The following is a 72,089-nucleotide window of genomic DNA, read 5'->3' as shown; positions in this document are numbered from 1 at the left end:
TGGTTTGGAGCTGCATTTTACATATTTGCATCAATCTCATAGCATTGACAAGGTCTTGATCTTTTCTTTATAATGCTCTTGACAATTCGTTTGAAATCTCTAAAATCTTTTTCATGAGATGTAGATTAAATGCAAATTCAATCTTAACATCAACTCCAATGAAATACATGCATCACCTATTGTTCCGGTACTTCTAGTGCCAGTGGCAATCATCTCAATAACGTCAACTATGTTTGAAAACATGACAATCAAGTTAATTAAACACCTATAGTGAGAGCCCCAACATGTATCATCAGGACGCTGAAGAGCCCCGTCCGCTTGAGATTTTACCAACACTGAGTGATTCAAGAATTTTCAATCTTTGGTTTCCTCTACAAGACCACTCCATTTAGCTGATCCTCCAACAACATTCACCAATCTATGTATTGTAGTGAAGAAAGTTTCAATCTTTGAATGTTTCTGTGCCATAGCTACAAGAGCTAGTTGAAGTTGATGAGCAAAACAATGAATCTAATAAGCATTTGGATTTTCTTTCGAAATAAGTGCTTTGAGACCATTATACTCACCTCGCATATTACTAGCTCCATTATATCCCTGGCCTCTCAAATTAGATATGCTTAAACTATGCGTTGAGAATAATTGATCAATTGCAGCCTTAAGCGAGGCAACTATGGTACTCAAAACATGAATGACACCAATAAAATGTTCCAATATACACCTAACAGATGACAACTGACATTTGCTCTTTCACAGAAATGTCTCGAGATTCATCAACTAAAATTAAGAAGAAACTATCATGAACATTTTCAATAATCACATGTAGGCATTCAGAAGCAATAGCATTTATAATATCTTTTTGCACTCTTGGTGATGTTAATTTCAAATTCTCAGGTGCATTCGTCAAAGCAACGGCCTTAATCTCAAGATTATGATCACAACTTAGTTCAAGAAAGTTTCCTTGATTGTTTGAGTCTTCATATTCATCATGTCCACGAAATGTCATCCCTTGTCGTAGAAGAAATCGAACACAATCAATTGAAGCATTTAATCAAATTCGATAATTTGTTCGAGCTTGATGTGATTGTTTAACGAAACAAGATCGAATACTTTGTTCTTGATTCTTGAACAAATCATATTTGACCCGAGCTTGATTGTGTGTACTACTTGAAGCCCCAACATGTTTTCTTATATATTATTTCTTTTTTCAATTTGAGAATTCGACTTTAACAAATGAACCACCATTCAAACTGAAAAGATAACAGTAAAAGCAAAAAATTGCATCCTTTGCTCTACTGTATTCCAACCAAGTAGGATGCTCATTATATCACGAAACACTAAATCGCCCATCTACTTTACCTATTCTTGTGGTGGAAATATATGATTGCGAGGCTGACAAGGACCCCTTTGCACATATGCTCTTCGAATCACGTCTCGAACATTAACATCATAATTCTGTATTGGAACTCTCAATCCAGGATCCGAAGGAAGCTGTGCAAGATCAGCATCCCCAACATCTCCAATATCCCCAACATCAATATCTCCAATGTCTCCAATGTCCCCAAATCCAACATCAACATCTCCAACGTCTCCAATACCCCCAACATCTCCAACATCAACATCTCCAATACCCTTAACATCTCCAACATCAACATCAACATCAACATCCTCAACATCTCCAATACCCTCAACATCTCCAGCATCAACATCAACATCAACATCCCCAACATCATTTTCATCCCTTTTCTTTCGAACATTTCCTTTCGCCAATATTTTGCTCATTACAGGAAAGCGTAGATTTACGTTTAAAGTATTTTTTCATAATTGAAACAAACCAAAAATGAAAAATCGACAAGATTAGAAATGCCTAAATCAGTTTCTTATTCTAAGTCATACCTACCAAAAGTCAGACAAAGTTTCAGTCTTCTTAAATCAATATTATCATTTTACATATAAATGACAAAGCCCTAAATCAGAAAATGGCCAATTTCCTAAATCAAAGCCCTAAGTTGGAAATTAGAAATCCCTAAATCACAGTTATTTAGCAGGAATAGGAATAATAATTGTATTGTACATAAATCCAAATTCAGAAATAGAGCTAACTCACTAAGTAACTAACACTTAATAGACAACAGTAACATATATTGGCTATGGCAATAAGGCTATTGTAGTTGCTGAGTTGCAAAAACTAAAATTGCAAAAATCCAAAGAAGATAACTAAAATGTAATGGAGAAGTGACACACCTTCAATAGGGGCGAAACTGAAGAGAAAGGCAGTTGGCAGATGCAAGTCGAAAGCAAATGGTGGCCGTTGACTTGTGGGAAAGAGAAAGGCAGAAAGCAAATGGTTATGGTGTGTTGGTGGGTCGGTGGCTGGTGATGGCAGTGGCCGGTGGGTGAGCGCTTCAATGGTGGGAGTGGGGAGAGACGAGAGAGAGAGAGACGCACTATTCAAAGCTGCAATTGTACTTTTGCTGCGATTGTATTTTTGTGAATGTTGCTTGAGTTTTGTCTGTTTGGACCTACTAATTTTAAAAAAAAAAAAAAACCTTAAAAACTAGAGGGTGAATTGACCCTACATGCCCCCCTTTAGTCCCGCCCCTGTTATGGGTGTAAAGCAACAACAACAATAAGTAGTTGAACAACTTTTTGCAAATTGATTTCTCAACTTTTTCTCCCCTTCTAACAAACTGCAAAAACTTAAGAAACTGAAAACAAACTTTACTGTTGCTGTTCAAAACTTGCTTTTGTGCTGTTTTAAGGTTTGGTGGTGTTTGGTTTTTATCTTTTGAAGATAGGGTTGTTGGCCAAACGAAGACGACTGTCTGTGATACGAAATTGATGCCGGATGCTGTGAGACAAATATATGAGAAGGGAAAAGGGGAGAGAAGAGGAGAAAAGAGGGGGAAAAGAGATAAGAATAGGGGAAGAAGTTCAATTTATTTCAAAATCAAATGTTGTTTGAATTACATCGCATAATCCCCTTTATATAGGGTTTTAAAAGACCCTATTCTAAGTAGGAAATATATAATAAAAGTAACTAAATTAAACTTTATTATGTTCCCTAAAAACGAATTAAAATTGGAAACTAAATATAATAAGGGAAATTTACAAAAATGTCACGAAAAATGAAAGTTCAAAAAAATTTGTTATTTTCACTTTATGTGTCAAAAATGTCACTTTTGGGGTAAAAAATCCAAATTACCCTTAATGACACATTTTTAGTAGCATTTAATGCTTGAATTGAAGGAAAAACATTGATTTGATGTGATGATTTAATTTCTATGTAGAAAACATGGATAAATATGTATTTTATTCATTAATATGACGGTAAAAGAAATTTAAAAATGAAATATAAACTACAAACCTTAACTTTTCTCTGTCTTCTTCATTTTCATTAATCAAGAAGACATTTCTGTTACATTCTTGGGAGATTAGCAATTACAAATTATTTATATTTTACTCTTATAGCTTTTTATTTTGTAAATGTTAAATACAATATGGGCATATTTATTTGAAACTTTTGAAACTATTATTTATTGATTTGTTTGGTTTTAAAGTCCTTCACAAAATGTCATTATCACCATTAAGGTTTTGAGTAATTTCGTTCATTCAAATCAAACACTGTTTTCATTAAATGTCTCTTTAATGACAAGACCAATCTGACCTTTTCATTTTGTCATTTGTAGCTCAATAGTAATGACCACACTTAATGTGTTATGCTGAAGAAGCCTGAGTTCCACCCACTACCGTCTGCCTCCCCACAACTGTCGAATTTGACATTTACAAACCGTCGGGCTACATGTTTGAAATGTCGAAACCGACATTTAGAAACTGTCAGGATATATAGTTTTACTGTCAATTTGGACACTTCAAAATTATGGAAACCTTTGATTTGACCTTTTGCTATTGTACGGATTTACGTATGACACAGTGCCACTTTCATGCTATTAAATGCCAACATATTGATTTTAGAATTCTTACTGTTACAATCCCAACATTTCGTGCATGAGTAATCATTTGAGATTCATGGTGCTCAACGCTTACCTCCTCGTCGTCCGAGAATAAAACGATGGAAAATTCATCGGACAAACCCAATATCGACGGATGCATATTGGGGTTGAATGATTTGTTGTTGGAGGTGGATGAACCCATTATCTCGTATCAACTAACTGTTTCAATATGAGAGTCTTACAACAACTTATCTAGACTTTCAAGGGGTGGTTTATGAACATGAAGTCCTGCACTGGTATTTATAATTGAGCAAAGAGGATGGTTAATTAAGGTCAATTAGTTCCTAACTATCAACTTATTTTCATCACATCTCAAATTTAATTTGATAGACAATTGGTGTGATGTCTTGAATATCTAAGTGTACTTGTATTGGTCAGACTTGTAATTTGCAAAAAAATGAGAAATTTATAATCTCTATAATTTCCATTTATAAACTAAGACACTTGTATTAGTCAAACTTATAATTTTCATTTTTCCCAAAGCGAGAAATTTATTAAATGCATCAATTTCCTCATTTTTCGAAAGCAAGAAAGTTATAAAATGCACTAATTTTCAATTTTCAATTGCATAACATCTCGACCTGTTCAACTGTCAGTCCCGACAAATGTTTTATTCATTCTCGATAGTTGACGAAAACGTGCACAGCATTAAAGATCAGGTTAACATAAATGGTAAACTGCAGAAGAAATGAAGAAGATTATACATAAGGAACAATTTATACCACAATATCTTTGATATAGTACAATTAACCCTCAAACTATATGGTCGTTCGAAATACTTGCCAGGAGGAAGCAAAATCTTGTATCTTCTCTGTCCACTTAAAAATGTTTTTTTCAATCCCCACCAAATAAATTCTGATTTGCAACATTGTAAATAGTGGATTCAATTAACAGTGCATGATAAACACCATTTTGTAACATTCATTTAACCTACGATGTTCCCCATTACATTACGGCTTATATTATTATATTCAACTTACATAGTCATTACCATTCCTACTTCGTTCTCAGACACGGAAATACATGTTCAACTTCACAAGTAAAATACGGATCCATTTACAACATATTGCATTACAGCCTGACAATTCATATGTCGTTCCCGACAGATTGTCTCTGTCATTCTTGACAGTTGGACCGAAGCACACAAAATACACTACCCGGATTACAACATTAAGGACATGTTCATGCTGACTTTTTGGTTGTGTTTAACCAAATTTATCTCTACAAAAGAAAAGACTATACACAATTTATTCACTACATTTCATTGGTTACTTCTTTAGTCGTCGATGGCTGAACCTTCTCCCCCGCTGTATTCATCTGACTCGTCTGACGAGATGATAATTACCTTATTCTGTGGGATGTATGCCAAACTACTGAGTTTGTGCAATGGGAAAAATCTGAAGCCCGTCATCTTTCTCAAACTACTTTTGGTAAGGCAATGATGTATACTATTCGCTACATTTACACGAGGCAAACCGCAAGAGAAATCAAGAAGGGCAAGCGTTACATGAAGGTTCCATTTCTTGTAAAGTAGGTGCGGGACAAAGGACATTGGATAAAATCTCAAGTCTCAGTAGCTTCAGCTGCCGTGTCCTTGATTCAAATACAGGAGGAGTTGAAAAAGTCAGGTAAAGGAGAGATTAAGGATGAGCATTCCATCAAAATGTTGGAAGAAAAGAAAGATGCAATGGTTAATTCCCTTTGGCAGATTAACGTGGCATATATTGAGTCAACTATATCTCGTGTTTGCCAAGCAATTTTTAAAGATCCCAATGCTTCCAAGGATGTTCTCAAGCTGCGAGCCTGAGGAATGCGAAAACTTAGAACAATTTTCCAAGATGCAAAGGCCAACTATGTTAGAGAAAACAGTTTTCGACATGAAACTTCAAATCGACTAGATGGTGCTATATCATCTAAGTGAAGACCAAATTGCCCGTCTGCTTCAAATTCAGGTTGGTCAAAGTCCATGTAATATTTGTAGTACTTACTTCTATTCAAATGTTTCGTGGGCCAATCGACTTTGAGATAAATATACTTATTTTCGTGTAAACTCTTTCTGGCTGGACCTTTCCCATGTGTATACAATTCTGGATTTTTATTATACAATGCCACACAAAGCATGCTTTATTAAAAAAAATAATAATAATAAGGGCATACCTTCGAGTATAGCTTTCTTTGAACACTTAACATCCAACTGAAAATTTTCATCAAACACCAAACATGAAAGGGCAATTACAAAATGGAATGTAAAATATAGCAGTTTTCTAAAATAAAAATTCGAGCAATAATTACAATACTAAATTCTCAAACAAACAGACCAACTCACATGATAAGCCTAGTGAAAGAACATTAACATGAAGATGCTTCTGAGCGTACTCTGCAGCTAACCAACCTTCATGGCCATCATATATCGCAAAATGTGCACATCTAAAAATTCAGAAACAAATCAAAATTTGAAAAACAAAAGCATGCACATGCGATTAGAAGCTCACGAATATTTTAATATCTTAAGAAACTCATAGAAAACCTAAAATCAATTATGTAAAAAGCTAAAATATCACACATGAACAAAAACCTAATTTGGACTCACCATTTTTGCCTTTTCGTTTCGATTCTGTAGATTTAAGAAAGTTGGAGGGCTAGACAAATGATCTTTACTTCTCCTTTATTGGGAGTAGGTGGCTGGCTGGAGGTGCGAGTGAGACACTATCACACAGATGGCGGACGTGGCACAGCGGCAGCGCGGTTAGGGTTCAAAAAAAAAGAATCGGCATGTTGTGATTTGTGAAAGAGTGAAGAGTGAAGAAAGAGAAGCAGCCTAACTACCTAAGGGAGTGGTCATCGTCGTTGTCGATTCGGATAGAACAGAGAGGCGAGAAGCTAGAGGAAGGGCGAGCTAAAGTCGATTTGGAGAGGAAAATGAAGGTCTCCATCAATTTTTTCTTTAATTAGAAGATAATTTGTCAACAGTTGAGCAATGAGATGAGAGATGTGATGTTTTAAAATTTTTTATACTACTTTTTCATCAAGTCAAATCTACATTTAATGAAGGACATGAAGGGTATTTGAGTTATCTATAAGGGCAAAAATGTCAGAAATTGACAATTTTGCAAGACTTTAAAAAAATGACATTTTTGTAAATGAAAAGCCAAAAGTTGACATTTGGTGTAATTTCCACGTATTTGTTTAATAATATCAATCTAATATTCCATCACTGGGTCAACATGGTGTATCGGTTCAACTCTCTGAATTAGTGGTGTCAAACTGGGCAGGCTTGATATGGCCCACCCGAGATCAACCGGGGAAAAATGAACCATAAATCGGCTCATAATTTAGATGGGCCGGTTCATGGTTTGATAAATATGCAATTCGATCGGGGCTGGTTAAATTGGTTGAACTGAACAATTAACCGTTTAGCCCGCTAAATTAAAAAAAAAATGAATTTATGGCAAATCAAAAAAGAAAAATGGGCAAATCAGCCTTATTAAATGTACGAATCTACCTTATTTGATGGCCTACTAGCTACCTACTTTTTTTATTATTAAATAAAGAAGGCGACTTACCTAGTTGCCTTCTTTATTGTAGATAATTCTTCATGCAAACAGAAACGTGGCAGGTACAATAAAGAAGGAAAGTTGCATTCTTCATGCAAAAAGGAATGGGGTAGGCCTGTGACAGAAGGCTGTGACATGGCTATGACAGGCCTGTCACATGTCGTAACCATAAAGCTTGTATATCCCGGCTTCATCCATGTAAGCGGTTCGATTCGTTTTGGATCAAATCGAACCGGCCCGCCGACCACCTGGCAATTTTTCGGGCCATGAGTGGTCCTCGGGTCCATACAATTTTTTCGGGCCAGTTAAGGCCCGACCGCTAACCGAAACAGTCCGGTTCAATAATTTTAATGGATCATTTCAATCCCCGACTAGGTCGGGCCGGTTCAAACCGATCCGCCCATTTTGACATCACTACTCTGAATGTGCCAATGGTATTTAATATTCATCTATTTTTCATTTACTTTGGCGTGAATTCTAGGTGCAGCTTCCTGTAATGAGTGTTGCGAACTGTTTACAGGTCAGGTTATTCCCGTTCCAAAAGTTAATATCCAATCTCAGGCTTCCAAGGCATCTCTTAAAAGAAAAGCGAATGCAAATTCTCTATATGCCCCCTCTAGTAAACGCAAAAGGATGATTCCTCAATCAGCTAGACCCCCTCTGTATCCCACCAACAACTTAGCATTCCAGCTCCTGCTTCAGCCCGACCTCCTGTCCCTTCTATTCTTCCAATAAAATGGCAAGGTATCTCCTTTGACGCTTTCACATATCATCATCTCTATATTGACATTAAGTAATTTTTGCAGTTCTCGAAGTTTTAGTGCAATGATTTGGACATTATCATCTACAAAGTGTATGATCATTGGACTATCACTATATGTTGGTCAGCTGATCCATTTTATCTTAATGTTGCTTATTAGCTGAGTTGGGCTGCAATAAAATCCTCTTAAGGTTTTACGTACTTCAAGAAACTGTCTTTTTGTGTAATGACTTTCCGCATGGTACGTATATGAGCTATAACTCATTGGAATAAAATAACCAAGTTTCTACATATTTGCAGGTTTGGATGAACCTCCTAAGACACTCAGACAGAAGTATTTTCTGTGCAAGAGGGATCTCTCATTCACGATCGAAGGTCCTGTATATCAGCCTGCTGTTCCACCATTTGTTGCTGTTCTTCCTTGTGGCCACACATTTCATGACCATTGCTAGTAAACTATCGCTCCTCAAGAAGAATCGAAGAATCCTCCATGTATTCCTTGAGTAATTGGTGAAACGTAAAATCTCTTCAATTCTTGCTTCGAATTTTTAGGCAACTTCTGGAAAACAACACTTACTTGAAGATGTTTCCTCGGATTTATTTAAATGAGGAAAAAGCGATAACGAAATAGATATGTTTGAGACTGTACATGGATAGGGTTTCCAAGTGTGTATACCTATTCTGTAAAGGTGCATTTTTATACCGGCCTTTTTACTAGGTCGAACAAATTCTACTCTGAGCTTCAATATATATTTTTGGGGATCCGAAGTTCATTTTCTCTATGTAAAATTGAAAGTAGACTATGTAGAGCTTGTTAGGTAGAGATTTCGAGAACTGATTTTTTGAACGTTAGAGATAAAGTGAGTCCTACCTGTAAAAGAATAATTCAAAAATGACGGCTGGAATAGTGAAATAACGATTAAAAAATTGATTTAATTAGCTTAAAAATAGCCACCAAACAAGCACATAATCTCTTGTATGAATGAAAAGTATTTATACTTTTCTGTGACTGTCAATTTCAACAAGAAATAAGTTGAGAGTTGTAGGTGGCAAACCTTTATATTCTGACCAACGATGGCTTTTAGAAATTTGATAAACAAAATATTCTCATTGTATTTTCGGGTTCTTATTAAATTCATAGTTGGAGATTCAATATTTGTTGTAGTTTGGAAACTTGAAGGCAGACACACCTTTGGTTTAAAGGAAAATAGCCTCTATTACTTCTTTCACTTGGATTTCTTGTTACTTTGATTTGATCGTGATAATTAAAAAAGTCAAAAAGACCAGCGAGCAAGATGATTGTTAATAGTACTACCTGTCTCATTGTCTTAGAGAGTTATAATATTTTATAATCATACTGACGTATAATAGCCTGCGGACAAGTGCACCGCAAAAGTGCCAAGAAAAAGGAGAGCGGTGCCTCTATTGCTATTTGGTTTTTCGCTACTTTAATTTTCTTGTATATGCATTGTGTGAGGTTCAACTCTATTGAATTGTACCATCATTTGTCCCACCACCATCGTCATAATCCAATCATATGGTATTTGGATTTGTAAAGTCGAACCCCATCTACGTGCACAATAATACATGAGCTCGTAGGAAGCAAACTCAATTAGCAAGAGGATAGGAAGTAGCCTATATGGGCACTATAAATTTTTTTATAAAATGAGATAAAAGCAAGAACTCGACCACAACTCAATTATGCATCTCATTCCCCCAAAACACTAAATAAACACTAGAAGCAACATCATTTTTAGTAATTCTTAATTAGATGCAATTCAAAACCTGGGATGTGGAATAGAGAATGACAGCCACACGCTAAAAGACACAAGACCGTTATTCCAGTTATAATATTCCTTACTTTAATTTCCTTAAAGAGAAGTGCTGTTTTATTCTTACAATTTCATGTAAGAAACTGCAGAGTAACCCAACCCTCCTCATCCCACCCCTGGGTGACACTTCACATATATGAATTTTCTTCCCTCAAACCTAAGCCCCCGTTTGATCCCCATTAAATTCAATTACATTACATTCCATTTTTCTCTCTCCTATTTTCACAATTTTCCATAAAATAATATTACACGTAAATCGAAAACTTTTCCTTCTTTTTTAACCACTCATTTTTCTAAAAAATATTATTCCCCCCATTTTCATTTTTAGGTAATGGGGTAAAACGGGAGCTAAATGGGATTTTAATTTTCTTGAAAAACCTCAAATTCAATAACCATTTAAGTTTCGTAAGTTTCGCTTTTGTTTTGTGGCCCTATTTCAAGAAAATTCAGGTAATCGATATATTGGTGAATTTATAATGGAGGTGAAGAAAGAAATCGAAGTTCGAGATAAATATGGAGATGGGGTTTCATGGTTTCGGGGTTCAATGATTGGAAAAGGGAGTTTCGGGTGTGTTTATTTGGCTATTATCAAGAATCCCATACTGAAACACAGTTATTTTCCATCTATCATGGCTGTAAAATCGGCCGAGGTTTCAGTTTCAGGTTCAATTCAGAAGGAGAGAGAGGTTTTCAGCAATGTGAAAGGCTGCCCTAGTATAATTAAATGCTTTGGTGAAGAAATCACAATGGGGGACAATGGTGTGATGGTGTATAACCTGTTGCTCGAGTATGGCTCGGGCGTAACCTTAGCCGATCGGATCAAGAAATTTGGTGACAATTTGTTGCCCGAATTTGAGGTTAAGGTATATGCAAGGTGCATTCTTAGAGGTTTAAATCATATACATGGATTTGGGTATGTTCATTGTGATTTGAAGCCGGATAATATCTTGCTTGTGTCGAATGCTAGAAGAGGGGGAGGGAGGATTAGCGAGTTTAGGGCAAAGGTTGGGGATTTTGGGTTGGCAAAAAGGACGACGAAACAAAGAAGAGGAAATCAGAGCCTTATTGGAAGGGTACCCCTATGTATTTGTCACCAGAGGCTGTGGTAGATCATGTGCAAGAGGCTCCGAGTGATATTTGGGCGCTTGGGTGTATTGTTCTTGAGATGCTAACGGGGAAACTTCCATGGGAAGGAGAAGAAAAGTTGAATGCTGATGATATTCTTAGGAAGATCGGGGAAGGGAATTCGGTGCCTAAAATACCGAATGAGATATCACAGGAAGCAAAGGATTTTCTTAAGGGTTGTTTTGTGAGAAAGACCATGTACAGATGGACGGCTGAAATGCTGTTGAATCATCCATTTGTTGAAGTTTTGGATGACGGTGACGAGGTCGAAGAACTAGAGGACGATGAAAGCTTGAACGAGATCGAACCTATGTTGCTCGTAACTGAGTGTGAGGATGAATTCGGTTGTGAGTTGTCTCCAGATGAATGGGGCTTCATGTCCGAGGAGGATTCCCTCGTTTATTTGTCTGGAGAAGATGCAGAAAATGTGGACGATGAAATTGTATCGAGTTTTTCCAAAGGAAGATTGAAAATGGAAGAGCTCAAGGGTGGCATGAGCTCAAGCACTGATGCCGGATTTGATCAATCAATACAGATTTCATCAGAAAATGCACAAAAGTATCCTATTAGTTTTACAATTCCTGCAGGAATATAGCAATTTGTAACATTTTGCGTTGTTGATCGTACATTTGATTATTTACAGATGACACTAATGTAGTAGAAGCAGATCAGAATATGATTAATGAATAGATTATGTTTCAGTCGCCGTTCCAATTTTCTGCCAACTGTTAGCTTCTTCATTTTTTTGCCTTTTTGATGTTTCACTCGTAACCTACATTACAAAAATATAATAATACAAAGAAACAAATTCTATTTTCGGTAAGTTTAGAGTTCGCTATACTAAATCTTTTTTCTGCTTTGTTTAATTCATTGCTAAATTTAAAGAAAGATATTTCTACTCCGTTCAGGTCGTTGACAACTACAAGAAGTCATTTAAATTTGGATATACCTATTGATGCTACCAAAAATCGTACCTGTAGATTTTTCGAGCTTGATGACTGATGAGGAGCACGAACGTGATCTTTCGGTACCGAAAACAAAGACAACGAGGTGTGTTCTCGTCGCCCCTCCGATGTTTAAGTCAGAAAGGGAATTATATGCGTAAGGCTATGTGTTGGAGAACAATGAAAAACTTACCTGAATAATGGCTCAAGGTTCTGTATTTATAGTAGTAAGTGACATTCTCCTAGTGGGACTCAACTAGCTGGATGTCCTTATCTGTTGGAGTCCTGAATAGTTAAGGAGTTGGTCGGATTCCATAATTATACGTGGGATAGAATCCTTGCGGGAGTCAAGAGTCCTAATTGCGTAGGAATTCTAAAGGGTCAACCATCGTCGGTTGTGAGGGGAGCATATGCCCTAGGACTGTGATGCTCGAGGACAAAATATTGCAATATGCGAAGCAGCCAGGCGAAGGTGGTCGGGCGTAATGTCTCGAGGATGCACATGCTCAAGGACACCATAGTTGGATTTATAACTTTATCAAAAATAGTCGTCGGGATAATGTATTGATCGGGGATATTGGAAAATGTCACCATCATTGGCCTCCGTGCATATATGCTCGAAGACTTTGCTCGAGGATATGATGCAAAGAGACTGGAAATAAAAGCTCGAGTATTTAGCTCGAGGATTTTTTGATCACAGGTGTTTAGAAGGGCTGACGTGTACTGACGTAAGCCCTAGAATAGGAAAAGGCGGTAAACAATGGTAGGGGTGGATGTAGGACACGTGCCCAGATATGACGGTCGAGGTAGTGACTTCTGGGCTTCCTGCTCCTGTTGCCTATAAATATCCTCTCTACATTTCATTTTTCACTTTTTACTCTCAGTAAACTTCTCTCGCTAATCGTCGGGATCGAAACTTTGAGTTTTTAGGCGTCGACTTTAAGGTAAGACCTCGAGTTTTTAAGTTATTCTTTAGGCATTTTTTACCTAGGTCAGGATGTCTAGTAGTGGCAGTAGTGAGTCTTCATCCTCATCCTCGAGGAGTACTCCCGAGGATATAGGATGCTCGATCATACCTATGGCTGTCCCAATTAATGCCCAACCTCGGGCACAAAGTATCCCGACCCCGTTGAGGTACCCGAGGTTCCCTGTAAATTTAAAGAACATCTAGCAATATCGACGGCTAGGGAGCATGGGCTCATGCCCAAATGTGATATTAGGACGCCAGGGGTAGAGGATAGGATGGCCTTTGCTCGGGATGGAGAGTTCGTAATTTTTAGGGACTCACTTAAGGGGGGATTTAGGTGGCCTCTGCATCCCTTTTTGTGTCTTTATTGGTCGAGCATAATATGAGCCCTGGACAGCTCGTGCCAAACGGGTGGAGGATGCTCACCTATTTCTTTATAGCCTGTAGATACCTAGGTATTAACCCATACGTCGATCTCTGTAGAATGGTCTTCGACCTGAAACAGCTTCCTCAATATACTTGTTTTGCTTACCTTTCATCTCGAGGAGGATTTAGATTACCGAGGATGCCCAGTTCTTAAAAAGGATGGAAAGAAAAGTGGTTTTATGTCGTTCATCAGGATAGTGACCTTCCTTTTAGTCCTAGGTGGGTTTTACCCGACACTCCCAGATTTTGCGAAGGCCAGGCCTATTTTGAGTCTTTAGAAAGACATCGAGTAATGTTAGAGAACCTCGAGCCTCTTGTATATGATATAGATGACATCCTCAGGAATGACGTTCTCGATCTCGCGGATGTGAAAGGCACTGAGGGTAGGACTTTTTTGCCTTCTTCCTTATTGATCTGTCTTTGAACGTATAATTGTGCTCGTGTCAATGACTTGTTTTTTGCAGAGATGACTTTTGATTCTTCAGCCCTTAGACAGGCCGTGACCAAGAAGTCGAAGGCCCCTCAAGCTCGAGCTCCAGGGCAAAAAAGAGGGAAGAAAAGAGCTCGAGATTTAGGCCCCGAGAATATTAGGAGTGGGCCAGGGGAAACTTCTGCCGGGGGACAAACCCCGACCACCCAGGCCAATGAGACTCCAACAGCACCACCTCGGTCACGTCCTCCGCCAAGGGATACTCCTAAGGTTGTTGACCTCGAGGATGAGGTCCCACCTATGCCTTCCTTCCAAGATCAGGATCCTGACTGGTGTTCCCTGGTGTCCAGCATCGTGGACAAGTATCGGAAGGACCTCGGTTTTGATGAGGGCATGAAGGCTCTTGAATCTCTCACTCTGAAAGTAAGCTCGCTCAACTTACTTGGTGTTTAATATAAGGTTTATATGATGTGCTTGCTTAAGCTCGGGTTTGTATGATGCAGGCTCTGAGCATTGCCCGAGGCCTTTCTCTGAAGGGGAAAGACGAGGCACAAAAAACTACTGGACTCGAGGACGTTTCTCAAGCACACGAGAAGAGGATAGCCAACTTGGAGGCTGAGCGCTTTCTTCTTCAGAAGGAGCTCGAGGACTCGAAGAACGACGTCCAGAAAGCTCGAGAAGAGGCTGGAGCTGCCAAGGGCGAGGCTGAAGGTTTAAAGCTCGAGATCGAGCGTTTAAAGATTGATTTTGAGACTCGCCTGGCTGAAGCTCGAGGGGTTGAGATCGAGGACTTCAAAATGTCCGAGGAGTTCAACGGTCTTAAGGGAGAGTAGGCCATTGGCTCGTACTTCCATGCTTTCAAGGAGGCTCGGGCATTTTTGAGATCGAAGCCCGACACCAAACCCGAGGATTTAAAGAGCATCCCTGAGGTTGCTGATGACCTCGAGCTTTCAGAGTCCGAGAAAATCGTCGAGGACCATGAGGTCGATGTTGACGGCGAGGACGCGGTAGAGGAGCGGGGGAGCACAACCTCGGGAGAAAGGGCCGAGGACCTAGATTAGTTTATGTCTTTTCTTATGATGACACCCCCTTTCTTTTTGTAATTTGAACATGTATTTTGCTCGATCAAGTAATTTTCTTTTTGCTGTATAGCTGATGTCTTGATCATGACAAACTCAAATAGCTCGATGATATGGTTCAATAACTCAACGCCTAAGATGAACTGAAACTCGACGCCTAAGATGAATTGAAACTCGATGCCTAGAGTAGTTAAAATATCTCGAGGACTTAATATGTGAAATCATTTCCGAACATTATAGCATGTACACAAAATTATCCCGAGGACGCAAATTGTAAAATCATTTTTGAACATCAAGTGTTGAACTCGAGCATGTAGACAAGTTACCTCGAGGACTCATTTGTAAAATCATTTTTGAACATCAAGTGTTGAACTCGAGCTTGTAGACAAGTTACCTCGATGACAAAAAAGATTAATTATCTCGACGACTAATATTACATCTCGATGATTGAGAAGAAATAACTCAACTTTAAACAAGTTACAACGCCGAGGACAATGGTGAAAGTAGGATATATCTTAACACTAAACACTTAACACTCGAGGGGTGGTAACTTCGAGGTGTACGAAGAATTGTGACCGACCTCTGTACAGAAAGTACATCCCGAGCTTTCACTTTGGAACCTAAACAATAATTCATGATGTATATCCTCGGGATGTTTAGTTGCTCGGGGCTCTAAGATTTTGTGCTTGCTCGGGGTAAGGCTTTCATTGGCTTGTCGAGGACAAGGCTTAGGTCGGCTTGCTCGAGGGCAAGGCTTACATTGGCTTGTCGAGGACAAGGCTTTGGTCGGCTTGCTCGAGGGCAAGGCTTACATTGGCTTGTCGAGGACAAGGCTTAGGCAATTCCTGGACACAAAGCAAACTATCGGGGTGTTATACCCAAGGCTTGTATTTATTAATTGCTCGGACTGGACTCGAATTTATATTGTATCCAAGCTGCCTACGTACCCAAACGGGATCAAGCCGAACGTAGTTCATTACAAAAGAAAACGGAAAACATGCATGGGCACGCAGGCCCGCTAAACTAGAAATAAAATGCAAGGGCACGCAGGCCCGAAGAACCGAAAATAACATTCAGAAGAATTAAAAATGCAAGAAAAGAAATTCTCCTAAATGGCATCGGGAATGTTACTTATAATATATTTTTAGATTATCGACATTCCAGGGCCTTGGAAGAGGTCTACCCGAAGTGTCTCTTAGGCTGCATGCTCCTTTGCGAACCTGTCGTATGACCTCAAAGGGTCCTTCCTAGATGGGCCCGAGCTTCCCTGGGGGGTGACCTGCTGCTTCGGCCCTCCTCAAGGCCAAGTCGCCGGCTCTGAACCTCCAAGTCTTGACTTTACTATTAAAATGTTTTGCTGTCTTAGTTTGGTAAGAAGCCACCTTTATAGTAGCTTGCTCCTGTACTTCTTCCAAGAGATCAAGGTGTTCAGTTGTATGCTCTGAGGTTTCTGGCACGAGCCTCTTATGGCTTGGCAGTTTAATTTCCATCGGGACCATTGCTTCAATGCCATAGGCTAACATAAAAGGGGTTTCTACTGTGGTTGTCCTATGAGTTGTTCTATACGTCCACAGTATAGAAGGCAGCTCGTCGGACCAAGAACCCCTAGCATTGCTAATTCTTGTTCGGAGGTCTTGTAATATGCTTCGATTTGTAACATCAGCCAGACCATTGCTCCGAGGATGCGAAACTGATGTTAGACGGTGATCAATCCCAAGGTTTGAGCAAAAGTCCCTAAACTGTTGATTGTCAAATTGCTTGCCATTGTCGGTGATGAGGACCTTCGGTATCCCAAACCTGCAAATGATAGACTTCCAAGTGAAGGCTCTTAGCTTAGGCTCCGATATCGTGGCGAGAGGTTCGGCCTCTGCCCATTTTGTGAAATACTCTACTGCTACAGCAACAAACTTTAATTGACCTCTTGCCACAGGAAAAGGGCCGAGGATGTCAACTCCCCATTGTTCAAAAGGGGCCGAACAGTTAATGTTGGTGAGGTCTTCAGCTGGTGAGTGGATAACATTACCAAACCTCTGGCATCTATCACATCTCTTAACATATTCTGAGGCGTCTTTCTTCATAGTTGGCCAATAGTACCCATATCGTATGAGTTTAAAGGCCAGGGCCCTGGCTCCTTAATGATTCCCGCACACACCTTCATGAACTTCAGCAAGGGCCTGGGATGATTCTGATGGTCTGAGGCACCTTAGGTATAGAAGAGTAATACTTCTGCGAAAAAGGACACCGCTGATCATGCAGTACCTAGGAGCTCGAGCTCTGATGCTTCTAGCCAACCTGGTATTGCTTGGTAGATTTTCATTTGTGATGAATTCTATGATTGGGTCCATCCAAGATGGTTCGTTGTCAATGTCCATGATATCGGGGATTTGATTGATGCTAGGTTCTATAATGACTTTGATGTGAACTGTTCTGTCCAGGCTGTCTACCCCCATGAACACAAGCCTGGATAATGCGTCGGCTTTCCCTTTTTCCTTTCGAGCAATTTTTGCGATTTCACAACTCTTGAATTTTCGTTGAACATCTTGAACCTTCATGCAGTACAAACTCATTTTCTCGTCTTTCCTTTCAAATGATCCTTCAATCTGTCCGACCACCAGTTGTGAATCGCTGAATATCTTCACGAACTCGAGCTCAAGGCTAAGGGCTAGCTCCAGAGCAATAACGACGGCCTCATACTTGGCCTCGTTATTGGTTGTTTCAAACTCGAACCTAAGAGCGCATTGAATCTCCGTTTGTTTGTCAGGGTTGATGATGATGACCCCTGCACCCGAGCCCGAGGAGTTCGATGCTCCATCTACAAAAATTTGCCAAGTGTCCAAACTGGTGCTCATGCTCGAGCTTTCACCTGGCCCCCGAGGCCTAGGGGTAGTTCTGCAATGAAGTCGGCTAGTGCTTGGGCTTTAATAGATGGGCGTGGTTTGAATTCGATGTCAAATTCTCCAAGCTCAATCGCCCATTTCATCAGCCTTGTTGAGACGTCCGGCTTTTGAAGTATATGCCTAAGTGGTTGATTAGTGAGCACCACAATAGGGTGAGATTGAAAATACTGCCGGAGTTTTCGTGCTGCTATCACCAAGGCAAGGGCAAGTTGTTCCGCCAAAGTATACCTTGTTTTCGCATCTAGTAGGGCCTTGCTTACATAGTAGATAGGTTGTTGGACTCCGTTAACCTCTTTTACCAAGACCCCGCTGATCGCGTTTTGAGATACGGCCAGATACAAAAATAAGGTGTCACCAGGCTCAGGCCTAATGAGAATAGGAGGAGATGCCAATGTTTGCTTGAGCTCCTGAAAAGCTTTCTCACAGTCTTCACTCCAATCAAAGCCTTGGTTTCCTCTGAGGACTTTGAAGAAGGGATAGCACCTGTCTGATGCTCTGGACATGAACCTGTTCAAGGCTGCTATCATACAAGTCAACCTCTGTACCTCTTTCTTGTTCCTTGGTGATTCCATAGACGTCAAGGCTTGTATTTTGTCAGGGTTAGCCTCTATCCCCCGGTGAGTGATCATAAAGCCCAAGAACTTGCCCGAGGCTATGCCGAATGCACATTTTGCGGGGTTCAACTTCATTCTGTACTTTCGCAAGGTGTCGAAAACCTCTTCAAGATCTGAAATATGCTGGTCCACCTGTTTGCTCTTGACCACCATGTCATCAATGTACGCCTCTACATTCCTTCCAATCAAGTTAGGAAAGACTCTGTTGATGAGCCTTTGGTATGTTGCCCCTGCATTCTTCAAACCAAAAGGCATGACCTTATAATAGTATATGGCGGAATCGGCCATGAATGACGTCTTTTCTTGATCTTCCTCGACCATGAGGATTTGATGATAACCAGAAAATGCATCCAAAAAGCTGTATAGCTTATGTCCAGATGTGCTATCCACCAAGTTGTCAATCCGCGGTAGGGGATAACTATCCTTTGGACATGCTTTGTTAAGATCTGTGAAGTCAATGCAGACCCTCCACTTACCATTGGCCTTCTTCACTAAAACAACATTGGCAAGCCAATAGGGATATTGGACCTCCCGAATGAATTGAGCACTGACGAGTTTGTTAATTTCTTCGCGAATGACCTCCCGGCGTTCTGGGGCAAACTGTCTTTTCCTCTGCTTTACTGGTCTGGGCCCTGGACTAATGTTAAGCCTGTGGACTGCAATTTTGGGGTCTATCCCTGGCATATCCTCAACCTTCCAGGCAAAAACGTCAATGTTGCGAGATAAGCAACCAATAAGTTCTATCTTTAGGGTGACGTCAAGATCCCGACCAATCGTCACCTTCTTATCCTGCTCGAGCTCAATTTCCACCAATTCTTCGACAGGAGCAAGTCTGACTTGTTGCCCGGCCTCGGGCTCAGTCCTTGAGATTTGCATGACGTCGTTATTTATTTCCCGAACGCTGGCAACATAGCATTGTCTGGCAGCTGTCTGGTCTCCACACACGACCTCAACGCCATTACTTGTTGGAAACTTCATGGCTAGGTGGAAGGTAGACACAATGGCTTTGATCTTATTCATGAGTGGTCTTCCCAGAATAGCGTTATAGGCCATTGAGACACGTACCACTTGAAAAGAGGTCATCTCCGTAACCTGTTTCTGGCCAAAACCCAAAGTTAGAGGAAGCTCGACGACGCCCTCTAGAGTGATGACTCCTCCCCCAAACCCCTAGAAAGGAGTTTTAACCGCTTTGAGCTGCTGAGATGAGATTCCCATTTTGGCAAAAGTTTCTTGTGAAAGTATATTGGTCGCACTCCCGTTGTCAACCAAGATTCTCTTTACTTCAAAATTGGCCACAATCGCTGAAATGACCAAGGCGTCATCATGTGGAAGTGATACACCTTCTAAGTCCCCGGTTCCAAAAGTAATATCCTCCCGCTTTCCATGAGGCATTCCAGAGGCCAAGGCATGTTGTCGGGCATATTGTTTTCTTCCACTGTTGGAGTCTTCTCCCGAGGCAATACCCCCAATGATGATATTGATGGTTCCAGCAGTGGGTTGACCATCCCTTTTTGCTTCAGGGGCTTTTTCCCTACCAAGATCGTTCCTCGGGCGTTTATCGTTACCGACGTAGGAACTTAGGAGTCCTCTTTTAATAAGGGCTTCAATCTCCCGTTGCAGGGCCTTACAGTTCTCCGTGGTATGCCCATGATCCCGATGGAAATCGCAGTACTTGTTCATGTCCCTGGATTCGGGTGGTGACCTCATTCTGACAGGCCATTTGAGTTCCTTCATATCCTTGATCTCCATCAATATATTTGTCTTTGACGTATTTAAAGCGTAAATGACGTCGGGGGAACCTCCTATCTCTGTTTTCTCCGAGGTTGTTCTTCACAGGGGTTCGGGTCATGCTGTCGTTTATGCTCGACCCTGTCATGGGGTGGTCCAACATTTCTCAGGTTCAGTGTTTCCTCCATGTTTATGTACTTCTCGGCTCGGGTAAGAAGCTCGGTCACTGTCTTTGGCAGAGTTTTGGATATAGACATCTTGAAAGCCTCACACTTTATGGCGTATGTGAGGGCAGAAACTGCTGCAGTTATATGTAGGTCGGGAATCTGAAGTCTTTCCTTGTTAAACCTGGTCATGAAGTCACGTAGGGTCTCATTTTGCCCTTGTCTAAGTTGCATGAGGGAAGCCGCTGTCTTCCTGATGCATTTACTACTTGCGAAGAAAGCAAAGAACTTGTCTGCCAAATCCGAGAATGAGGCTATGGAGTTGGGCTCTAAGGTTGAGAACCAATCCCTAGCAGCATTCGTCAAAGTTTGTGGGAAGGCCTTGCACATCACCTGATCTGGTGCGACCTGTAGATTCATGACATCCGTGTATATGTTAAGATGATTGATTGGATCGGTGGTCCCATCATATTCTTTGATCCTAGGATACTTAAATCTGTCTGGCAAGGGGAATGTCAATATCTCGGGAGTAAAGGGAGTGTTGGGACTGAATCTTGTCGTCCCTTTGTTGACCTGAAGTAGGCCTGCCGTAATTCCTTCTTGAATAATCCTAGCGAGTTCCTCGGACTCCATGGTCACTGATCTCGAGGCCGAGGTCACATGTGGTATACCCGAGGCCCCTGCTCCGCCATTGTCAGGGACATGTCTTTGAGCTCGAGCTCGAGCATCAGCCATAAAACCCCCCTGGGGTGCTGGTGTGGGTGACGGATGCGAATTTCTTTGACTTAGCAGCTGAGTCAGTGTGGCGACCTGTTGTCTGAGCTCTTCAAAGGCTCCAGCAGTGACGACTGCCGGCTGGGGCTCTGGCACTTCTAATGATTCCTCTTGAGGAACAGGGACATCCTCAGGAGGGGGTTGGTTTGGAACGGATGAGCTTGCTGGTGGAAGACCTAAACGTGTGTTTACCATGGCTTTTGGTAGCGTTTCCCGCAGACGACGCAAATGATGCTACCAAAAATCGTACCTGTAGATTTTCCGAGTTTGATGACTGATGAGGAGCACGAACGTGATCTTCCGGTACCTGAAACAAAGGCAACGAGGTGTATTCTCGTCGCCCCTCCGATGCTTAAGTCAGAAAGGGAATTATATGCGTGAGGCTATGTGCTGGAGAACAATGAAAAACGTACCTGAATAATGGCTCAAGGTTTTGTATTTATAGTAGTACGTGACATTCTCCTAATGGGACTCGAGGACAAAATATTGCAATATGCGAAGCAGCCAGGCGAAGGTGGTCGGGCGTAATGTCTCAAGGATGCACATGCTCGAGGACACAATAGTTGGATTTATAACTTTATCAAAAATAGTCGTCGGGATAATGTATTGATCGGGGATATTGGAAAATGTCACCATCACCCATCATTTCTCTACTTGTGTTAAGCAAACTGTCCTCTCGACTCCAAGAGAGCAATAACGTTCATCAAGAATAAATAATGGTTCCTTCTTTCAAAAAGTTGATTGAGAACACCCATTAATTAAGTGAAAATTGATTTGTATTATATATTTTGAGCAAACTACACAATGTATAACTGCTAAATTAACGTCTCTTTTGATAGCTTGAATCACAAGGGGAGTTAGGACTCGACGTATAATTTTATTATTTAATTATGTGATTTTGTTTAATTAAGAGACAATTGTACCATTAGTACGCCTGGCTCGCAAAAGGCATAAAATCGTGCCTGCAAGCACTCCCGAAAATATTCTAACGTGTTTTATATAGAAATCAGGCTTCAATTGGATTGCTTGACTCTCTGCCCGAGATGCTCACGAACCAAATGATCAAGCCCATCTCGGTAGCTGGATCGGCCCATGTACAACTACCATTGCCCATTAGATTGGGCCCAACGAACAAAAGCCTATTATAAACGGGTCTGTCTTAATCGGATCAATTCTTTATTGGTTCATGATCAGTTGGGTCTCTGGTCAGAACAGTCGGGGTTCCCGCGCTCTTGAGAACTTTCTAGTTATGGCCAAATCAGCTGAATGATATTTTTCTCGATCTCTCTTTGGATTTCTACATGCAACACTGCGTGTTCATTATCTCGAACCCTCTACACCCTTCAACACCGGTAGGCCCACCCCTCCCCAACAAAATCCCAACCTATATATACCACTCTATCTTTTTATTCATAGGCAGCACATATTCTCTCGAAGCAAGCAATACAAAACAGACAGACCAACAATACGTGTTCTTGTTTTAGCTAAGTAATCCATTCAAGAACCCACAAAAAATCTTGTTTTAGTTTTGTGAATTCTTTGTTAGTGATGGCGAAAACAGAGGGCAAGGCTATTGGTATTGATCTTGGCACAACATACAGTTGTGTTGGAGTGTGGCAAAATGATCGAGTCGAAATAATTCCCAATGATCAAGGCAATAGAACAACACCATCCTACGTTGCGTTCACAGATACTGAGAGGCTCATAGGTGATGCAGCCAAGAATCAAGTGGCTATGAACCCACAAAACACCGTTTTCGATGCGAAACGCCTCATCGGTCGAAGATACTCCGATCCTTCTGTGCAGAATGATATGAAGCTCTGGCCGTTTAAGGTGATTGCGGGACCTGGTGATAAACCCATGATTGTGGTTGATTACAAGGGCGAAAAGAAACAGTTTGCGCCTGAGGAGATTTCGTCGATGGTTTTGACTAAGATGAAGGAAATTGCCGAGACTTTCTTGGGGCAAACTATTAAGAATGCAGTGGTGACCGTGCCTGCTTATTTTAACGATTCGCAGAGGCAGGCCACGAAGGATGCTGGGGCTATTGCTGGGCTCAATGTGATGAGGATTATAAACGAACCTACTGCTGCTGCTATAGCTTATGGATTGGACAAGAAGGCCTCGAGGACTGGTGAAAAGAATGTGTTGATTTTCGATCTCGGAGGTGGGACTTTTGATGTTTCGCTTTTGACGATAGAGGAAGGGATTTTCGAGGTTAAGGCCACTGCTGGTGACACTCATTTGGGGGGTGAAGATTTTGACAATAGGCTGGTAAATCACTTTGCGGCCGAGTTCAAGAGGAAGCACAAGAAGGATATAAGTGGCAATGCCAGGGCGTTGAGGAGGTTAAGGACAGCTTGTGAGAGGGCAAAGAGGACTTTGTCTTCAACTACACAGACGACGATAGAGATTGATTCTTTGTACGAGGGTATTGATTTCTATGCCACAATCACGAGGGCGAGATTTGAGGAGCTGAACATGGATTTGTTCAGGAAATGTATGGAGCCTGTGGAGAAATGTTTAAGGGATTCCAAGATTGATAAGAGCCAAGTCCATGACGTGGTGCTTGTGGGAGGTTCGACGAGGATTCCAAAAGTGCAGCAACTCTTGCAGGATTTTTTCAATGGGAAGGAGCTTTGCAAGAGTATAAATCCGGACGAGGCTGTGGCTTATGGAGCTGCAGTTCAGGCCGCGATTCTTTGCGGTGAAGGCAATGAGAAGGTTCAAGATTTACTGCTGCTTGATGTTACACCTCTCAGTCTTGGTATTGAGACTGCTGGTGGTGTGATGACAGTTTTGATTCCAAGAAACACGACGATTCCCGCCAAGAAAGAGCAAATCTTCTCAACCTACTCTGACAATCAGCCCGGCGTTCTCATTCAGGTGTATGAAGGAGAGAGGCCTATGACGAAAGATAACAATCTTCTGGGGACTTTTGAGCTCAAAGGTATACCACCAGCACCAAGAGGTGTGCCACAGATCAATGTCTGTTTTGACATTGATGCGAATGGTATTTTGAATGTATCAGCCGAGGACAAGACTGCTGGTGTAAAGAACAAGATTACAATCACAAATGACAAGGGAAGACTGAGCAAGGAAGAGATTGAGAGGATGGTTCAGGAGGCTGAGAAGTACAAGGCTGAAGATGAAACCGTGAAGAAGAAGGTGGAGGCGAAGAATGCATTGGAGAATTACGCATATAACATGAGGAACACTATAAAGGATGAGAAAATCGGAGGGAAGTTGGATCCCTCTGATAAGCAGAAAATTGAGAAGGCAATCGATGACGCTATTGAGTGGTTGGACCGGAACCAGTTGGCTGAAGTGGATGAACTTGAAGACAAATTGAAGGAGCTTGAGGATTTGTGCAATCCCATTATTTCTAAGATGTACCAGGGTGCTGGTGGTGCTGGTGGAGATGTGCCAATGGGCGGTGCTAGTGGTGCAGAGATGCCGGGAGCTGGTTATGGCAAGGCTAGCTCTGGCAACACCGGTGCTGGGCCCAAGATTGAGGAAGTTGATTAAAGGGTGGAAAGCTGAAAATGGTTCTGTTTTATGACATGTTCTGTTATGTGTTGTTCTGTTCTATTGTACAAGTTGGAGGACGTTCATGAACTAGTAGCTATACGTGTTCTTGAGATGTATCCTAGTATATCTTTCTGATATAATAAACATCATATTTTCACTTCAGTAGTTGAGATTTTGCTAGTAGCTCTACATGTTCTTGAGATGTATCCTTGTATATCTTTCTGATATAATAAAACATCATATTTTCACATCAGTATAGATTGATGTACCTCCCATAATCCCACTAGTTGAGATCGATGAAGTCCCCAAAATACAGGTCGCTGGGGAGAGAGAGCTTTCGGAAGATGCTATTTTGGGGATACAACTATAGCTGTGTGCTCTGTTTTTGTCCCAGTGTTACAACCCATGAGGATTGCAAGTTTCACGTGTTAGTAATATTTGATCTAATGGTTTTGTGTACAAATTGATATGTAGTTCATCCATGCATGTTCTTGAGATGTGTCCTATTGCATGCTGTAAACAAATACATTTTTCTGATACGATTAAAAACATCATTTTTTCCCGTTAATATAGATTGATGTAGCTCCCATATTCCATTAGTTAAGATTGTGATGAAGTCCCGAAAAATCCAGTTCGTGTCTGGGGAGAAAGAGTTCTTGGACGACACTATTTTGGGGATATCTCTTCTGATTTTGTCCCAATATCACAACCCAAGAGGACTGTCAAGTTTCACATCTTGGTAACATTTGATCTGATACTTTAATTTACAGATTGATAACAGTGGATGGCCTATAGAGAGATTTAGACTACCTTTTCATCTTTAGGATTTATGATTCTGCTTTCTTGGCCGTGTTACTTTCATTTGCAGCAATATTGGAAGTCTATGGTTAGCAGTCTGTTAAATTTTGCAAACAAGAACGATATCTGTGACCATCTGTGTATTTCATCATTGCAACATATAAAGTCAACTAGTGCGGTTGGTAATGAGGCATTTTGCAGCTGCTTTCAGTCTGTCTAAGCCACGGTCTAATTCTGATGAAGACGGGGGCTTAGGATCCAATATATTCGCCTTATTCAAACATAATGCAAGAGCTTCAAAAAGGAGACAAATCTACGCAAGTGAATAAATTTAGTACACTAGGCACTTTAAAGAAACATGTCTTAAGGACTTGGCAAAATGATCCATCTCCTATCTTTTGATTAGAAAAATGGCACATACTACGGGTAATTGTTCACTGAAAATACAACTCTGCGAAGCGGTAACATGTCTAGCACTTGCTTGGTTCTAAGGGGTCAGAAGGAGGAGTTAATTGTTTTGAATGGGAACTTTTAGTACTCCATGTTCAGAGAAATATTTACCATCCGAAAAAAAAAAATCTATGTTGCTATAGTAGTGAACTTGCACAAATGGTGCAACTACTTCCCCCCGTCTCTGAGATGAACCCATTGAAATATTTATTCTGTGAAGATGTGAAGTATGCACATACAAAATACACAATACTGAAACGTAGTTTGGACAGTGCCAAAAGGAACTTTTTCCTTCCCTCCCCCAGGAGTCAGTGACAAGCAGGGTAGGATATTGAAGAATGGTATACCACATTACATTTGCGGCTGTCAAGGCTTCAACCATCAAAGTGGATTGCCATCAGCCTTCAGTCACGACACATGACAGTTAACTTCCACCCATCCTGCACTAGCATCAATCAATCTAAGTGCTTTCTACACTTCATACAATTATTCTTCAAATTCACCAAAATCATTGAGTTGTCAAGCACGATTTCCTAATCACCTTCCATAGAGCTGAATTTATAAAAAGTCAACTACTCAACACAATCCCGACTTTTGGACATCAAAGATTACAGCGGAGTGGGGTGGGTCATGGACTTAAAAAGGGAGTTTTTATCCTTCACCTTACAAGCTGATTTTAAGGGTAAGTTTCTATTCAAGCTTTATACACCTTCCCTTAGAAATTGAATTGAAGGGTGATTTCTACCCAAAGTAGTGGTTAAGACTTAGACAAGTTCTTTTAGGACTCAATATTGATGGATACTCTCTGAAGAATCCATTCCAATACACAAAATTTTTAATGCCACTTCCCAATACACAAAATTTTTAATGCCACTTCCCATTACGATATCTTTCTACCCTTTTTTATAAAGTGTAGAGAGATTCACGTGAATGATTCATGAATATGGATGATGACAAATCAAAATATTATATAAAACTCAAGGGAATGGAAAGATATCTCCTTTTTATATTTGCTTAACAGAGAGGTCATTCAGAAAGGAGATTAATAAATCATCAATAAACAACTGCTTTAGCAAACTGCTTAGCGATTATTTAGACCAATTAAATGCAGAAAACCCTTCATATTTAATTGAAAAGAGCTCATGCCTCACCAAATTCGGAAGTCAGAAAAATTGAAAATTTATGACTGAAAATTTGGGGTCCGTTTGGTATGATTTTTGAAAAGTTAATAGAAGTTTTTGAGACCAAAAAAAGTAGCTTTTGGACCGATTTGTCTAATTTTTTGAAAGTATTTCTTCTAGTTAAAATAGTTTTACTGAAAATTTGGGGTCCGTTTGGTATGATTTTTGAAAAGTTAATAGAAGTTTTTGAGACCCAAAAAATAGCTTTTGGACCGATTTGTCTAATTTTTTGAAAGTATTTCTTCTAATTAAAATAGTTTTTAGAAGAAGTTGGTCCAATGTAACTTCTTCTAAAAATACCTCTGAAATAGAAAGTACTTTTAAAATCCATTTTCAAAAATTAAGATAGCTTTTTCAAAAAACCCTTTCACGTGAAGCAAAAATAATGTCAAACGAGTCCTTAGAATGATCAACTTTAAAACTTAAACCTAGGTTTCGAGTTGTTCTCTTCATCTGAACAGCTTTGGTGATGAGTACATCAAGAGAAGAAACTGCAGCAACAAATGTCAGGAGAACATAATCATGCATCCTTTCTAGATTTTGTTAAATGCCAAAAGACATTATTTGGATAATGGGATTTTTTATTCATTGATCTAGGCTAGAACAACCATAAATCATTAAACATAAATGTCAACTATATCAATTTCAGCAGGCTAAGTTAAAAAACATATATAAATCAACTGTTCTCCGCTCAACTTTAGGGCGAATAGTAATCATATTCTACTAGGTACTAGAAGCAGTTGTCCTCCCAGTGGGTGTTTATCTAAGTTGAATATCTATTCATTCCTCTCCTCAACGTTGAATAGGGAAGAAGGATTGTTTAGTCCCTCATCAAATCATGCCGCAATTGAATTTTCCATATTCAAAAATCTCTTTCCACCTCCACCCATAACCACAAATAAAAATGTCAATCGTGCAAGCAGACCACCACATAAAAGCTTTGAACTTATCATTTTAATACTCGAATATGTAATACACCTGTGTAATAGCTTGATCCACGGATATTTTGGAGATCATCATCGACCACTGCTTCTCCAGCATGTCCTTCAAGATAACCATGCTCGTTTTACTGATACAGCATTCTGTTACATGTTTCGGAGATGCGTTTTCCAGTCATCATCTGCATCCACAACACAATTTACACACAGATAAAGCAACACTCCTGGAGTTCAAGAAGAACATATTATATGACCCACATTCAAAACTTGCTAACTGGGATGAGAAAACTCATGTGTGCAACTTCACCGGTGTAAAATGTGACGAACTGCATCATCGCGTTTTCCAAATCAACCTCAATGATTCTCATCTCTTAGGTTTGCTTCCACCAGTAATCTCAAATCTCACACAGCTTCGAGTGCTAGAGCTCGTAAACAATCAATTTTTTGGCATTATCCCATCCGAATTTTCCTCCCTCAGGAAACTTATTTATTTGAAACTCAGTAGCAACAATTTCCATGGACAAATACCACATTCCTTTTCTTTACTTTCCAACCTCGCATTGATTTTTCTTGATGCAAATAACTTAAATGGAACGATCCCACCAGCTCTCTTTTCCAACTGTACATTCCTGAATAATGTAGATTTCTCCCAAAATTTCCTCACTGGTAAGATTCCAGCAGAAATCGGGAAATGCCCATATCTGTGGAATCTTAACTTATACAACAACCAATTCATTGGAGAAATCCCTGCATCTTTAGCCAATTCATCAGGTATATTGAATTTGGATGTGGAGAACAACAGCCTTTCTGGTGAACTGCCTTCAGAAACAATATCAAAGCTAAACAAGATGTGGTACCTTCATTTATCATACAATCACATGGTGAGCCATGACAACAACACTAACCTAGAGCCATTTTTTACTGCTGTGGCAAACTGCAGTGGGTTAGTGGAGCTGGAATTGGCTGCTATGGGTCTTGGAGGCAGATTGCCTAGTTCCATTGGACTACTGAGTGAAATACTGGATCACCTGTTACTACAAGAAAACCAGATAACTGGATCAATTCCTACTGAGGTGCAAAATCTTTCCACCATTAAAATACTGAATTTGACATCCAATCGTTTAAGTGGAACCATTCCAGCTGAAATAGGTGAATTGTCATATTTGGAACAGCTTTGTTTGTCTCATAACTTGTTGACCGGTGATATTCCAGCTTCTATAGGACAAATGTCTAGTCTTGGTCTGATGGATCTATCTAATAACAAATTATCTGGTCAGATTCCTAAAGAATTTGGAAATCTATCCAGAATAAACTATCTATTCCTCAACGACAATCTTCTTTCTGGAAAAATACCTACGACCTTAGGGAGATGTATGTCTCTGTACAAGCTAGACCTGTCCTACAACAGATTGACAGGAAGCATCCCTACAGAAATATCTGGAATGCGTGAAATCCGAATATTTCTGAATCTATCACATAACCAGCTTGAAGGGCCCTTGCCAGTCGAACTAAGCAAACTGGAGAGTGTTCAAGAGATTGATTTTTCGTCTAATAACCTTAGTGGGAGTATCTTTTATCAAATTTCTAGTTGTGCCGAATTGCGGGTGATAAATTTCTCCAACAATTCTCTTCAAGGGCATCTTCCAGAATCGTTAGGAGATCTTAAGAGCCTTGAATTTTTTGATGTTTCACAAAACAAGTTATCTGGAATAATCCCGGATAGCTTGAACAAAAGCCATACTCTGACGTTCCTGAATCTTTCATTCAATAACTTTGCTGGAATGATTCCCACTGGTGGCATCTTCGATTCCATCACAAAGTTATCATTCTTGGGCAACCAGCAGCTTTGTGGGTCTGTTCCTGGCGTACCAGTTTGCCACAGAAAGCAACACTATTTCCTCTCCCGTGTTTTCTTGGCTATCTTTTGTATTGTCATATTCATATCAGGTTTTTTCTCGACAATCTGTTGTGTGATTGGATGCCAGCGCCTGAAAGTTATCGTTTCCACCAGCCAGGAAAGAAAAGAGAGAAAATTGCCGCAAGACTTGACACACAATTTTCCAAGAATAACCTATAAAGAACTTTCAGAGGCCACAGGAGGATTTGATGACCAGAGACTAATTGGATTAGGCAGCTATGGGCGAGTGTATAGAGGAGATCTTCCAGATGGAACCCAAATAGCAGTCAAGGTTCTACATCTGCAAACCGGAAATTCCACTAAGAGTTTCAACAGAGAATGCCAAGTGTTAAAGAGGATCCGTCACAGAAATCTAATAAGAATTATTACAGCTTGTAGCTTGCCAGAGTTTAAGGCCCTTGTTCTTCCCTATATGGCAAATGGGAGCTTAGACAGCCGTCTTTATCCACATGCAGATAATGGCCTAAGGTTAGGCTCCTCAGATTTGAGCCTAATACAGAGGGTGAACATTTGCAGCGACATTGCAGAAGGGATGGCTTACTTGCATCACCATTCTCCAGTTAAAGTCATACACTGTGATTTAAAGCCAAGCAATGTTCTTCTGAATGATGATATGACAGCTTTAGTCTCTGATTTTGGGATAGCAAGACTGGTCATATCTGTTGGAGCAGGAAATGGCGGGATAATTGAGAATATGGGGAATTCGACTGCGAATATGCTATGTGGATCTATTGGATACATTGCACCAGGTGAGGTTTTCTCTTTTGCTTTTCATATGCATAATTAAGGACAAATAAAATTGAAGGAAAAAAAAAAAATAAGAGCATGCTGAGAGATGAAAATGAAGCAGCATATATGCTTCAGCTATAATTAATAATTTAACATTGAAGCACTAAATGCAAACGAATAATATTGGATCTAACAACTAATGACAAGTTGAGCTACTGCATGCATATATCTATATTTTCTTGAAAAGTTTATGCACGTTGCTGATTCCTGTTATTACCTTGAAGAGTATGGGTTTGGGTCAAGCACATCCACAAAGGGGGATGTTTATAGCTTCGGTGTCCTGGTTCTTGAGATGGTGACTAGAAAGAGGCCAACAGATGACATGTTTTCCGGAGGGCTAAACCTGCACAGATATATCAAAAGCCAATACCACAGGCAAATAGAAAATGTTGTTGACTCTTCCTTATTGAGATCCTTAAAAGACCAGTCCCCTGAGGTAAAGAAAATGTGGGAAGTCGCAATTGGAAAATTAACTGAGTTGGGAATTATCTGCACGCAGGAATCAGCTTCTACGAGGCCTACAATGCTTGATTGTGCGGATGACTTGGATCGTCTCAAGAGATACCTGTCAGGGGACACAACAGCAACATTGGCGACATCCCTTGGAATATCATCTTCAACGTTCAGTGATGATTAGCAATATATGTAGATTCATCAGATTGCTTCTGGGATTCTAATTGCAGCAAACCATTAATTTTCAAGAAGTTGAGTTCTCCTACTTAGCAATCTTTTGGCTAGCAAAATTAGTTGATTGAGGTACAAATATAAATCCTGAAGAATATATAATATTTTTTTGAAACTTCTCCTCTTTATTCTTCCACCACTGTTGCTCTCTTTACCATAATTTTACTTGCATCATTACTCATGATGACAATAGAGCTGTATTAACAAATGACTAGGTTCTCAATTCTCAAATCTCAAATGTATGCTAACGGGGCACATAAAATAGAAGATCAAATCATATAATCATACCAGATTACCTAGTTTAGCAGTCGAAATCTGACTTCATAAGGTCTGAATTGGAAAAAAAAAAAAAAGGTTCTGGAGCTTTCTGAATAGTAACATATTTTTGTTCAAGAAAAAAAAAGAGCGAAAAGCTCTTTAGTTTTACTCTCTGGTTTATTAACTGTAATAAATATGAAAAGTAGACATGAAATCATATTGTACAGAAGATAGCGACTCGTGTCACAATAAAATCATCCCGATAGATGACAGTCTGCATACTTTATAGAGAAGCTTGTGCAATAAGATCATTTGAACTTACGAACTAAAAAAATATTCCTAAACGCTACAAGTGTATGTAAAGCTCTCCCCCACCCAATTCCATTCATTTAGAAAAGAAGGAGAACCTAACATTACTTCATATCATAGACGTAAAAGAGTATGATGGAGATTAAGCTACTTTCAAGTAAACATTAAACAAGCAAATAAATATTGATTAATGTACTAACTACAACACAATTTTAGCTTGTGCCGTAAAATAATGATGAGATTTACCTGCCATATCTTTTCAAGTGTTCAATATATTTTTACCATATCCAGGAAAAAGACACAATTCTTATCCTGAGTCATGCTGAAAATTTCATTTTATTTTATATCGGAGAACTTTGTATCATAGTCATGCAATGCAACCATTGAAGAATATTTGCCTTGCACCAAACTGTTTGTCTAGAGCAGTTTGTGGTTGGTCATGCATAAAACAGAACGAAAAGAACTGCAACTTAATATAGGCTGCCAATTATTTGCACACTACCTGAGTGTCTGTGATGGAGATCATATCATTCAATGTGTCATATGAAGACTTTCAAAGCTTAGATTCTTATTTTAGGAGAACTAATTAGGGTTTGGTTTTATAAATTTTCTAATATTTCATTAGTTGCTTTTTACTTAAATTAGATTAATTTGAACCCTAAAGGGCTTACACATTGTAAGAGTTAAATTTTGATATTGGAAAGGGAAAAAAAAACACTGGTTCCTCCCTAATATCTTTCTGCCCTCTTTTACGTCCGTTTTTCTCCTCTTCCCCTTTCTGCCATATCTTCCCCCTCTTTCCCCTTCTTCTATAGTTCTGGTTCTTTGTAGTTGCATCCTACACCAGTCTGCCAAGGTTTCAACTGTAAATTGAATAAGAATCTTTCTTAGTGTGCTGAACAGCTACTTAACTGCAAGCATTGCAGCATTATAATCAATAGAACAATATAAAATTTTAAGAATTGTAAAATGTCCTTCGTAAAATACCTGGCATAAATCAATCCACAGAGTTTTTTTCCCCCTCTGGCGCAATTCCACAAATATCTTCGTTGCAAACAAAAATTGTTACAGTTAGAGTCTACCTCACATAGCAATTCTCCGAGAAGATTTCTTGGTTACCTCCCCATAAAAATCTGCAAGCAAATTTTCAGCATTTACCCTTTATCACTGTTGCGGATTAATGATGTTGTATCATAACAAGTGGGCAGCCGGAGCACCTTAGAAAAAAAGTTACAAGGCACATAGGACATAATCCAGAATTAAAAAATAATTATATTTGAAAATAATCTATAATTTGCAATATAATTGAAGGGGGGGCGGGGTGAAATCATCTTCGTACGAGTATTTGATTTTCTACCTCATAAAGTCAAATTATCGAGTATTTGATTTTCTACCTCATAATCCATGGAGTTTTTCCCTTCATTTTCATATGTCAAGAAATTAAGTTGAATTTATCAACTTGGGTAATTTTGGGTAAGGATAGCCTTTTCAAAATCTCGATGAGGAAGAGAGGAGGAAAATATAAATTTGTATTTGTTTTTGTGCATGCATTTAAAATGTTAAAGAAATTTTCAAGATATCTACATTTGGAAAGAAATTTATAAATTTTTATAAATTCAATTAAAATTAAATACTTATTTTATCTATACATTTATAACTAATACTTATTAGAGTAATGATATCTAGCATCAATGTTGTTATAACAATCGTTCTAGTGGTGTTATATGATAAGTTCAATGAAATGTAGAGTTAAATTATACGTTTAATATATCTTTGTAGGGTATGACTATTATATACAGAAATTATTATAGTTCATTTGAATGTCGTGTCGATCACAAAAATGAGTCCATTGCATGCCAATATGTCTTAGAATGAACATTTATGTCTCGATCGTTGACATATTCAAAAACAAAAGAACACCTCAGTTGTCAAGGTTCGCCTACACAAACGAACCCATGGAATTTCAATACTTGGTCAAAAATATGATTGAAGATGTCGGATAACCTTAGACATGAATGAGATATCTCAGTGCTAATTCTAACAAATAACTTTGAGATTAGTGCACTATCCCCCTCCACGTAGACAAGGTATTCCCAAACACACGTCAAAAAACCTCGAAAATCAATCGACTTTGAAAATAAAAAATTAATCATAAATTCCAACATAATGATGAAAATAGTCAAGTCGCAAAAATAACTGAAATGTCCTTATAAAATTCCTATAAATAGGTCATTGCAAAACTAGAGAAGAGGACTTTTACTCTCTCTCTCTCTCAAGATCCAAAAAATAAAATTCGAAATATAGAAAAATTCAGAAAGGAATTATCTCTTGAGAAATTGTAAGAGAAAATATACAATTCCTTTAAGAATACAATTCATTTTTTGAAGTCAACAGTTAGGCATCATCTGTTAAAGGTCATACCAAAACCATGAAAGTATAAACACGTGTAAACAAAAAGTCCCCAAAAAAAAAAAAAAAAAAAAAAAAAAGAAAAAAAGAGGATTCGCGTGCTTTACATACATTAATCAAACAATGATGATAATTTTGGAAAGAGTATGAATGAAAGTCGTAATTCAATGTACAACCCTCGACAAAGAAGAAATTGAAGGTTGTCAAGAATGGTGACAAAGTTAACTCAAACAGTAGCTAACGTGGCTTCCAACATGCAACATTTTGCCAACAAAGATGTTACCACGAGGCAATTCTTAATACGGCAAAAACATGCAATTCTGCCTTCCAAGAAAATGGAGGCGAGAGCAAAGCCAATGGCTCAAAGCAAAAGACAGAATGCATCACATCAAACAAAAGCCTTCTTGATTTGCTCCTATTTTCAATTGGTAGGTAAGCACTGATGCCGCCCGAGATGAAGCTACGGCAAGGCCTTGGAGAGAGAGGTAAGGGAGAAAATTTCAGTAAGTTCGTCAATATATGAGGATTAGGATTCTCCAATTGCTCCTACCAAAGGAATGGAGAGTAGGTCGCTTCGTTCAGATGAGATAATTGATAATAAAAAAAATATGCCCATTGCTTGAGGCAATCAAAATGTTGGGAGGCCTAGCACATTCTCAATGTCGAAAATGCAAATTTTTGTGGAAATGCAATCCTATTAATCATTTTCGAGTGTTACAACTCAATACCCAAGATCGATACAAATTTTACAAAACACGGACAAAAATCAAAGGCATCAAGTTCTCATTGATTGGGCTAGAACATGCATTGTACCCGTCTGTACAATGTTTAATAGCTCCCATACTACGATACAAAGGCAGTAACTCAATGGACCCAATCTCTCCAAACCACCAACACAACCCTTTCAAACTGAAACCGAAGAATCACCAAGATTCAACATCCTCGAATTCACCAAAAAATCAAGGGTTTATGGTCTAAAGAGCAAGAATCACGAAGAAGTAGAAAGGGCAGAGACACCAAGTCTCAAAGGAGAGAAGATGAAACCTAGAGGCTCTACACACGAAGAGATGCAAAAATAATGAAACCAAGTGGGTCAGAATATCTCAGACCAACTAATATATATGAATGGTCATCAGTGTAGATGTTAGGTTTAGGAGATCCAACGGTCTAGAATCACACATGTGTATCATATGATTTGGGCGAAGTCACAACATATTTCAACATTGAGTTATTAGGCAATGAACTTGTAAAATTTTGCGAAAATGACTGAATTTTATTCAATAATTTCTGCATATAATTTACACATATATGTAGCTCTCAACCTTCTAATCAATTCTTGAAAATCTGCTACTAATTGATGCTATATTACAAAGATGGAAAGATATATATTGCAATATATTTATCTTCTAATTAAATCAATCTATAATATTGACAAGGATATTTGATTTTCTCAATACTCTCCCCTCAAGTTGGTGAGTAAATGTTTTGAACTCCCAACTTGACCAACAAAGAATGAAATTTTTCCTTCCTGAGAGTTTTAGTGAATATATCATCAAGTTGTGACATATATGGAACAAACTTTGTCACGATCTTTCCTTCCATAATTTTATCTCGAACAAAATGACAATTATTCTCAATGTGTCTTGTTCGTTCGTGAAATATTGGATTTACAGCAATATGAAGAACAGTTTGATTGTCACAGAACAAGGTTGTTGGCCTTGAATTTGAACTTCCAGATCTCGAAAAAGATTTTGTAACCATGTAAGTTCACAACATGTCGTTGCCATGTATCTATACTCAGCTTCAACAAAAGATAAGGATACTCTGGAGTTTGCTTTTCCATGAGATAAGACAATTTTCGAGGAAAACACAATAACCAGTTGTTGAACGTGGAGTGGTTGGACATCTTGCCCAATCAGAGTCACAATATGCTTTCAAACTTGTATTATACTTTACATATAATTTTCAAATAATAGATAATATTATATGATAGTATAATATTCTTAATTGAAATATTTGAAGAGATTTTTATTTTTTTAATAATTGAGAAAAATAAAAATAATAAGTAAGTTATTATATAAATTAAACAACCAAAGGAACCAACAGTTGGAGTTTCTTTCATTATTCTCAAATTCTCACTTCTCACTTCTCACTTCTCATATCAAATACTTACTAGAATATCATAAAATTTACAATCTATAAATAGTTGGACAAAGAAATGGGTAAAAAGCTATTTGGGTCTTTAAATTTTAGGATTTTGAAGTTGACTAATATAAATTTTTTCATCCTTCTAATTTTTTCAATTTCGAATCAGATTATCGGTTCGGATATCCGATAACATAGTAAATGAGATATGGATTTAGCAATCAAGTATTCGTTAAATTATCGGATCGGATCGAATAATTATTCTTAACGGATCGGATCGAATCGGATCGAATTTGAGCATATCCAATCCATTTCCAGCCATATTCCCGAGGAGTCCACAGCTTACATTGGTGAAGCTAACATATATAAGTCCTCGGCGAATAGCCTTTAGGGTATGCCAGTAATGACAATATCACCAATCTTTAGTGCTTAGCTTTTCCTTTGTTTTCTACGTTTATTGCTTTCTTGCAAAAAAAAACTTCATTAAATGTGTTTATATTTGAATTAACTGATACACTACAAAGGGAAGCTTATGATAATAGATAAGCCCATTACAACCAAATTCATCTGCCATGCACTCCTCTCTATCAAATCCATCAAAAAATTATGAATAACATAGATATCACCACGCCAATCAAAATACACAATAAGAAAGAATGAATTAAAATTTCATTTTTCTACAAGAACCAAAGAAACCTAGATAAACACAGCTACATAACTTAGAGTATAAAATAAGCAACTTGTCTACAATCGACATGGAGCGAGAACATTTCTGTGAAATAAACACCCCATTTCCATGTTTATAAACCAAGGACCTATGAATCCGTCAAACGTTAAATAGTGTTGGCAGCATACCGAGCAATGGCCAATTAACAAGAAGCACGTTGTAATTCCAAAAACCCCAAAGACAAAGAAACCATAGGACTGCTAAGCAAGCCTCAAAATACCACACTAGTGTCATTCTACGATAAACAAGCCGATGCTACAGCATAAAACTTGAAAAAATAAAATCATGAAACGTTGGACTCTTAACTATTTGTTCCTGACATCCCATAGATTAACATGGAGTTAATAGCCCAAATGGTTACTGAACTTTGCAAAAGTTTTCCCAGGGTTATCAAATTTTAGAAATCATTTAAATCATCACTGAATTTCGTAAAATGTTTTCACGAGGTTACTCAACTTTGCGGGATTACCAAACTTTTAAAAATCATCACTTTCATCACTAAAACTTTGCAAAAAGTTTTCCTGGGGATCACAAACCTTTTGCAAAGTTCAATGATCCCATGAAAATATTTTGCAAAGTTTAGTAATAAATGTGATGGTTTTTAAAATTCAGTGATTCCATGAAAACTTTTTACAAAGTTTAGTGATGACTTAAATGATTTTTTAAAGTTCACTGAGCCCGTGAATTTTTTTGCAAAGTTCAGTGACCATTGGATTATTAACTCGATTAACATGGGATGAACTACAATAAATATTTTTGTATTCCTTCTATTAACCATTTTATTTATTTATTTATTTATTTTAAATTTTTGGGGAAGAAGATGAGTGGGGTAGGGGTGAAAAATAATATTTAAAAGATTTGGAATTTTAGATGGCACATATTAAAAAAAAATTAGATTTTATTTGTAACAAAATAAAAAATTTTAGTGCTGAAATTGCAATTATTCCATTTTAATTTTGGCATTTTTTATAATTATTTTTAACGACAAATCTGATGAATCTTTATGGAAGGAAATTTTTTTGCCCAAAAAATTTCGAATAGGGGAGTTTTATGCGATTAATCCTTTATAATGTGGTATATCGCGCATGAAAACGTTATAGGGGAGTTTTTTGCTATTGATCCTTTATAATGTTTATTATTAGAATTTTGTGGTGAAGATCAGGTGGTTCGTTCTAATTAGAATTGAATCAAACTAATTCTTAATTGGAATTATTATAAAAATATAATCATTGGTTCTACTGAAAAAAATAAGGAAATTGTACTAGGCTCTCGTTTGGCTTTGATTTTTCACTCCAAAAAATCAATTTTTTGACTGTTATTTCCTTAAGTTAGCCATCATTTTTTATTTTTTCACTCACAAACGAGACCCGCTTTTCTCTCTAACAATAAAAAAAATAGATTCTCTAAATCATTATCGAACAAACCCTGGACTAGAAAAGTTTGATTGTTGATTTTAAGACTGAAAATGATTGATTTTAGTTTAAATCAAACTAAAATTAGCTAGTCGTGTCCGATTTGATTCGAATCCAATAGCTTTATGTAAAAATGTCTACTACCCTTAAAATCTTATCAGGATTCAACTGATCTACAACTACAAATTTGAGAAGTCACGTGGTGGTAGTTCAGCACACAATAATAATTAGTATGGTTGGGGAATTCGGGTCCGGGTCTTGCATCATTACCCGAATAAAAACTGATTCACCCACGGCCAGATCCTTTCCTTTTATTGCTCAGTTCACTCAAGCACAATGATAGAAGAAGTAATCAATAACTGATGATTGCTTGACAGATTTCTGGGTTTCGGATACGACGCCGTTTTCTTGCTACTCCTCCCCCCCTTTCCTTCCATCCCCCTCAATCACTCTGGGATTCTTGAACACTTCAGGTGAACTTCTTAATCTCAATTATTGACTTTTTCCTTATCATTTTCGCTAGTAGAGATTCATATATACGAGTACACACGTTATTAGGTCTTGAATTTTCAGTTACAGGGAGTGACCGATTCGTGAATACTCGAGAGATTCAGGAGTGGCGCAATTGAAGGAAATGATTCTGTTTTTAGTCCATTATTGAAGTAGCTTTTTTAAGTTCAATTAGCGTTTATCTGATCGTTTAGCATCAGTAAGATTTTCTATTATGTAAGATGATTAGTTTTGGGCTTCGAGAGATCATGAATATGAAATTTGATTTCTGGGGTGGTAAAAGATTAATTTGCAGAAGCCTTTCACCTCTCCTGTAGACAGGAGAAGGGAACTGTCAACGTGTTCTGACAAGGGAGGTTGACAATGTATGTAATGTAGCTTTGGAGGAATTAGAAAGTTTTCAGTTTTTATGGCTGGTAGATTTTACTGTGACCGTTATCTATCCTATTTGAGTTAGTTCAAGGGGTAATGGGGTTTGACTACCTGCATACAAATTAATCTGGTTCCAGGAACCAGATTTGATCAGGTGACATAAGGATTTTGTCTTCTGAGCTATCTGAAGCACTCCCTTTGTAGCATCCAAAATCCTACCTTCATTATATTACTGGTTTCTATGTCAATCAAAATGACAAAGGGGAATTACAGATTTTTCTTCAAGCCTTTGTGAACTTAATAAAGATGGCTTTTTGTTTGTTTTTTCATTTTGTTTTTGGCAGTAGCAGAAGCTAATTGTTGATGGCAGACCTTAAGGAGCATCTGCTCCCACCCAAACCTGCATCAGCAGTGAATCTCAGAGATCTATCGGGTAGGCCGTCTGCCTCTGGCCGACAACCATTTCAGGGAGTGGATGTTTCAGGCCTGAAAAAGCGTGGGCAAGGCCTTCGGTCATGGATACGTGTCGATGCATCTGGGAATTCTCAAGTGATCGAGGTTGACAAGTTCACTATGATGCGTCGGTGTGATCTTCCTGCACGTGATCTACGTTTACTCGATCCGCTGTTTGTTTATCCCTCCACTATTCTTGGAAGAGAGAAGGCAATTGTTGTCAATCTTGAGCAGATTCGATGCATCATCACTGCTGATGAGGTTTGGCTCTTAAATTCTCTTGATAGCTATGTACTGCAGTATGTCGTGGAGCTGCAGCGGCGATTGCAAGCTTCAGGAGTAGGTGAAGTTTGGCAGTCAGATGGTGCTGAATTGAACAGAAGGAGAGGAAGTAGAAATTTTGATAATATATTTGGGAACGCATCACCTGATTACTTGCCATTTGAGTTCAGAGCTCTTGAAGTTGCTCTGGAGGCTGCCTGTACGTTTCTGGATTCTCAGGTATATGTTAGAAATAGCAGCTTGTAAAACTTCCATTGCATGTATTGACTGCTTCTGTAATGAAAATTTTCCAATGGTAGACTAGTGAAAATATTACTGTCTGAAAAATTTCCTGACATTGTAGTTTCTCTTTTTATTTCATTTTATTTATTTTTTGTGAAACAAGCCAGTAATCATCACATGAGAGAAGAACCAAATGCTCCAGAAAATGGGAAGTTGAATATATATGAATAGCTTATGTCTTCTAATTTAAATTAATAAACCATCTGAAAGGAGAATGTGATGTTTCAATGATAGACCTTTGCGATTTTAGGATGGTTTTCGAAGTGGCACTTACATTTGTAGATAGATGCATAGAGCAAAATGTTAAATTTTTATGTTGTCTGCTCATAGTGAAAGTTCCTGCTGACACTAACTTTAACAGACCTCATCAAGAAGGAAAATTACGGTAAGCAGTTTATATTCTTCAGCATATGCATAAGTACACATTTCAGTTCTTGTGGCTTGTGCGTACTGTAATGATCCTAGCATGTGTATTCTTCTCTGATTTCCTAGCTAGCTCCATCCACTACATCTGTGCCACATACATAATGAGATGGTTGATTTTGCCAGATTCCCAGGTTTCTTTAGTATGCTTAATCTTCTTGTTGTACCCAAGTGATGGAATGGGATAATGGAAGGCATAAGAACAGAGATAGTCTTATACTCTTTAATCTGGAAGTGGAAATAGTAATAACCACCAGATAACATAGATTAATAGTTATGTGGATTTTTCCATCACGTTTCCTTGTGTTGTGGAGAAATGAATTTGAAAGAAAATATATAGGAAGAGAGAATGACAAGCATTAGAGTAACTTGCTGGAGTGTATTATCCCCTAGATGATTACTGTTGACCTTTCATTGAATTGTTAACTAATTCAGATTAGTGATGAAGAATATTGGAATTGGTGCTGATATTTACCTTAAACATATAGCTCAACTTCGAGTCTTTTGTTGAAAATGAAGATGCCTGGTATTTGATAAGTGGTGAATGTAAATAGATTATGCTTGCAGTAGAGAATTTTTAATTTTAAGATCTGGAGAAGAACTCTTTGTACTAATGGGGCCATGATGGAGCAAAGAAACTAAAAAGTCCTTCCTCCACTACTTTTTAGCATTTGAAGAACTCTTCATCTCACATTATTAGCTTGAAGGACATATTGTTGACATTGTTTAAACATAATTCACTTGACATAATTTGAATAAAGAGAAGTGAACTGATACTGGTATGTCCCACTGATACATTGTTGAATTTTCACTCTACTTCAAGATTTCTTGATCCTTGAGAGAATAAATGTGATGCATGAGCATACTAAACTGATATTGAATAAGGAAAGGAACAAGAAAGAGAAGAGGATCAAAGAAGAGCAGAATTGAGGGAAAAGAGGAAATCAATGTTATTCATACAAGCAAGAGTTATCTATTACAATGAACGCACCCTCTATATATAGAGCAAAGAAACTAAAATTAAAAGAGTATCTAATAAAGTAGGACTATCGAATTATTGAATCTAATCTAATCAAAATAAACCTAATTTGAATTAAACTCTATAACAAAATCATATATATCTTCTATCTATATCTCTGTTTGTATCTTCCATCAAAATTTGTGCTTCGTATGGTAGAAATTAATCTTCCATACTTTTTATTTGCAAGCACATACTTTGACGGTAGAACTCATAAATTTTGTTCTTGATTTGTTTTCCACTATGAAATTTCTTAATAAATTAATTCATTTGGACTCAAAAAATATTTCTTACCAAGCAGCAACCCAGCAGCTCCTTCAAAGCAAAGGGAAAACCCACAAAAAAAATAATAAAGAATCTAATGCCAAAATATCCATTTCTCCTTTGTATTGTTGTGAATATACATTTAATTTAGGAATATTTATGGTGAGATGGATACCTCAGGTCAAAATAATGCTTTAGGAAAGCATAGTTTCAGTAATGATTGTGTGAATTGTGTGATACCTTCATTTGAGTTATATATATTATATATAGTGATTGGTTAATTGGTTTCGTTAGATGAAACCTGATGTGAGGGAGGTGCTTTTGTGATGTCCAAAAAAGCTAAATTTCCAAATACTATGTAAGCCTAGTTGGATATCCCTTAATACAACAGTACAGATCATAGACAATTTGGCTAGTTAGGATAATGTTTCAAGTTCAAGTTCAACAACATCTACGTTTCTCCTATTCAGGGTCGTAATGTTCTCTCCTAGGCAAAGATATTATTTTGTTCAACGATTCATTTTAAACCATTATATAATATTTTAAAATGCATTTTTGAAAATCTTTGAATTGATCAGGCAGCAGAATTAGAGATTGAAGCATATCCGTTGTTGGATGAACTCACGTCAAAAATCAGTACACTGAACTTGGAACGAGTTCGTCGATTGAAAAGCAGACTTGTTGCTCTGACTAGGAGAGTTCAAAAGGTACGAGTTTTTTCTTGGAAGATCTTACCCGAGTCCATGATCCTTCTCTGATGTTTCTTCCTCCAATTTTCCATTGTTATCATCTAGGTTAGAGATGAGATAGAACAGCTAATGGATGACGATGGAGATATGGCCGAAATGTATCTTACTGACAAGAAAAGTCGAATGGAAACATCATTTTATGGTGATCAATCTTTGTTGGGATACCAATCTAATGACGGTGTAGTTTCTTTTTCGGCTCCAGTTTCTCCTGTTTCTTCACCCCCTGACAGCAGGAAGCTTGAGAAGAGTCTGAGCATCGCCCGGAGCAGGCATGAAAGTATGCGGAGCTCGGAGAGTGTCAGAGAGAATATAGAAGAGCTTGAAATGTTGTTAGAGGCCTACTTTGTTGTCATTGACAGCACCCTAAATAAATTGACATCGGTATCATTTATTATCATGAATAACTTTTTCGGCTTTTATTCCCCTCCCATTGAAACCCCTTTTTCAATTCTGTTTTCTCTAATTACAGCTGAAGGAGTACATTGATGATACAGAGGACTTCATCAACATTCAGCTGGTATGTGTCACTTATTAAATATTTCTGATATTATTGATTGATGTTTAAGCAGAACTCTGTGTTAAATAGGTCATTTATTGATCCCAAAGATAACCAAATGGAACCCGTCCCCTTAACTTGGTAAAGCTAGGTGTTCTTGTCCTGCTATTCAGAGGCTCGATGCTTGTGTCTGAGAGCCACATCCTTTTTGTAGAATAATTTTATTCTACATAATGGTTGTGGCTCTCAGATAGTCGAACATCAGATACATGTTTAAGTGGGGTGCTTTATTTGTTTTAGTGAAATATTTGAGATGAAATTGTGTGATTTTTCTTCAGGCTTAAAAGATCTAATGCGAGCCCGTGTATTTTACATAGATTTTCTCTCTGGTTATTAAAATGCACATGTTTCAACCATTATATTCATGTTGAAGTCCAAAATAGAACTGTCTTAATGGTTGCGACATTTAATTAGTTATTTCTGAAGAGACACGAATTCAAATAACATAATTAGTGCTTCCAAAAGCACCAGAGTTAGACGAAACAATTGTTCAGTGTCGTTTAAGTTCTTCATCCATGAATGAGCTTATACAATTTTGAAAATCTGTGTGCAGGATAACGTTCGAAACCAGCTGATACAGTTTGAGCTTTTACTTACTACTGCAACATTTGTTGTTGCAATATTTGGCGTTGTTGCCGGGATATTTGGTATGAACTTTACAATACCAATGTTTGATTATCCAGGAGCATTCAAATGGGTTCTGATTATAACTGGAGTTACTGGAATGGTCATATTTTTCTCATTTTTATGGTATTTCAAGTATAGAAGATTGATGCCACTATAGATAGTGTACGAAATAACAAGCATTATGATGCTATTTTTCTCATTTACTGGTTTTGTATTTCAAACAGTAGCAAAAAGTAGAAAATGCTAAAATTTTCTGTATATTATAATTTTTCTTCCAATGTATTGAAATCTTATTTTTCAATTGTATATTTTCCATTTCCTCTTGCCCAAGGCCTATAAGTTTTGCTGGGATTGCTGTTCAAATCAAATGTGGCCATCTGAAGAGATAGCTTGAGCACATTTCAGCATGTGACTTTTTATAAAGATCATATAAATTTTTATAAAAAAAAAAAAAAAGAATTAAATGAGATTGTTCGAATAAGCATAGGTCAACTAAATGGTATTTTCATGGTAATTGGGGTCGTGGATTTTCTTGTTAGAGGGCTAGTATGGCATCCGCAGTCGGGGAGAAAATCACCCATTTGATTGAGTAGGTGGTGCTTTCCTTTGAGATATAAAATAATAATCTATTAGAATAATGTTTTTCTTTTCTTATTTTGAACTCCAATAGAACTTCCATTATGGTAAACATGTGAAATGTAAAAACTTAAAAAGGAATACAATAACAACTCCAAATGCTAGAAACATGAACGAATGCATGCAGCATGAGAAGCATGTGTGGCAATTTTTATTCTCACTACTAGAAATGAATTGAAAAGAACTGCAATTTATAACATCAATAATAGTGATTATATCATATAAAATAAGTAGAATTTTACCCAACAAACAATTAACCACTAATTTTATCAATTTTGAAAGTGCTTGTTTTATAAGATTTTTGTTGACATTTCAACCACACGTTTTATCAACTCAAAATCTACAAAAATACATTTATCAAAAGCTTTGTGACACAATCCCTAATGTTCAACACTTAAGATGAGTGTACATTGCTTTGGAAGCATGCTTTGAAAGAAAGAAATATGTCTTATTCGTTGATCCAACATAGCTAATAAGCAAACTAATCGGGGAGGGAAACTAAACCGAAATAAATTTACATCAACAAGCTTCAATGTGTTGGCTTCAAATTATAACCCTCAAGCAATTGCTGTACTATTACAAATAATTTATATTCGGGTTAATCTGTTGGTACAGGAGGCTGTTGACTGGAAAGTTTATAGGTGCTGCGATGGCGATAATTATATGGTTGCCATTTTTTTTTTTTTTACAACTGTCAATGAAAATTTGCCTACTGTTTTTCTGTACAAAATCATGTCAAACTGCCCCGTACACATAGCAGAAGTCTTAATATTCAAGTAATCTAGATGAGATTGATATTTTGCACCTTCAAAGGAACAAAATTTTTGTCAGATGTAACTGCTTTCCCATAACATTTGATAACCATAAAAAGAAAAGCATAACAAACGAGAATTTCCGTGCTGACAAGCACTGGAAAAGAAATATTCACTTAGTCATGTTGGATTATTATTATTATTATTATTATTATTATTATTATTATTATTATTATTATTATTATTATTATTTTCGAGAAAAACAAGAATCCATGTCTCTTTGTGATCTTCCACATTAGGAAGGAAGGTAGGTAATTTTGCTCACTAAATATGGCTGGCCGAAAAGGTGAAAATGAGATGAGAAGAGATCACCTTCATTTTGATGTCGTGCCATCTTTTATTTAGTTGATTAGTTTATATCTTCAAATTCACTTATTTCTACATTAGTAAACTTTTATCCTCTCTGTTTCTTTCAAATGGGAATGTCTCTGACGTATTCTTATTCTCGTTTTTCCTCTTTTCAACTCACCCTTCTCTTAGAAACAAAATTCATACAACAAAATCCAAGAAATGTCACCAAAATATGTGCATTAAGTTTCTTTTCAGAAACTTCGCCAAAATATCTCTAGCATTAATTGTTCAATGTAGTTTCTATTTACGTTCAGAAACTGTAAGTGTTATGCCCTAGGTTCAATCAACCTTGAACATAAATGCTTTTAATATATAATTAATGCAGTTTTATGGCAGATATGTTATTTAATTAATATTCAATTAAAGTAAATAATAGAGTCCGTAGATTCAAATCTTTGTAGTTTGTTAATCACAAGGAGTTGTGATTGTGAGATGCAAATTACATATAATTGAATCTTAAATCGTCTGTGGTCGTAAATAATAACGAGATACGGATATCGTTATTATGGATAAACCATCACGTGTGGCATTTCTTACTTGTGAAGTAAGTAGTCGATCTCACAAGTTGAAGTGTAGTGACACTTGAATGAACATGTGGATGTTTTGTTATAAAACAAAACATTGGAGACCCGTCTAGAGATTTCACATGGATAACTATCTTAGTGTCAGTGATTAATCTCTAATGTTCGGTAGTGGGATTGGTCCTTTGAATTGAGGTCGTCATAGTATCTTATATGGGGACGGTCATGCTTTGACGGTGTTGGATGTTACTCTGTCAAGGGCCGCTAATACGGCATCATTCAGGTATGTCAAAAATCGTATGAAGGTTGTGAATAATCAATAGAGGATTCATCACTCTTAAATAGTAAAAAATTATAATATGCATTTCATTCAATTAAGTCGATAACGAAATCCTTGGCCAAGGTGTACTTATAAGTCGAAAATGAGTTTTTGACTTGTATTGACTTAATAGTGGAGTGAAAAATATGACCGATAATCAAGATTGACATACTTCCATATCTTGTAATTGATCGGATCATATTGGTGAAGGGATTATAGTCTCACGGTAAACAAACGAATTTGGTTTTGTCATACCACATGACGTTTCCCGTCACATGTATTGCCCTGACACATTGCTAGATATCAATCTGGGACGACGAGTGTGAATCGGTGATAAATTAAAATGTTGTTTTAATTTATCAATTTTGATTAGATTAAAATAATATTTCACGTCGTTAGGTATCGTAATAAGGAACCCGATGGGTCGCATACACAAGAGGAACTGGAAATTTGTGATTTATCAATTAATTAATTTAACAAGCGTTGGATAAATTAATTAATTGAGTTACTTATTTACAGAATTGAATTAATTAATTGGATTAATTAATTCATGAACCGAATTTAATTAAATGGATTAATTAAATATTGGACCCAATCAAACCAAGCTCGTTTGGGCTCATATAAATAAGTTATAAAGGTTTACAAATCAGTAGAGAAAATTCATTATTCTTGCAAGCACAAGAATAATACTCTAATCCTGCAATTTTGTTCTCTGTGTGGATCACCATCGGAGGTTGGACAATTGGACAGCTATGGATAACAGATCGGAGTTGATAGAACGAAAAGAATGGCAAAAGGTTTGCAGAATTTTTAAAGATACGATTTTCTATCACAATTCCTATCTAGACACAGATGAATCCAAGGTTGGAATCGAAATTTGTTTTAATTTTCGTTGAGCACATTAAGTAGATTCCCAACAGTGATATCAGAGCCTACTTTGTATTTGTTAGGAATTATTATACGTATAGGAACAATCAAAAGTTGTTTTTGTTTGATTTCTAGTTTCTAACAATTAATGAAATTTGATTTTCGTTATTTTTAAATCTGATTTAAATAATATATATAAATAAAAAAAAGGGGTGGGATGCCGGCAGCAACAGTTGTTGCCAGCGGCGACGGCGGCGCTGCTGGTGACAGTAATGGCCGCTGACAGGTGTGGCACACGCTGCTGCCTCGCTGTGCAGGTGACCGACGATGAGTCGTCAGTCGCGTGATGCAGCACCGACTACTTATTATTGTCGCAGCCCGCGCGCTGCCGTTTACTTCTTTACACCGGTGCTGGCCGATGGGACAGAGAAAGAAAAAAATTAGGGTTATTCCAGGAATCGGGTGAAAGAGAATTGGGGATGGGGCTCCATCTGCAATTTATGACATTTCAAGGGGCCACCCACAATTTAGGTTTGGGGTCAAATTATAATTTTAGAGGGAGGCCGTTTCTGCAATATATTCATAATTTTGATTACAAGGGGTCAGATTGCAATTTTCAAAAGGAGTTTTTATTTTGAATTTTAAAATGGATTTAAATTTGATTTTCCAATGGCCTTGACCCTAAATTCAAATCTGAGCAATTTAGCATTTCATTTAAATTTGACGACACTTTATATTTTCGTTAAAATTAGATTTTAACTTAAATATTAAATTTTGATCCCAATTGAATTTTATTCTATTTAATAATGTTATCCTAGATTAAAATATTGTTTCAATTTATATTAGAGTTGAACTCTAATTTAGTATTTTTAATTAAAATTCGATTTTAATTAATTATTCACCCAAATATATTCTAGAAATTAGAATTGGATTCTAATTCGACATTTAATTAAAATTTAATTTTAATTAAATTGTCTTATTTTAAATTTTTTTTTAAAATTAGAGTTGGACTCTAATATGTTATTTAATTAAAATTTGATTTTAATTAAATAAATTCGCCATAAAATATTGAAATTAGAGTTAGACTCTAATTTTTTATTTAATTAAAACTTGATTTTAATTAAATTCAATCACCTTAACTTATGAATTTAGAGTTTCACTCTGATTTGATATTTAGTTGAAATGTGATTTTAATTAATTAGTCTCGCCTTATAATTGTGGAATTGGAGTTAGACTCTAATTCTGTATTTGATTAAAATTTGATTTTAATTAAATATGCCAGCTAATTAAATTAGTTGATTAATATGATTAATTAATTGTTATGATCCATTTGTTTAAAAGAGTTTAGACGATTTTAATTGCTAGAAACTTAAAACGCGTTTGCATATAATATTGGATATTATATATTCATACATTTATGTGATGAATGTATTATTAGGTGATGATTATGGACTCGATCATGTGAATGTGTTGAATGGTTAATTTTATTCTTGTCATTTTATGAGCCTACGAGCTCTTAATTGTTTTGGGCCTGCGAGCCCGTTATTGTTATTGTTATTGTTATTTTAGGTCTGGGAGTCCATTTTCATCTAAGCCTGCGTGCTAACTAGAATATGATACATGTTGCAACTGGACTAATTGAAGACACGCGGAGAGGAGGAAACCATGGAGATGGTACATTGATACTGATCAATGCGATACCCCCTAGGAATTGACTAATTAGTCTTCCTTATGGCTCGGAATGACTAGATAGTAAAATCCATAATCATCCACTCTATTACATTATATTATATATATGTTTACTTGCATGGTAGATATGTAATACAACATATATGATTTTTACGATGAGACATTTGAATGCAAAACCCCTCAATAAAATATTTAGTCACATTTCTAATCGACTTCCATCATTATAGTGAAGAACCAGAGTCTCAAATCGTCTCAACTTGTTGAGTACACTCAAGGCTGGTCTATTAGGGATATGTTTGACACTATGAAATATTTGATATTTTTGAATGACGGGTTTGACTTAACTAAAATTTATCTTTTGTTGAGTACACTCAAGGCTGGTCTATTAGGGATATGTTTGACACTATGAAATATTTGATATTTTTGAATGACGGGTTTGACTTAACTAAAATTTAGTTTTTATTGAGTACACTCAAGGAGATAAATTTTAGAGGCATATTAAGCTAACACATAAGATGTGTGAAAACAAAGAGTTGTTGGCTTAATGATCTGAGAGTTGTATGGAAATATAATTGATAAAAATATCTACCCTGATGTTTTATTAAAACTTGTTGAGTACACTCAATGTCTTAATATAACAGATGAGATCTCAACCCATTGAGAGTCAATCATGGACTCCATAAATTTATGCAAGAGGGTCATAAATTTTAGTTAAATAGTGGGAGCATAATTAATTTAATAAAAATTCATGTTAAATTAATTGATGTATTTTATATATTATTTTTTTCTTTTTATCATTTATACTTATTGAATCGTGAGTAACCATATGTATCTGGGTAGCATATTGGATGCTAACAACCAAACCAAATCAAATCTTCTTGATTGACACCACAATTTGAGAATTCTTTTCATGCATGAGAAATTGGTTAAGTCATTGAGTAACACTTTCCAGAGACACCTACTGATGACTCGATTAAGTAAGAGGTGACTACTGTAATAAACACAGTGATGACAATAGTACTACACATATGTGATGTATGCAACTATGTCACATGAGTTACAAAAGTATCTTGAGAGTATAGATGCTAACGCATGATTTTTCATTTCAAATGATAATAATCATGTGTGGAAGGATATGAGAATTCCAAGCAACTATGCCGATGCAAAATGACAGAGTAATCTTTAGTCAATGCTTAGACACTGAAGGTGATTGACAAAGAGAAATGTCTCTATTGAGTTCAATCATAAACCATGAACAAAGTAATGACTTAATTCTGCAATCTCTGTTAGAGAAAGTTATTAACGACTAATTATGAATTTAAAGTGAATAAGCTTAAATGCCCAATTATTGAATTGCTTAACATGTTTAAAACTGTTATGCCAAATATCAAAGTTACGAATGGGCAAACCATTGATTCCTCTAAGGATATTAAGAAGAAGTCTAAAGGGGCTTTGTGAAAGCGTCTCATTTAGCTAAGACCATCAAAGCGAAGGACAATATCTAATCTAATGACCTTTGGTTTCATTATAGATGTTGGAAGAAATATTGCATGACTTATGTCTACTTCATGAGTTTTTTTAGGTATTTGATACCAGATGTAGACCTCATATTTATACAAATATGGAGAAACTAAATAGAAGTAGACCACTGCAAAAGGGAGAAGTTGACCTACACGTTGAAGAAGAGCAAAGACTGCTGCATTGCCTGTAGGAGCATGCTTCTTGCCATTCCCTTTTGAATTAGCATTGGAATTAGAGAAATGTTGCTTTGAACCCACCATAGAAGAACATTAAATGAATTTCATGTTTGGACATGAACTATTTTAATTTAAGAACAATTGTTGTTCATGCCTATCTTGATTAAGATCTTTATGGTAAAGTAAGTTACAAATAACATTTATATTCTAAATACTAAGCATTCCATAATGAGTATAGAAGTTAAAAGGCATACAAGTGATAATCTAAATAATACCTAAATCTGACATTGCAGACTTGGTCATATAGATGAAATACAATTTCAATATTACACAAAGATGTATATGTGGAATCAATTGATTTTGAATCATTTGACAAGTGCATATCATGCCTATTAGGCACAATGACCAAATCTCCTTTTATTTGAAAAGGAGAAATATCTGTATAATAAGCTATGCATATCTCCCAAAATCGTTTTTAGGATTAACAATAAGTCAACTATTAGATATAGCGAGATTAATAATAAGCCATGCATATCTCCCAAAATCATTTTTTGGGGTCATGCACTGATTGCAGTGTGTTACATACTAAATCATGTCATATCTAAGTTGGTTAACACAATTCCATATAAGCTATGGAAAGGCAATAGTCCCAATTTATCGCATTTGAAAGTTTGGGACTGTGACGCTTATTTGAAGCACATTGAATTGAATAAGTTTGAGACTAAATCCGATAAATACATATTTGTGGGATACCCAAAGCAGATATTTGGATATCAGTTCTATTAACCCATTGAGAAGAAAGTTTTTGTCTCACGATATATCGTCCTCTTAGAGAAAATGTTTACTCTAAGAGAGGACAGTGAAAGTAAAGTAGAACTTGAAAGCGTTCAAGAGTCCACAGATATAGTTAACCAAGTAGATGAATTCGAGTTTGATCCCATATCTGATATCGGACGTACTCTTGATCAGGGAGTAGAAACTCCTGAGGACATGTCAGTTCTATGTGAGTCTAGTAGAATTATCCGACTTTCAAGAAGGTGTGAATCCATGATTACTAATTATGCATTGCTGATACAGGATGATGAACCTACTAATTACATAAAAATAAAGTCAAGTGTTGACTTAAAGAGATAGAAAAAGACCATAAAACCCGTAATGAACTCGACGTTTATGAGCAATGTTTGGAACTTGGTTGACCCTCCTGATAGGATAAAATCCATAGGTTGTAAATAGTTTATAAGGAAAAGGTCGAGACGGATGAGAATATTCGTACATACAAAGTAAGGCTAATAGCAAAAGATTAAGTGTTAACCTTGACAAAACCTTTCACCTGTAGCCATCCTAAAGTTCATTCGAATTTTGATTGCATTAGTTGTATATCGTAACTGTGTGTTAAAACAGTCTCTTGGAGCTGAAATTTTCGATTTCATGGAAAAATCAAAATGTTTAATTTTATCAAATATGTAAATGAATTGTGTATTTACAAGAAGATAGTAGGAGCATTGTTGCATTTCTAACGACATCCTTATTTTTCAATCGTTGAAAATAATGGTTGTTAAAGAATTTATTCATGAACGATATGTGGAAGCAACTTGATCTATAGAGATAGATCTAGAAGATTGCTTAACTCATCCCAATCTATATAGATAAAATCTTGAGAAGATTTTATATGGAAAAACTGGTTTACTTTTAAGCGGTGTATTGGAAATTTTCCAAACATGAAACAATCGTTGGTTCAATAGTAGAAACCTAATACATGATTGTTTCAGAAACAGCAAAGAATTGAAATGTGGATCAAGATGTTCATTAATGAACTTGAAATAGTTCCTAACATTGATGATCACATGCTATTCTGATAACAATAGAGCCATCGCGAAAATGAAGAAACTAAGATCTCATCAATAATTCAAACATGTATTAAGGCAGTATACATAGAAATGACGTAAAGAGAAGAACAAATTCTCACATTTGACAATATTTTAGATCCATTGACAAAGAGTTGTCGTAGCATAAATATGATCGTCATGTAGACTCTTATGATATTGGATACATAAGTGATTCGATATAGTGCAAGTGAGAGTTTGTAAGTGTTATGCTCTAAATCTAATTAACCTTAGACATAAATGCTTTTAGTATAGAATTAATACAGATTTATGGTAGATTTGTTATTTAATTAATATTCAATTAAATCAAATAATAGAGTCCGTAAATTCAAATTTTCGTAATTTTTTAATCACAAGGAGTTGTAATTGTGAGATACAGATTACATATGATTGAATCTTAAATCATCCGTGGTCGTAAGTAATAACGAGATATGGATATCGTTATTACGGATAAACCATCACGTATGAAATTTCTTACTTGTGAAGTAAATAGTTGATTTTACAAGTTGAAGTATGGTGACACTTGAATGAATACGTGGATGTTTTGTTATAGAATAAAACATTGGAAACCCGCCTATAGATTCCACAGGATAACTATCTCAGTGTCAGTGGTTAATCTCTAATGTTTGGTAGTGGGATTGGTCATTTGACTTGAGGTCGTCATAGTATCTTATATGAGGATAATCATACTTTGACGGTGTTGGATGTTGCTCTGCCAAGGCCGCTAATATGATATCGTTCGGGTATGTCAAGAATCGTATGAAGGTTGTGAATGACCAATAGATGATTCGTCACTCTTAGATAGTAAGAAATTATGATCTGCATTTCATTCAATTAAGTCAATAACGAAATCTTTGGCCAATGTGTACTTATAAGTCAAAAATAAGTTTTCGACTTGTATTGACTTAATAGTGGAGTGAAAAATATGATCGATAATTGAGATTGACACACTTTCATATTTCGTAATTGATCGGATCGTATTGACGAAGGGATTAGAGTCTCACGGTAAACGAACGAGTTTGGTTTTATCATACCACATAACATTTTTCGTTACATGTATTGCCCTGACACATTGCTAGATGTCAATTTGGGACGACGAGTGTGAACTGGTGATAAATTAAAATGCTATTTTAATTTATCAATTTTGATTAGATCAAAATAATATTTCACGTCGTTAGATATCGTGATAGGGAACCTGATGGGTCGCACATAAAAGGAGAACTGGAAGATTGTGATTTATCAATTAATTAATTTAACAAGCGTTGTATAAATTAATTAATTGGATTGCTTATTTATAGGCTCGAATTAATTAGTTAGATTAATTAATTCATGGACCGAATTTAATTAAATGGATTAATTAAACATTGAACTGATTAGGCTAAGCCCGTTTGGGCTCATATAAATAAGTTATTAGGGTTTACAAATTATTAGAGAAGATTCATTATTCTTACTAGCACAAGAAGAATATTCTAATCCTACAATTTTGTTCTATATGTGGATTACCGTTAGAGATTGGGCAATTGAACAGCTGTGGATGACAGCTAGGAGTTGTTGGAACGAAAAGACTGGCAAAAGGTTTACAGAATTTTTAAAGGTACAATTTTCTTTCACAATTCCTATCTAAACACAAAGGGATCCTTAGTGGGAATCGAAATTTATTTTAATTTTCGTTGCGCACGTTAAGTAGATTCCTAACAGAAACATCATCTAGTTTGATGTGTGCAAGTTTTCATGTTTTGATTTGTAGAATTTGACTTTATCTTTCAGTTCAGATGTGGTATTTGGAGTCTCGATTGTATAATGTGTTCGACATCTGAATTTTTGAAATATCAGCAAAATCTCGAAATGGATTAGAATAATCATAATGAGTTATGCTGATGTTATATTTTCCTTCAAATTTGATGGAGTCTCGCATGCTAATGGAATCCAAATGGAAAATGAATATCAATAGTAGTAGAAAATGTCAAAATTTTAGTGAGGAGTGTAACTTTAGAAATGTCGTTTAGAATGAAAATTTTGAAATGGATCCAATATGTTAAAATATTGGAAATTTCAAAAGTTTGAAGCATACTCGAATTTACGGGGAAGCTATTGAATGTTGCCGCAAATATTGAAATGGGAAGTAATCTGTTTATGTTACCGTACACAGGGACGGAGCCAAGATTTGTGTTCAATGCGGGCAACATTTTTTGACGCCAAACTTCGAGGATTTGGTCATAGATTTAATGATGATAAAAAATAAAACAATATTACAACAATACTAAAAACGACATAATTTATATATTAAACTTCTTCCTTGCGAGTTTTCATATTTTGATATCGTCGTACAATAACTTTGTTATCGAGCTTCAAAAATATATATCTCTTTACATAAACAATAGTGCTATCATTCATCCACTGATCACCCATCCGATTACGCAATCTATTCTTTACGATGCTCATTGCAGAAAAGACTCTCTCCACAGTAGCGGTAGCAACCGGTAAAATCAATGCTAAAATCAAAAGTCTGTAAACTAATGGATATACCTTATCTTTCTTTGTCAGAACTAACTTCTCCGCAAGATCACCAAGGTCATTCAACCCTTCAAACTCTTTGTTAGAGCGCATGTCAAAAATATAAGTCTCAAGTTGATTGCTAAGTACAATTGCATCTACTACAGAGAAATCTAATGGATAAAGCTCAGCAAGTCTAATCAAGCTTTTCTTGTCAAAAGAGGAAAATGAATCTTGTGGGCATAAACAAGCTACACAAAGGAGTAACTCTGTATTTACCCCCGAGAAATGATCATTCAATTCTTGAAGTTGTAAGTCGTTGACAGAGTAGAATGTATCTACTCGATAATGATGTAAATTTGTAATTTCTGGAGAATTACGCTGAGGGCGACCACGAATCGCAAGGCATACAAACATATCATCCATGTTGGGTACATGAATGTAATGTTGTTGACAAAAAAAATATACTTCTTCCAAAAAGGAGTCCCACCCTTCGTCTCTCATTATTTGAAGTCGTCGTTTGCACAATCTCACCAATTGCATTGCATTCACAATATCTTGATCTTTCCTTCGCAATGCCTTTGACAGTTCATTTGACATCCCCAACACACTTCTCATCAACTGTAGATTAAATTCAAAATCAAACCTTTGTATCGACTCCAATAAATTTGTTGCATCAGATCTTTAATCACAAGAACAAGTTTCATCTTCAATAATCATTGCAAGTACATCTAAAACAGAAGAGAACATGGCAAGCAAGCTGACCAATGAATTATAATGTGAACTCCATCGTGTATCATCAGAGCGCTGAAGGGTCGTTTCTTGATTAAGTCCCCGTCCACTTAAAATCTCACCTTTTTCCAATGCCTCAACAATAAAGTCTAATTATTTTTCTCGAAGAAGATCACAACGTTTGGAATATGCTCCAACAGTATTTATCACACTCCCACCCACGCGAAAGAAGTTAGTAATAGGGATGTTCTTCTTTGCCACAGCCACAAGCGCAAGTTGGAGTTGATGAGCAAAACAATGAATGTAAAAGGCACATGGACTCTCTTTCAAAATGAGTGTTTTCAGACCATTAAACTTACCTTACATGTTACTTGCTCCATCATAACCTTGTCCTCTCAATCTAGACATGCTCAAGTTATATCTAGAATATACCTTATCAATTGTAGCCTTAAGTGATAGAGCCGTGGTACTTGTAACATGTTCAATCCCTATGAAGCGTTCATTGACATGCCCACTATTGTCTACATAACATAAAACAATAGACATTTGCTCCTTCATTGACACATCACAAGATTCATCAACTAAAATAGAAAATAGTGAATTGCCAACATCTTTGATAATAACATTGATCGTTTCAATAGTACAAGCATTTACTATATCCTTTTGAACATCAGGTGATGTCAATTTGCAATTGTGAGGAGCATTTCCCAATGTGATGGCATTAATAACTTCATTATGAGCAGCCAAAAATTGATATTGCATTAAGAAGTTACCTGGATTGAGAGAATCCTCAGATTCATCATGACCTCGAAATGAGTGCCCTTTCCACAAAAGAACTCGAACACAATCAATGGATGCATTAAGACGTGTAACATATGCATTTCTTCCTTGTTCTGACTGTTTGTAGAAAACTGATTGAATGTGTTGCTCTTGATTCATCAACACTTCACACTTAATGTGAGCTTGATTTTGTGCACTATAATGAAGTCTAACATGAGTATGAAGCATTTTTTTATCTTTCTAATATGTAAAACCTTCGCCAACAAAAGACTCACCTCCACCTTTCTTTCCAGAACTTGTTCTGAAAAGATAACAATACAAACAATAAGCAGCATCCTTCTCTACACTGTACTCCAACCAACTACCAAACTCTTTAAATCACGAAGGATTGAATCGTCTAATTGTTACTCCAAATTGTCGTTTTGGAAAGTCATGATCTTGGGGTTGATAAGGACCCTTTAACATATATGATCTTCGAACTTCATCTCGGATGTTAGCATTGTAATCCAAAATGGGTATCCTTAGACTAGGATCAGTTGGAAGTTTTGTGACATCAAACTCCACATCATTTGATAACCCCTCATCAACATTATCTACGTTCCTTTTTCGTTGAAAGTATCTATTCATTTGATATCTGAATTTAAACATTTGATATCCAATTATTACTTGAAGTGAGTGAGAATAATTCATAATAACAAAAGGATCATAAATTCACAATTTCACAATTTCAATTCGCAGTGCAATTCACATTTCACAATCCAATTTCACAATATCAATTAACCTTCCAATCCGTTATGAACCATCGATCATTCCTCATGGTCATTTACTAACCTATCATATCCCAAACGCCTTCCAACAGACAACAGTTCAGTTCAATTCAATTCTTTTTAATATGAATAACTCATATAAGTTAATAACAATGCTACAACAACATATAGCAGCCAGGTCTATTTTTGTATTTAAGTGATTCAGTACCTGGAATGGTCTAATGAGCAAGTGCAGCATTGTTAGAGCATTGATTGTTTTCCATTTAGACTTTCCAGTATTGCAGATCTGATCACTGTCCTCAATGACCCACCTAAGCTCTGGTACGAAAAATATATGGAGAACTGGAGAAGACTGTCAAAAAAATTCAGCAAATTACATTTATTAATTTATTATGATCCAAAAATTGATGACAATCTAACTTCACAATTGCCAAAATCAGTTACTATCTTCTTTCCAGGGGACTCAATTTTTAAATTCAGATCTTAACTTCAACTAGAATTAGAAAGATGAACTTATTCAATTTCTCTACACCTAACAGCATTTCCAATTCCACGATAGAAATATAAACCCATAACCCATCAATAATTAACCAGTAACATTCATAAAGTAAGTAGAACCATAAATACAAATTTCAATTTTCAGAATTTTCCACACTCCATCTTCACTGAAATATGCAGTAGGTAAGTAAGGTGACCTTCAATCACCTTCTTAGTTCTTTGTTCTTCTGGGCTCCGACTTCGGGTTTCTCCAATCTCCAATGAATCAATTCTTCTTTCGTTGGGCAGCTTGGGCTGGCAGACGCAATGGCAGGCGGCGTCGCGACAGCTGGCAGTGGACTAGAAGTCTGGAACTGTCAGTCTAGAAGTCGCCAGTCGGCGCCTGCGAGTTGGAGTAACGACTGGTGACTGGCTAAAAGCAGGCGATGGTGGAGGGTTTGGTAACGCGATTCAAGTTGCAACTTGCAAGGGTTTGGTAATGGTTGTGAATTGAACGAAATTGGGTTAATTGATTCAAGATTTCGGGTCAGGTCAGTAAATGGTCCATGGGCTGCGGGAAATTGGGTCTTTTTGATTAACCAGACTTTACCCAAAAATAAAAATAAAAATTAAAAAAAATTGTTTTGGGCCTACTGGAGCCCAAAGGTTGCCCGCACTGGACCCAATGGGGCTCTGCCCTTGACCGTACATTTCCTAAATTTTTACATGAAATAATAAGGCTTGACATGAGAGTGTCTAATAGAGCAACATATTCTAGTTGCTAGGTTTGGTTAAGATTTCTTAGGTGTGTGGAAGGTTGTCGCAAGTAATTGTAGGAACCTGGGGGGTGGGGACCGGATGGGCAGGTAGTCTGTTACGTTACGCTAAGCAGTTTGGCTACTTTTGCTGACTCTTGATGGCTAGGGTGCCATCAATTCAAAATTTTGAAATTTCCTTGTGAGAGAAACTCCCACTCGAGTGCCTTGATTTCTTGAGAATTTCCTTGTGTTTGGTTCGATTTTTGACTACTATTAGTGAAAATCGAATTTAACTTCATTCATTTTCAGTTTGGTTTATTCAAATATGAGTTTTGGGGGCATCTTTCAAGTTATATGTTATCAGGATGTCAAGAGTGAATTCGGTCATATTCAGATTTGCAAAGTTTGTAAGGTGCCGGTTGGTTCTTCAGTTCAGTTAGTTCGTTCCAGGTCAGTTTGTTTGCTAACTACGTTGTTCAGAGTGTGTGCTGTGGAGTTCTCTTGCAGTTCGTCTAGACACAGTGAGGTTTCAGCTGGTTACTTTGTTTTGGTTCTGCTGGCTTTCTGCATCTTTCAGTTTCTCTGGCCTCCAGTTTGGTTGCTGATTTGGGAGGCTCGTCAGCCACTTCAGATGCACTCGGTTCGGATTTTGGGACACCTAGCTTCGGTTCACGTCCTGGCAGTTTGCTTTCAGGGTTTTGCTGTTCAGTTGTTGTTCAGTTTCTGCTTGTTATTGTGTGTGTTCTTGGTGATTTTCCAGTTGCTGGGAGTGTATGTATTGCGTATGTATTGGTGCTGGGTTTCTTGCATTGGACTGTTGTTGAGTTTTCTGGAATTGCAGCCTCGTTCAGCCATTTACATATTATATTCTTGCATATTTTGGTGTCGGTCAGTGGTGCCTCCATTTTGGGTGAGTTTGCATTAATTAATTGCAGCTTTTTTTTGGACCATTCTTAGTTTAATTTGGCGGTCGAAGGCTTTCCCTTTTGGGAAAGTTTTCAAACATTTTTACTCCAGTTTTCAGTTGGTTTCGGTGTTGGATTGGGTCTCTATTTGGGCCTGTTTTGACTAGTTCTTTTTGGGTCATTTATCCCTCACTTTGGGCCATTTCCTTTGGACATTTAATTGCTGGAATCCCGTACTTCTTTTCTGCTCGTCTAGTGTTTTTCTGGGCCTTATATTGGGAAAATTACCTAAAAATCTATATTTAAAGACTAATTTTCAAAAAAATAAGGAGTTTTAATTTCATTTCAAAATTCAGGTGATAATTAGGTTTTAATAATTATATTTAATAAAATCATAACTTAACCTCACCAACCCTCACCCATCCAGGCCCGACTCCCAATCCCATTTATCCCAAAATTGAATTCATTTTTCCCCTCATCCTGACCCTTTTCCTTCGCTCTAACTTCTCTCTCTACTCACTGACCCATTCGCCCCACTATCCCAGCAACATTGGAAGCTTTACCATGCCGACGACACCATCGTTGTCGAAAGGGACGACTCGTTGTTGTGGTGGTGGTAATTTTGGAAATGGTGGTATAGATGCGGTGGTGCTCATGGAGGTGGTGGGATGTGATGATTTTCTGATATGTGGTTCGTTGGCTCTGGTGGTGGCGATAGCGGCTCTGTTGCGGTGTTTACTATTAGCTGTGGTCGTGGTGGTTGGTGAAGTGATAGTGCAGTGTTGGCTATGCTGTGGTGGTGGCTCTATTTCCGTTGGCTTTGGTGGTGGTGGTAGCGACTCTATTGTGGCGTTTGCTGTTAGTTGTGATCGCGGTAGTGTTAGTTGTGGGTGCAGTGCTTTGTGATGTGGTTGCGGTGGTTGGGTGCTGTGGTGGTGCGGTTGTAGCTATGTTGTGGTAGTGGCTTTGTTGCGTTGGCTCTGGTTGTGGTAGCGGCGACTCTTCTGCAATGTTTGCTATTAGTTTTGGTCGCGATAGTGATGGCTATGGGTGTGGTTTGGTGTGATGTGGGTGTGGTAGTTGGGTGCTGTGTTAGTGTATTTGTGCTGTTGGTGTGGTAGTGTTGAGGCGCGCGTGATGGTGTTTGTTGTTGGTGGTAGTGGTGGTACGACTATAGTGATGGTGGAGAACGGGTGGCGATGTGGACGAATTGCGACAATGAGAAGTGGAAAGTTTTTTGAATATGCAGTATATGGATTAAATGGTGGTGATGCTGTTAGGTTGTATTGGTGGTGGTGTGGTGTGGTGCAGTGCAGTGCTAATTGTTCCGTTGCTGGTAGTACATGTGGTTCTGATGAGGTAGTGTATGTTCGGTTGCTGGTGTTGGGAATGGTGGTGAGTGACCAAATCTATTTTCACTGTGACTTTCTGTGACCAAATTTGTATTAACTATGACCATATGTGACTTGGTTACATATAGTCACAAATTAGACTAATATGTCACAGACAGTCACACCAAAGACAAATTTGGTCATGAACACATAAGATCATTGTTCATAAGTTATGGTTACAATTCGTCGTTAAAGTCACAATTCACTGGTCACAGGTTTGAGTTCACAAGTCATAGCTATTTCATATAAGTCACAAGTCAATATAAATGGGTCACAGATCAATAGGTCACGTGTCATTTTGTAGAAGTCACGGATCAAATTTATAGGTCACATTTTATGTTATGAGTCATGGGTAAAAATTACAGGTTAAAAATCATATTTTATATATTATAATGTACACAGATCACAGTCTATTGCCTAGAAAAAGAAAAAAAAAGTTCTGTGAATTTAATATTTAATTACAAAATATGTTTTTGATTAATTATTTCATAACTAAAATTTTAATAGTATTCGATTTTTGAGATTTCAAACTTTATTTCTTAATTTTTGAAATTGATCATATGCATATTCATCCAACCTTATAGATCACAAATTCAATAGAATCGGTCACATATCACAATGTGCATAGGTCACAAATCTAATGGAATTGGTCATAGGTCATTGTCAAAAAAGAAGAGAAAAGAAAAAAAGTAGTTAGCAAAAATGTGAGCAGTCATCGGAATAGTCATTGAAACGGTCGGAGAGGTCGCCGAAATATTCGCCAAAATTGGATAAGTGGCCGGAATTAATGTCGAGAAAGTTGTCGGAGAGTTGTCGGAGAAGTCGACAGAAGCGAGGTGGGGTGGAGAGAGAAAGAGAAGGGTGATGTGATGGGTGGTAGGTGGGTTGGAGATAAGGTGGGATAAGTAGATTAATTATACCATATTATAATTAAATATTTAATTATCACCTGATTTTTGAAATTTTTTTAAAATTTTGTTAGTTTTGAAATGTGAATTTTTAGTGCAGGATTTATGTGGTTTCCCCCCTTATATTCCCTGATTCCTGCCTTTATTTGTCTCTCGTGGGTTAGCCCAGCTGGGCCTTTTTTTATTTCTTCTTGTTATAGGTAAGAAAACAGCCCATAAAAGTGGGCTTATTTCCAAGAAGGCCTCCTCCATCCCTGCCCAGGTTTGTCCCATTAATTCCCAGAATGTTTCTGATGGCCTTGTAAATAATTCTTCTCTGGCCTCTTGTGACACTTCCATGTCCAAGGAGGTACTCCCCTTTTCGAAGGAACTACATAAGGTAGCGTGTGAGTCCCCAAATGTGTCCCAAACACTTGGGGACGAGGATACGGATTCCAAAAGTTCCGATTTTCAGTCTCGTGCGGCCAAACTAAAGGACCAAAATGAGGAAAATGCTACTGGAATTGTTAATGTGAAAGAGGGTAAAGCTCCATGGGTAAACCTCTTCAAAGATAGTAGGAAAATGAAGGAAAACATTAAATTGAAGGCCTTTGATATTCAATCGAAAGAAGTTGTTTTGGGTGAATTGGATGAAGATAATATTGAGAATAGTTGGTGGTATGGTCTCGTTGGATATTATGCCGGTAGGTTTCCGGGAAAAGTGGCTTTACTCCAATTATGTGATTCTTGGAAGGTCGAGTACAAATATTATGTGCACTCTAGTGGGTGGTTAGTTTTCAAATTTGAGACGGACGCAGAAAGGCTTAGTGTGTTGCATGGCCCTACTTGGTAAATGGAAGACCATTAATGTTAAAAGTCATGCCCCTCTACTTTGATTTTGATGATAAAAATGTTAGCACTATGCCGGTTTGGATCGACTTGTCGGGATTGCCATTGGAGTTTTGGAACACGAATGCTTTGGGAAAAAATGTCTCCAAAGTGGGTAAACCCATCTTGACCGATTATGTCACGGTAAGTAGAGGTAGACTATCCTATGCTAGAGCACTAGTCGAAGTCGATGCATCTCTTGAGCCGATGCGGGTGGTTAAGATAAGGCTCCCTAATGGCATTTTGAGGAAGTGAGAAATTCTTTATGAGCATGAACCAAACTTTTGTGGTTCTTGTAAAGTGTTTGGGCACTCTTCTCTTGGGTGCAACTACAACAAACAAGCTACAGGTTATAAAGGAAATACCACAAATGGCAAGGCAATGAAAGACCCCAAGCCGGTTGCACATAAGGATAAAGTGCAAGCTGGCCAGATTTCTGCAATTTCTAATGAACAACAGGAGGATGAACAGGATACTTCATTCACTGAAGTTGTTAACAAGAAGGGCAAAAATCAGCCCAAGGGACTGAACGCAGGTACACGCAACCAGCAGACCGCAGGCATGCGCAACCAGCAGCCTGCGACCAGTGACTGCGACAAGAAACAATTTGGCTAGAATACGAAACTGGGGACAGATTGTGTTGGGCTAAATTCCACCAAAGATTGTGTTGGACAGATCATTAGGAATGAGTGTAATGGAAAATTAAAAGCAAAGCTTGACGAGCAAAGGGCCACTACTTCTAAAAAAGATGGGAAGAGGGGTATCTCCCTCGTTATCTCAACATGAAGATCGCTCGTGGAACATTAGGGGTTTGAACTTTCCCCAAAAAAAAATGGAGCTCGTAGCTTCATAAAGCAACATGATATTGATGTTATGGAAATTTTGGAAACAATGTTAGGGGAGACAAAATTAATCCGGATCATGCGGAATAAATTTGGTGGATTATCACAAACAAATAACTTTCAACTACATCGAGCAGGTCGGATTTTGATTTTGTGGAATTCGATGAAGGTTGATTTGGAAATAATGGAGACTACATCACAAGTCATTCATTGTTCTGCCAATTATAAGGTAAGTTCACGTACCTTTCTTGTTAGCTTTGTATATGCGTTCCATACTATTGTTAGTTGAAGACCACTATGGAATAATATCATGGAATATAGATCCAATTGCTCTTTGCCTTGGTTAATTTTGGGTGATTTTAACAATGTGCTTAACTTTGATGAAAGATGCAATGGAGCAGATGTTACGCCATACGAGGTTAAAGACTTTGAAAGTTGTTATCTTAATGTTGGTATTACCGATATGAGCTCTATTAGATGCTTCTACACTTGGACAAATGGTGCGAAGTGGAGTAAACTTGATAGGGCTATGGTGAATGAGGTTTGGATGCAAGCAGACTTTAATTGTATTGCTGATTTTCTCCCTTCGGGTTGCATTTCTGATCACTCACCATGCATTGTTTCATTTTTTATGCATGAGGATAACAAGAGGAGACCTTTTAGGTTCTTCAATGTGTGGTCCAACCACGAAAATTTCCATGATGTTGTGCAAAATTATTGGGTGTAAGAGATTAGAGGCACAAAGCAATTCATTCTTTGTAAGAAGTTGTGTAGTCTTAAAGGAGATCTAAGGAAGCTCAATGAGAAACATTTTTTACACATCTCCTCAAGGGCTAGAACGACTACTTTGACTTTGAAAATGGTGCAATTGGAGTTACAAGAGGACCCTCTTAATATTGAACTTCAAGGTAGGGTGGTATCTATGAGGAAAATGCCATGAATCTTTGTGAAGCGGAAAGAAGCTTTTATCATCAAAAGGCCATATGTGAGTATCTAAAAAATAGTGATAAATGCACTAAGTTCTTTCATTCGATGGTCAAAAGAAATGCAAAACGCAACTTCATTGCTACGGTAAGTAAAGGAGATGGAACATATACTTCATCACTACAAGAAGTGGCCAATGAATTCGTCCTTTTCTACACTGATTTACTTGGGAAAAAAGTCTCGGGAGACCTATTGATGTTGATATCTTGAATAATGGCTCCATGTTATTGGATGAGCATGCCATTGCACTTGTTCGGGTTATTTCGGACAATGAGATTAGGGATGCATTGTTTTCTATTGGTGATGATAAATCACCAAGATCGGATGGATATATATCACGTTTCTTCAAAAAAAATCTTGGAGCATTGTTGGAAATGATTCCATGGGAGCGGTTAAAGAATTTTTCAAATCTTGCTCACCCCTCAAGCCAACAAATTACAGGGCCATTGCCTTAATTCCTAAGGCAAGTCAATCTATTGGTGTAGGGGATTATCGACCTATTGCTTATTGTAATATTTTTTATAAGGTTATCATAAAGATCCTTGCTTCTAGATCTCCTATTCTTGGACATATTATTGATCAATCACAAGCCGCATTCATGGAAAACAGAAGCATGATGGAAAACATTCATCTTGCACAAGAACTCTCAAGGAAATATAATAGGAAAAGAGTTACGCCTAGATGCCTCTTTAAAATTAATTTAAGAAAGGCATATGATTCGGTTAATTGGGATTTTCTTAGAAGTGTGCTTGAAGGGCTCAAATTTCCAACAAAATTCATTGCATGGGTGATGGAATGTATCACAACGCCTTTGTACTCCATTGCATTGGATGGTTGCTTCCATGGTTTCATTAAAGGAAAGAAGGGGCCTTGTCAAGGTGATCCGATTTCTCCCTACTTGTTTGTTATTTACCTTGAGTACTTTTCAAGAATGTTGAAACAAGCTACTGAAAATAGTGAGTTTAATTTCCATCCTAAATGTGGCCCATTAAAGATTACCCACCTTGCTTTTGCGGATGAATTGATGTTCTTTGCTAGAGGGGATGCTATCTCGGTTGGTATTTTAATGGAATGTTTATCCAATTTTGGAGATATGTCCGGATTAAAGATGAATGTTAACAAGTCAAACTTGTACACGGTGGGTGTCCACGAACAAGAGTTGGAGGATTTGTTCAACTAACAAACTTATTGAAAGGATCTATGCCTTTCCGTTACTCAGGGATTCCACTTGCGGTGGAAAAACTTAAAATTAATTCCTACGATTCACTCATCAACAAAATTAAGGACAACATTGGAGCATGGTCGAGGGCTACTTTATCTTTTGCAGGGAGAGTGGAACTTGTGAGAGCCATCCCATAAGGTATTGTATGTTTTTGGCTCTCCATTCTCCCTATTCCATCCATGGTTGCATCTAAGGTTACTAGCTTATGTCGTAACTTTCGTTGGGATTCAAAAAATCCGTTGGTTGCTTGGAGAAGTATTTGCTTACCTAAACAAGAAGGTGGGTTGGGATTTAGAGAAATAAAATGCTGGAATTCGGCGATCCTCGCTAAAACTCTTTGGAACATTTACTCCAAAAAAGACACACTTTGGGTGAAGTGGGTAAATATGATTTTCCTTAGTGGTAGGGACATTTGGGACTACACGGCAAGGAAAGACGACTCTCCATTACTTAAAAGATTGCTGGAAATTCGTGACAAATTCCTACAACTTCAATGACCAGATAAGAATGCACCTCATACTGCACGGCCTGAAGCAGTTTCTATGGCTACAATAGATAGCTTCATTGCATGCACAGCAGGGGGCAGTTTTTCTGTTGCAGCAGTTTATGATTTTTTCAGAACAAAGGGGACAAAAGTTGCCTGGACAGAAATAATTTGGAACTCCTATGTCACCCTGAAACATGCCTTTATCCTTTGGTTAGGAGCTAGATCAAAGTTACTAACAAAGGATAAATCGAAACATTTGGATATTGATGGAAGGTTTATTTTTTGTGGAGTTGATGAGGAGACTGAGCGTCACTTATTTTTCTCCTGCCCAATCAGTTTTGCTGTTTTGGGACATGTCCGTGATTGGTTGGGCATTAGACATTCCATGTCCACCATACCAAGTGCATTGAAGTGGATTGAGAAAGAGGCTCGGGGGACAACATGGCATAGCAAAGCTGAGCGTGTCGCTCTTGCAAGCACCTTTTACCATTTATGGATGGCGCGTAAAAGGGTATTTTTGAGGATTTAAAACCTAATGTTGAAGGCATTGTTTGTAAGATCAAAAGTTATGTTCTCTTTGTATCCGTATGTTTTTATTCATTTTGAGTCTTTGGCATTTGACATTTGAACTTTTTTTGTTCATCATTTCGTGTTTTGCTTTTTAGAACTTCTCCCGGCTATGCTTGGTGTACTTGTCGTTGGTTTTACTTTGCTAGCTCGGGTATGCCCGGAGTACTTGTAATTTCCGCACTTTGATTGCCCTGTTACATTTACCAATCAATTTTATTTTTTTATTTTTTTTTGGAAATTTCAGATTTTTTGTAAGGTTGAAGTTGGAGCATGGGAAAACCAAATTTATCAAATTTTAACACTCTATAATTTTCTTGTATCAATATTTATAAAATATTATATCATTATTAATTTGTTTTCAAATATTTATTTATTTCGACTATCTATTAGCTGTATTCATTTTTTAATTTTCTATAAAATTTGTTATGAATTACAAGGGATTCATGGATCTCGTCCAATGACGGATCCAAGCTCTCCAGTGAGCACGATAGTCGTTGATCATCAATGGCTCCAATAAAAACCAAATACATAATTTTACTAAAATTGAACACATATATTTCTATTACATTAGATGGTAACATCCACCAAATGTCATAGTGGTCAAGGTTTCCTTATTTTTCTAGAAATTTGCTATTTATATACCGACGGTTGACACACCCATGTACACTCCTCTCACATGAGGAGGGGCCCATGCCCAATAAAAAAAGCACAGGCACCCCCTCTTGTGAGGGGCGTGTACACGGGCGTGTGTACACATATCACGGTTCATTTTTCTAAGGGGAGCATGGGTTTGAATCTTACCTTTTGTACTAGTTTCAATGACTATGCTACAAATGGCTAAAAATGTTGAACTAAAATAGTTGCATAAAATATTGCTCTCACTGAGAGCTGAACTCAAAATCCTTCACTTCTTAAATGGGTGTTCTAACCAATTGAATTACAAGAACTACTTGAAAATAAACAAAATTACGAATATATATCCAAAACAATATATACATTGATTGCAAAAAAAAAAAATAGTATCGACAAATCTAGTTAGGGCGATCGTTGGTGCTGATTGAATGCTGGATCCTCCAGTGATCTCAACGATGATGTTAACTAATAATATTTCTATAGGTCAATACTATCATTAACGATTTTACTCAAGCCTGCGATCAACAAACGACAAAAAATGAAGGTAGTAAAGAACTAACAACCATCCAGCCTAGTTACGAGTTGGAAGCAGTCTCTACGAAGAGACAAAAGGATAAAAAACTATTGAACATACTTCTAAATCCTCGAAACACTTCATCGAAAAAAAAAGACATGAATGAAGAGCATATTTGGAAAGCATATTGTAATTAGTGTGAAAACGACTTCACTTGGAAATAAAAATTTAATGGTACCTAATACAACATGATGTGATCCAAGAGCTGCAAGCAACCAAATCAAATCCAACATCAAGCCCGGGGAAAGATTCGTTGAAAGTCGAAGGTGGACCTATGACACGAGCAAGGACAAAGCGAGTGAAAGAGGCGATGTGATTACTCGTCAAGACAACCATCGATGAAATCATGTTCGGGACTCAAAATGGAACAAATTTTGTGTTCGGGTCGAAGGCCGAAACCAATTGGATCAACACGATACAAGCAGCTGAAGATGGAGCTGGAGAGAAGAACCATGCGACCACATGGTTAAAACCGTCCTGCGGTCGCACAAAGTGAGGCAGGAAATTATTCGAGATTTTCAAATGTTCCATGAGGCCGCATGATTTTACACTTGACACGTTTTTTTTTTTCGCGAATTTCTTATTTTTGATAGAATTTGATATTTAATAGATTTCTTACTATATTTGAAATATTAGACACGTTTTTACCTAGTTTTTTAGATCTAGTATAAATACTATTTTATTTTCAAATGTAAGAACCTTTTGACATTATTCGTAATTTGAGAGGCTATATTGCTTTCAACTCTTGTTCTACAATTGAACAATTCAAGAACTTATCAAGATTGAATCTTGTGGCGTTCAAATCAACTGGGTGAGATTCCATATTTTTGTGTAATCAAGAGGTCTGTACATCGTCGGCGATTCGAGTTGCTTGGTTTCAGGTCTATTGAATTTAATCCAAAACCTTGTTTTGGCTTTTTTGGAAAGATTTCAATCTTATTTGTGGGTTCTGTAGCGTTTGCTTACGTGGGTTCACATTAGTTGATATCAGAGCTTAACTCCAATCCAAGGTTATATCCCTTTTAATTCGTGTTGAGTCAGTTATTCATTTTTTCTTATTATTCGTCGTGTTATTCGAGTCAGTTGTTATTTTTGAGTTTTTAATCAAAAAAAAATTCAAAAGTTGTTTTTGGATATAATTTGCATCCAAATCAACTTCCATTTGTTGCCTCAGTCTTGCTTTTGATTTTTCAATCCCAAGAGTAAAAATAAATTTACTGTTCATCTCTAGGGTACTTTTCATCCGTACGCAGTAAAAAAAAATTATTATTATTATTATTATTATTATTATTATTATTATTATTATTATTGTTGTTGTTGTTGTTGTTATTGATCTTGGGGAAAATTTACCAACTCTCTTTAGTTCCATTTATTATTTTGTGTCTAATTTAAAAGTTAGTTAGTAATTCTTTCCTTATTTCGTGTTTTTGAGTCAGTCTTTAATTGTTTAGTCCGAATTGCCAGTCAGAACTAAATTCCTAGGTTTTGTAGTCTCAGTCACATCAGTTTGAATTCCACGGGATTAATTTTTTTGGATTGAGTTCTGAAATTGTTCTTTTGGAGACTTGGTGAAAGCAACGAGTGGAAAAATGCAGAGAGGTGAGAGCAGTAGAGGGAAAAAGCCGTATTGAGTGAAATTTCGAGTGAAAACTTGTGAGGCTGAAAATAATTTAGATTTAGGATGTCTGATAGGGAAGGATCAAATTCAGGAAGGGTTGATGATCGAGTTTCCATGCTAGAGGACTCGGTGTGGAGGATTGAGCGGTTATATATAGATATGAGAGATTGGATGGATAGATAGGATGCACAGGGAGAAAGGCAAAATACATTGCCTGTCAATATCCGAAGAGGTGGTCTTAATGCACGAAGACAGGGTAGGCGAGAACCTAGGATGGAGGAACTTAGTGAATTTGAGGTTGATAATGAATTGGATGAGGATGGGACAGTGGATATGGATAATGGAAAGGGTAAAACTAGAGGAGTTAGACCAGAAATGAGAGGTAGGAATCTCGATGGAGATGAGGTGGATGGAAACTTGAGTAACATTAAAATGATCATTCCTTCCTTCAAAGGTAGGAGTGATCCGGAGGCCTACTTGGACTGGGAAAAGAAAATTGAGTTAATCTTCGATTGCTACAATTACTCGGGGAAGAAGAAGGTGAAATTTGCAGTTCTTGAATTCACGAATTATGTAATCACTTGGTGGGATCAGGTGGTGACTTTGAGGCAAAGAAGTGGAGAGCGACCTATCAATACATGGGAGGAATTGAAAACTATCGTGCGGAAGAGGTTTGTACCTACTCACTACTACCGGGAGCTTCATCAAAGATTGCAAAATTTATATCAAGGCTCCAGGAGTGTGGAAGATTACCATAAGGAGATGAAGACACTAATGATCAGGGCAAATGTATAGGAGGATAGCGAAGCTACCATGGCTCGGTTTCTGCGTGGATTGAACAGAGACATTGCAAATACAGTGGAATTGCAGCACTATGTGGAAATTGAAGACATGTTACATGTGGCGATGAAGGTAGAAAGGCAGTTGAAGCGAAAAGGAACAGCAAGGCACCCATCTGGATCTTCGAGTTCTAATCCTTCTTGGAAATTGAAGTGGGAAAATAACAAAGGAAATGGGACTATTGCAAGAGGAAGAGCTGAGGTACTAAGAGGCAAGGAAGAGGGTGCTAGCAAGCCTATACCAAGGGGGGAGTCACGGCCATCACGAAACAGGGACATCAAATGTTTTCGATACTTAGGAGTAGGGCACATTGCTTCTCAATGCCCAAACAAGAAGACAATTATTCTATGAGACAGTGGGGAAGTGGAAACTGGAAGTGAAAGTGAATATGTAGACATGCCAGGATTGGAAAATGTCGATGAGGAAGATACAACTGAGTATGCACTTAACAGTAGGTTGTTGGTCACGAGGCAAGCTCTTAGTACTCAAATCAAGGTGGACGACTTGGAGCAGCAGCGAGAAAACATATTCCACACGCGGTATCACGTTAATGGTAAGGTATGTAGTATAATAATTGATGGCGGTAGTTGTACTAATGTAGCTAGCACTAACATGGTGGAAAAGTTGGGCTTAACACTATTAAAACATCCTAGACCTTGTAAGTTACAATAGCTGAATGAATGTGGGGAGGTCAAGGTGACAAAAAGGGTGTTGATTAATTTTTTCATTGGTAGATATCAGGATGAGGTAATGTGTGACGTTGTACCGATGCATGCGGGGCATATTTTGTTAGGAAGACCATGTCAGTATGATAGGAAAGCAATGTATGATGGGTACAGAAATAAGTACAGCTTTATAAAAGATGGGAGGTCTATCTCTCTTACGTCATTAACACCGGCACAAGTATATGAGGACCAAGTTCAACTGAAAAATGAAGACGAAGCGAGAGCGAAAGAGTTAGAGAAACAGAGAGAAAAGAGTGAGGTGGCCAATAGAAAGGAAAAAAGAGTGGGGCCACACGAGAGAAAAGAAGAGTCTTCCGAGAGAAGAGAAAAGCCGAAATAAAATTTCTTTGTG

General features: G+C 37.4%; 4 protein-coding genes, 2 long non-coding RNA genes and 2 pseudogenes across 8 annotated transcripts; 5 read left to right on the top strand and 3 right to left on the bottom strand.

The window, feature by feature from the left end:
* The first annotated feature begins 4,230 nt into the window (after positions 1-4,230).
* On the top strand, positions 4,231-5,931 carry LOC111400564 (annotated as a pseudogene).
* A 4,701-nt stretch (positions 5,932-10,632) lies between these two features.
* Positions 10,633-11,876, top strand: LOC111400563 (annotated as a pseudogene).
* Positions 11,877-19,805: 7,929 nt separating this feature from the next.
* On the bottom strand, positions 19,806-20,387 carry LOC111400562. The gene has a single exon (XM_023027970.1). It carries the CDS (start codon positions 20,385-20,387, stop codon positions 19,806-19,808), a length of 582 nt encoding a protein of 193 aa, XP_022883738.1.
* Positions 20,388-22,707: 2,320 nt separating this feature from the next.
* On the top strand, positions 22,708-25,088 carry LOC111401920 (heat shock 70 kDa protein). The gene has a single exon (XM_023029898.1). The coding sequence runs from the start codon at positions 22,853-22,855 to the stop codon at positions 24,830-24,832; it is 1,980 nt and encodes a 659-aa protein (XP_022885666.1). The 5' UTR covers positions 22,708-22,852; the 3' UTR covers positions 24,833-25,088.
* Positions 25,089-27,791: 2,703 nt separating this feature from the next.
* LOC111401919 lies at positions 27,792-31,252 on the bottom strand. Its single transcript, XR_002704141.1, has 2 exons — positions 31,127-31,252; positions 27,792-28,384 (listed from the first exon to the last, which is right to left on the bottom strand). It is a non-coding gene; the product is annotated as an uncharacterized LOC111401919 (long non-coding RNA).
* On the top strand, positions 28,216-31,727 carry LOC111401917 (putative leucine-rich repeat receptor-like serine/threonine-protein kinase At2g24130). Of its 2 annotated transcripts, none has more exons than XM_023029895.1 (2): positions 28,216-30,869; positions 31,134-31,727. In XM_023029895.1, the coding sequence occupies exons 1-2, from the start codon at positions 28,304-28,306 to the stop codon at positions 31,544-31,546; spliced, it is 2,979 nt and encodes a 992-aa protein (XP_022885663.1). In that variant the 5' UTR covers positions 28,216-28,303; the 3' UTR covers positions 31,547-31,727. The 2 variants fall into 2 exon arrangements, with proteins under 2 accessions (XP_022885663.1, XP_022885665.1); XM_023029897.1 differs by having other exon boundaries at positions 31,409-31,554.
* Positions 31,728-31,854: 127 nt separating this feature from the next.
* Positions 31,855-33,675, bottom strand: LOC111401918. Its single transcript, XR_002704140.1, has 3 exons — positions 33,518-33,675; positions 33,148-33,377; positions 31,855-33,071 (listed from the first exon to the last, which is right to left on the bottom strand). It is a non-coding gene; the product is annotated as an uncharacterized LOC111401918 (long non-coding RNA).
* A 5,325-nt stretch (positions 33,676-39,000) lies between these two features.
* On the top strand, positions 39,001-44,690 carry LOC111401916 (magnesium transporter MRS2-1-like). 2 transcript variants are annotated; one of them, XM_023029893.1, is made up of 6 exons: positions 39,001-39,326; positions 40,080-40,689; positions 43,036-43,164; positions 43,252-43,587; positions 43,676-43,723; positions 44,316-44,546. In XM_023029893.1, exons 2-6 carry the CDS (start codon positions 40,099-40,101, stop codon positions 44,544-44,546), a joined length of 1,335 nt encoding a protein of 444 aa, XP_022885661.1. In that variant the 5' UTR covers positions 39,001-39,326; positions 40,080-40,098. The 2 variants fall into 2 exon arrangements, with proteins under 2 accessions (XP_022885661.1, XP_022885662.1); XM_023029894.1 differs by lacking the exon at positions 39,001-39,326 and having other exon boundaries at positions 40,099-40,689; positions 44,316-44,690.
* Positions 44,691-72,089: the final 27,399 nt, after the last annotated feature.

This window comes from Olea europaea, chromosome 10 (assembly GCF_002742605.1).
Source record: "Olea europaea var. sylvestris chromosome 10, O_europaea_v1, whole genome shotgun sequence".
NCBI lineage: Eukaryota > Viridiplantae > Streptophyta > Magnoliopsida > Lamiales > Oleaceae > Olea > Olea europaea.
The sequence above is the reverse complement of the archived record's forward strand: the minus strand, read 5'-3'. Positions and strand labels throughout refer to the sequence as shown.

What these genes read in the sequence shown, in the direction of transcription:
- LOC111400562 (XM_023027970.1), bottom strand. Translation starts at nt 20,387, where the DNA reads ATGGAGATCAAGGATATGAAGGAACTCAAATGGCCTGTCAGAATGAGG.
- LOC111401916 (XM_023029894.1), top strand. Translation starts at nt 40,099, where the DNA reads ATGGCAGACCTTAAGGAGCATCTGCTCCCACCCAAACCTGCATCAGCA. An exon ending in TGACTAGGAGAGTTCAAAAG is followed by an intron (nt 43,165 to 43,251) that starts GTACGAGTTTTT and finishes GTTATCATCTAG; the next exon opens with GTTAGAGATGAGATAGAACA. An exon ending in ACTTCATCAACATTCAGCTG is followed by an intron (nt 43,724 to 44,315) that starts GTATGTGTCACT and finishes ATCTGTGTGCAG; the next exon opens with GATAACGTTCGAAACCAGCT.
- LOC111401917 (XM_023029895.1), top strand. Translation starts at nt 28,304, where the DNA reads ATGTCCTTCAAGATAACCATGCTCGTTTTACTGATACAGCATTCTGTT. An exon ending in TATTGGATACATTGCACCAG is followed by an intron (nt 30,870 to 31,133) that starts GTGAGGTTTTCT and finishes ATTACCTTGAAG; the next exon opens with AGTATGGGTTTGGGTCAAGC.
- LOC111401920 (XM_023029898.1), top strand. Translation starts at nt 22,853, where the DNA reads ATGGCGAAAACAGAGGGCAAGGCTATTGGTATTGATCTTGGCACAACA.